The sequence below is a fragment of the Chiloscyllium punctatum genome, chromosome 28 (genome assembly GCF_047496795.1).
Source record: "Chiloscyllium punctatum isolate Juve2018m chromosome 28, sChiPun1.3, whole genome shotgun sequence".
NCBI lineage: Eukaryota > Metazoa > Chordata > Chondrichthyes > Orectolobiformes > Hemiscylliidae > Chiloscyllium > Chiloscyllium punctatum.
Window position 1 is genome coordinate 32,191,653 of NC_092766.1, and position 72,089 is coordinate 32,263,741.

Sequence of the window (72,089 nt, forward strand, 5' to 3'; positions counted from 1 at the left end):
TGGCCAGCATCTCATGCCCACCCTGACCAGCCTTCGAGTTGAGTGGCTTGTCAGATCATTACAGTGGGCATTTGAGCGTCAATCCCATTGCCTGGGTCTGGATTCATATGTAGGCCAGACTGGCAGCCTATAACAGATTTGCTTACTGAAAGGGTATTATTAAGCGTTTAGATGTGTATCCCTGACTCTGGCATTAAATTCTGGATGAACAGTCTAGTGAGAGTAAAAAGAGGTCATTGCCTGGTCTACTGAGAGCTCCCTCATCCCTGAGTACTTCTCCCAGTGCACATTCTTCCTGACCGCGTTTTGATCCTGATACCTTCCTTCACTCTGGTGATATCACACAGTCTCTCTCCATGTGGTATCTGTCACTGTGAGGGTCTAATTGATGCCGGTGACTGCACCTTTTGCAGCTACTCCAGATCCTCAGCCAACAGAATTCTCCACTCCAGGGAGATGAGGCAACTCAGACCAGGGATGGAGACTGGGATTTTCCAAATCTCTGCCGGATTCCGTGCCATTCTCCATTTCTAACCCTCACTGCATCAGTCTAATTTCCCATTCTGTCTGTTTCTCTATCTCCTGTAGATGCTCAGGATGCTCTTGACTCAACAGAATTCCCAATTCCTGTCTCGTCCATCACCACATTGAAGACAGTTGGTCAGCCAGAGAGATGGAGAGCGAGATCTGGAGCCTTCAGTAAATCCTGCAAAGAGGTAAGATCACTCACAGTGAACAGAGCAGAGTGTCTTTAAGGGATCGAGCTGTGGTCCAGAAGACATGACATCGATACAGTGTTGACGCACGAACACAGAGCATGATGGTCCCAGGCTCAATCCCCACCGTCTTGTTAATTTTCATCTCTGCTGTGTTGAGCGTTCCTATGTCAATACAGTAAGTTGACAGTTATCAATCCAGGCCTGTGCTGTTTTAGTGAGGATCAGTACAACAGAGTGGAAAGCAGGCCTCCCTCAAGGAGATGGTATTGAAACATGGGTTCTTTCTGTTCTATATTCCCTCCTCACGCTATCTCTTGTCATGTGATAGAGTCATACAGCAAGGAAACATCACTTTCGGTCTAACTTGTTTGTGCCAATGTCTTGAATGCTTGTAATTCCCAGAAATTTTCCTATTTCTGTAACCTCCACCCCTCCCAAATTCCCGCTGTATATTTGAAACCTACTCCGATGCTGACGACTCTCCCTGTGTGTAAATTGCTCCAATGTCGATAACATGCCCAATCTCAATAATCTCATCCTGCACTCAGTACAATAATTCCCATTTCTGTAATTTTGCACAATACTTACAGTAACCCCGTCTCTGTAAAATCCTCCAACCTGGAGCAAAGTACCCCCTGTGTACTTTCCTCAAGCCCCAAGAAAACATGATATCACTGTAACCTTCTGCAGGTCCGATCACACTCCTGCCTCCTGGCCTATAGCACCACATGACCACAGTAACCTTCTCCCAACCCTACCGAACTCCTTACCGATATGAACACCTCCAGACCCTTTTCAAGCCACAGCAGCACTCCACATCTCTGTTTGCTCGTCCACTCCCTACAGTCCTCCCAGCACCTCAAACACTCTCTCTTTGTTTAATTCTGCAATTTGGGCAGCACGGTAGCTCAGTGGTGAGCGATGGTGCCTCACAGTGCCAGGGACCCAGGTTTGATTCCAGCGTTAGGTGACTGTCTGCCTGTGTGGAGTTTGCACCTTCTCCCTGTGTCTGCGTGGGTTTCCTCCAGGTGTTCCAGTTTCCTCCCACAGTCCAAAGATGTGCAGGTCAGGTGAATTGGCCATGCTAAATTGTCCATCGTGTTAGATGCATTGTCGGAGAGAAGTGCGCCTGGGTGGATTACTCTTTGGAGAGTTGGTGAGGACTTGTTGGGCCGAAGTAACTGTTCTCATGCTGTAGGGAATCTAATCTAAACTCTCCCTCTGCGTTCCATATTACTGCCTCTAAGTATATCCATCTATCCATAATCAGCCCAACCCCTTCAAACCTTCGAGTCTCTGTGAACTCCCACAGCTCCAACATCCCTCCTTAACTGTGTAACCTTTTCCATTCCTGAAACACTCTGAAAATGTGGACATCCTACAAACCTCCCTATCTGCGTAATCCTCTCAGGACCCTGTAAAACCCCCGATCTGTGGAACCAGCTCCAATGATTGTGACTCTCCTGATCAGCTTCTACAAGACTTACTATCTATGTAACATCCTCCTGTCGCTATCACCCGCCCTGTCAATGTAAGCTCCTCTGGTTCCCCCATCAATCTAATCATCTCCATAACCTTCTCCAACTCTTGGACTCCTATCTGTGTAAACGTTACACTCCCCTACAACCATCACTAAAGCAGAAACCTCCTTCAGTGTCTGCAAGACTCCCTATCTGTGTTTGTGTCTCCAGGATCTATTGCTGTTCCTGTCTCTGTAAACTCTGACAGATTGTACAGCTTTCCGGTCCATATTTTTTCCAGAACCTCAGCATCTGACATCAACAAAAGTCTTCATTAACTAGAGCCTTCCATATCTCTGTTCTTTCCTCAATTCTATACAACTCTCTTAAACTCTGTAAGTAGCTCAATTCCATTAAATACCCCATGCCTGCGTAAACTGACACAATCCGACAGTGAGAAGCCTCACTGTCCTTTTGATCACCTGTAGTCCCTTCAGATCTCCCTGTATCTTTCCTGACTCCATTGAATACAGCCCATCTCATGTAATAACTCCTCTAACTCATATGTTACTCCCATCTCTGATATTCTTCAGTTACTGCAATTCTCATTCTTTATCTCCAGAGCTTCCAATCCCCTGATCTATGTAAGGTTTTGATCCCTTGCAGCATGTTTAACACCTGTAGCAGCCTCCAACTCTTCAACGCATCCTGTCGCAGTAACCTCCTCAAATAATACAGCTCACTGTCTTTGTAATATCTTCCAGTATCTGCAACCCTCTTGATTTTTGTAACCCCCTCCAGAACAGCACTCCACATCTCTGTATAACTGATGGGAATGCTGTAAACCTGCCTTCACAGTCCTCAGTAACTCTGAATTTCTGCAGCCCGACAACACTCAGTATATCGCTGGCTCCTCCAATCCCTACATTTCTTCCTGGCTGTGTGAACTGATCCAGCCCCTTCAAACCTCCGTATCTCACTCACTCCTGCAGCTCCAACTATTATCCATGTCAGTGTAATTACCAGCACCAACAATCCTCCCGGTCTCTATAAACTCCTGCAGCTCCTACTACCACCCCTACCTGTGTACTCTCCAGTCTCTCCAATCCTCCCTTTCTCTATAAACTCCTGTAGCTCCAAATACCACCCCATCTGTCAACTCTCCCGTGCCTATAACACTCCCTTTCTCTAAAGATTCTGTAGCTCCAACTACTACTGTGTAATCTCTAGTCCCTATATTCCTCCCGGTCCTTGTAAATCCTTCAGAACTGATAATCCTGTAACTCTACTTGACATCTTTCAGTCCGACAACCACCTGATCTCAAACCAGTAACAGTGATCTCAAACCACCGAACTCTGTAACATCCTCCAGTCTCTACAGCCCAGCATTTCTCTGTTAGCTTCTCTGGTAACTGTATTCCTCTTCATCTCCGGTGACAGATCCCTGCTCAGTGAAACAATGTCTCAGTACTGAATCTGTAAGAACACAAGAATCTTTGGTGTATCAATAAATTTGCCACATTTTCTAAATTTTAACGACTGCAAGTTCAACCTCTCCACCTCTTCTTATCAATATCCCTCCATTTTGAAGATCAGTCTGGTGAACCTTCTCTGGGCTGCCTCCAATGCAAGGGCATTTTCCCTCCAGATATGGGACCAAACCTGTTCACAGTATTCTCACTGTGGGCTGACAGGAGTCCTCTATATTTATTACAAGCCTTCCCTATGTTTATTCTCCACTCCCTTTGAAATCAATGCCAGCATTCCATTTACATTCTCTATGACCTGCTGTCCCTGTATGCTACCTTTCTGAGATTTGTACACCAGGATTCCCAAGTTACGCCATAGCGTAGCGTTCTGCAGTTGATCTGAAACCAAGAGCTGACAGCAATAATCACGAAAGTGCTGGGATGTATGTTAAACGATATGCCAGAAATACTAACTGCACACTTAGAAACTTATGGAATAAGCGCAGTCCATAAGACCATCATATATAGGGGTAGAATTAGACCATTCAATCTATCAGGTCTATTCCACTATTCGATTGTGTATGAATTGTTTCTCAACCCCATTCTCTCACTCCCTGTAACCCTTGAACTCCTTATTCATCCAGAACCTGTTTATCTCTGAGTAAGATACACTGAATCACTTCGCATCCACAGCCCCATGAGGCAGTGAGTTCCACAGATCCATCACCCGGTGACTGAATAAATTCCTCCACATCTCTATTCTAAAGGGTCGTCCCTTCACTCTGAAGTTGTGCCCTTGGCCCCTAGTCTCTCCTGCTCGTGGAAACATCTTGCCCACGTCCACTCCATCCAGGCCCCTCAGTTTTCTGTAAGTTTGAATGAGATTCTGCCGCCGCCTCTGAACCTTCATCAAGTGCAGACCCAGAGATTTCACCTGATCCTCATATGACACGAATTTCATCCCTGAAATCTTTATTGGAAACCCATTTCTCTTACCCTATCACATCCTTTGTTCAGACTCTGAATGTATAACGAGTAGAGTGTAGTCCCAACACTGACCCCTGCGGAGCTCCCCTCATCACCAGTTCCCATCGTGAAAAAGACCCCTTTCTTCACACTCTCTGCCTTGTGCCAATCAGACAAATCCTCTATCCATGTTCAGCAAGTTGTTCTGAAACGGAAATGTCATTTCACACCCACTGCTGGATTTATTTTTCTGTCTGGCTGTAAACAGCAGAGTTTCACCATTACCTTCCCATCTGTAATTCCCTGGAGAAGGTGGTGGTGAGCTGCCTTCCTGACCCACTGCAGTCCTTTGGGTGTAGGGACAGACACAGTGCTGGGAGGATGGAGCGTGCCTTGGAGGGCCCCTTGGAAATGCAGGTGTTTCCATGCACCTGGAGCTCCTGTCCTTCCAGGGTATAGTGGTTCCGGGTTTATGAAGTGCTGTTGAAAGGGCCTTCCTGAGTGACCTCAGTGCTACTTGTAGATCTTTTATTCCTTCATTCATTGGTGAACATGAGCTTTGTTGGCTGAGCCAGCATTTATTATTGATTTTGAGTTGTCCCTGAGAAGGTGGTGGTGAGCTGCCTTCCTGAGACACTGCACCAGCCGTTGCAACTGCTGTTATCCATGTAGCCTCCAGCAGGCGCTACAACACTCCTCATATCTCTAACTGCACACAGACAATGCAGCTCTCCCTTTTATATCTGACATCCTCCCCGACTTATAACTCTTATAGTTCTTCACACTATCTCACCTCTTCCATTCCCATCTGTGTTAGAGATCTCTAACATTTCTTTATTCTTGTTTAAATTTCTGATCAACTAAAATCTCTCCCTTTTTAAATTTGTAACCCCTTCAATTTCTGTAACTCTCCATATAACTGTAATCAATGACAGCACAAGTTCCCTTCCTTAAATCTCTATAATTACAATGGTTGCGTGTGGTAAATTGGAACTTTTCATCCTCCTTATCCATCTCGGGACTTCCAGCCCCCACAATCCCACTATTTGGAATGCTCACATTCTCTGCATCTCCTTATGTCCTGAGGGTCCTTGAACATCACCAGTGCTCCAAAGGTTTATATTCCCCCCAGTTACTGCAAGTCTTCTCGCTCTGTAACATCCAACAGTTTCCAGTACCATACAACACTTGCTGGCTCTCAATTTGTATTTGTTGAAGTCTACACATCTCTGTAAGCAGCACAGAAAAAACACTATTGACTCTACATCGCTCTGTCATGAACAAGCTACTATCTTTACTTCCTTCACCTTCTTCAGTGTCTGCAACTCTCACTGTATCTTGCAATGACCTGCTTTCGACGCTGCAGATCTGCCGAGCTTCCCAGATAACTTGTTTCAACCCATATAGCTCGATCAATCACTGTAACACCCTCTGCTCTGTCTAATCCTCCTCTTTCCCACTGTCTTCCAGGCACAACAGAGATCCTGTAAGAGCGCAGTACAGAATGGGATGTTATAAATCTTAGCTGAGGCTCGAGGCCTATCAATACCTGGGAGTCAGAAAGGGAGAGAACCTGAGAGACAGCAGCACAGAGCGGGAGAACATTAATCAGGAGCGAGGATCGAGGTCAACTAGGAATCGGAGTTGGAGAAGCAGCAGAGCAGGAGGCTCGAAATCAGCACCGAGTCACAGAGGGAGTGACCATGTGACGGAGCAACTTGGAGCAAGAGAGTGAGGCTCACTCACACCTGAGAGTTACAGAGGCAGCAAAGTGGGAGGATATAAATCAGTACTGAGGTTCATGGCCTAATTGTGCCTGGGAGTCACAGAGACGGTGAACGTGTGAGGGAGCAGAGTGGAGTGGGAGCTGTAGGATTACACGTACCTGGGAGTCACACAGATAACTTTCTGCTGCTGGGACGGGCCTGCACTGAGTTTGGAAGAAGTGCAAGAGCCTTCACAGAAAAGGCTGTAAATTCATTGGCAGATAATACACCGTTATTAGCGACTGTCAGTAAATTGATAGAAGTTAGCAAATTTATTTTTTCAACTTCTGAAATAAGGGTTGAACTCAGAAATAAGAGGAAGAAGTGAAATTCTGAGCCAATATATATATATATATATTACCCTCAGTAAGCCACAGTTGTATAAGGGAGTTAACCATATTGTTTTTTTTCCCCCTGATGTTAATTTCATTCTAAGTAATTAAGTTACTCTAGACATGTTGCATCTTAAAATGCAAACAAGACATGTTTGTTAGGTGGAAAATATATTCTGTTACGTTGGGAATTCATAGGCCCTGCTCGTGTCCTCGATAAACACTGGATCTTGGAGCTCAGATAGTGAGTAGAGACTCTATGGGGCATCTGTGATGCTGGGAGCTAGGTGAATAGCTCACACAGAGAGCAGATCACCCTGCAGGCATGACAGCCAAGAAGAAGAAAGGGAATAGGTGACTAGACAATCAAAGAGAAACATTCAGGGAATGGAAGAATATCCTGATATCTCCCTCCCAATTCAGTTTCCTGGTTTGGAAGCTGATGAAGGTGCGGGCCGTTCAGGGGAGGGCTGTCGGAGCCATGTCTGCGGCATCACAAGCAGACTAACTGTGCAGGAGTGGGGGGGGGGGGAGGAAAGGAAGGAGGATCAATAGTCACAGGGGATTCAGGAAATTGAAGAAGGTGTCAGTGTTTCTGTAATTCCAGGATTGTGGGGGTAAGAATATAACGGTGTCTGCAGGACATTTGTCTGGGGGACAGTGAGCAGTCAAAGGTCATGTCTATGTTACTAGGAATGACTTTGATAGGAAGGGTGAAGCGGTCTGGGAATCAGAATTTAGGGAGCTAGGTGGATGGTTAGCAAGCGGGACATCAAATGTAGCAATCGCTTGGTTACTGCCAGTGCCCTGTCCAAGTGAGAACAGAGCTAGGAGTTTTAGGTAGATGAGAGTGTGACTGTAATGATGGTGCAGCAGGAAGGGCCTGGGTTTCCAGGGACATTGGGACTGGTTCTGGGGAAGGAAGCAACTGTACAAGCTGGATGGGCTAACGTGACAGAGCTGGGACGGAGTTCCTTGTGCGGTGTTTGGGAGGGATTGAAAATAACTTGGCGGGTGCATAGGATCCAAAAAGGAATAGTAGAGGAGACTACCAGGACTCTCAAAATAATGGGAGATACAGTTGGTACTAATTTACAACAACAAGTTTATCAGTGGAAGATGGAACAAGAAAGAAAGCCTTAATCTGAGGTACTCTGCATGGACATGAATACTCGCAGTTTGGAGAGTTCGAGATGCAGATTTGTGTGTGGAAATCTGATCGACTGATCACCAAAAGCTGGCTCAAGGAATGGCAGGACTGTGTGTTAAATATTGCTGAGTATCAGGGATTCTGAAATTATAGAAGGGAAGGGAAATGATGAAGGTGGAAGTATTGGTTTTGATTGGATTAGTTCAGGCACCCAAGAGAAAGAGCCTACTCACTCACTCGGGACACCTCGCTACCTTCCCCCCTGCTGTTACAAATAATTCCACCTCCCTTAGTACTGTTTGGTAATTCTCACATTTTGGAAGGAACCAACCCACACAAGAGCAGAAAGAGCCAAGAGGGATAGGGGGCTCCCCAACATTCAGCTCCTCACTCTATCACAGGGAAGGATCCTGACCATAACAACCATGAGAAGCTGACTGACCGTGTCCAAGCTCCCGGACTGGGATCTGAAACTCCCCCTGACTCACTGTGCTGGGCACCGTGACTGACCGTGTCCGAGCTCCCGGACTGGGATCTGAGACTCCCCTGACTCACTGTGCTGGGCACCGTGACTGACCGTGTCCAAGCTCCCGGACTGGGATCTGAGACTCCCCCTGACTCACTGTGCTGGGCACCGTGACTGACCGTGTCCAAGCTCACGGACATGGATCTGAGACTCCCCCTGACTCACTGTACTGGGCACCGTGACTGACCGTGTCCAAGCTCCCGGACTGGGATCTGAGACTCCCCCTGACTCACTGTGCTGGGCACCGTGACTGACTGTGGACAATGATGTCAGGCTTCCTCATTTTGTGTCTGTGCTAAACACCAAGACAATACAGTAGGCGGGTGAGCCTCGTAGCTCTGGCTGAGGGGAAACACTGCTGAGGGCATGGAAAGGCAAGGCAATCATTCTGTGAGCATTCAAGTCAGTTCAAAGTGAGTGTGTACAAACACCGAATGAGCACCCCAGAGAGAGAGGCCATGAGTCGGATGTGTCCATGAGCACAGTGTCCTTGCAGCAGCATTGAGTGTGTACAAACACGGAGTGAGCATCCCAGAGGGGCAGTCCATGAGCTGGGTGTGTGCCTCTGAGCACAGTGTCCTTGCAGCAGAATTGCAATGAGAGTTGTGAGTGCACCCTGAGCTGCAGTATTGAAGTACAAATGTATACTCTCAGTGGGTCGGAGATGTGCTGGGATGGCATGGTGACGCTGGCATGTGACAGATGCCAGCATTGATGGGTGTGGATTACATGCAGCTTCTGTCTGTGTAGTGTCCCCCGAGACTTTGTTGTCCAAGATAGAAGGCTGTAGGAGCGAGGGGCAAGATGGAGTCACCAGTTACCAGCTCTGACTTTCACGTCCAATTCTCCATATTGAGATTCCCTACTGTGGTAGGGAGGGTATGAAGCTGTAAGTTGTTGAGGAGAGACCCACTGAATGTGGTTGTTGATCATCAGTAATCATTCAGACAATATCTTGCCACTCCTTTGCTCAAATCTTGTTTTAGAGATCAGTTCAGTACAGAACAGGCCCTTCAGCCCAGCAAGCCCGTACTGACACATGATTCCGTTCTAAAGTTAAAAAGAAAGTTTTTGCTCCGACACCCTCTCTGTCATTCTGTTCCCTACTTACTCATATTTGTGCCAAAATCCCTCTTAAACCATGCTATATTAGCTCCTTCTCCTCTATCAGTGCATTCCAGGCACTTGCACATTCTGTCTGCAACAGCAAAAATAAACCTTGCCGATCATATCTCCCGAACTTTCTTCCTTTTACCAAAAACCTACGGTCTTGAGTAATTGTTATTTCTACTCTGGGGGAAAAAAAAGCCTCTAACTGTCCTTCTATCTATGCCTCTGATAATTTTGTAAATATCTATCAGGTAGCCCCCATAGCCAACGATGCCCTGATGCACACAAACCATGTTTGTTCAATTTCTCCTTCTGGCTAATACCCTCCAAACCAGACAACATCCTGGTAAAACTTTTCCATACCCTCTCCAACACTTTCACATTGTTCTGCTGGTGTTGCAATCAGTACTACACACAATATTCTAAATGTGCCCAAACTAAGTTTCCCTACAGCTGTAATGTGACCTGCTAATTTTCATACTGTATGCTCCGATGCCTGTCTGCAAGGTTGCCGTCAGTCTTCTTGATCACCCTCTCCACCCGTGTTGCCATTTTCAGGGAACTGTGGAGCTGTACACCTAGGTCCCTTCGGATGTTGATGTGGCCAGTAGTTTTTCCATCCACTTTATACTTCTCTCCTGCATTAGACCTTCCAAAATGCATCACATCACAATTGTCCAAATAAAGTTACATCAGTGTTTTCTCTGTCCAAATCTGCAGCTGACCTATATCCTGCTGTATTCTCTGGCAATCATCCTCACAATCTGCAACTCCGCCAATCTATTTACAGATCTCCAGTCACAAAAACACTGTTCCACCACTACTCTGTCTTCTATGACCAAGCAGTTTTCTATCTTTCTCTCCATCTTACTAACTGAACGCTGATCCCATTTCACCTAACCTTCTGCATGAGCCTGCCATAAGCAACCATATCCAAGGCCTAGCTAAGGTCCAATCGGCCAACATCCAGCCCCACGCCCTCATCAATCAATTTTGTCACTTCCTCAAAATAATCAATTAAGTTTGTGAGACAGGATATTCCCCACACAACTGCGTTGCCTGTTGCTAGTAAGTCAATATTAGAGTATTTTTGTAGCTGCACTCATTCAGACAAGTGATTATTCCATCATATTCCTGACTTGAACCTTGGAGGTTAGATTAGATTCCCTACAGTGTGGATACAGGTCCTTCAGCCCAACCAGTCCACACCAACCCTCCGAAGAGTAACCCACCCAAACACATTCCCCTGCCCTATATTTACCCTGACTAATGCACCTAACACTATGGGCAATTTAACATGGCCAATTCACCTGAACTGCACATCTTTGGACTGTGAGAGGAAACCGGATCACCAGGAGGAAACCCATGCAGACATGTGCAAACTCCACACAGACAGTCACCAAGACCGGAATTGAACCTAGGACTTTGGTGCTGTGAGGCAGCAGTGCCAAACACTGAGCTCTTAATAGTTACTGTACAGTGGAAGGTATGTCGGGCTGTGATGGTTACTGTACAGTGGGAGGTATGTTGGGCCGTGAAGGTTACTGTACAGTGGGAGGTATGTTGGGCCGTGATGGTTACTGTACAGTGGGAGGTATGCCGGGCCATGATGGTTACTGTACAGTGGGAGGTATGTCGGTCCATGACGGTTACTGTACAGTGGGAGGTATGTCGGGCCATGACGGTTACTATACAGTGGGAGGTATGTCGGGCCGTGATGGTTACTGTACAGTGGGAGGTATGCCGGGCCATGATGATTACTGTACAGTGGGAGGTATGGCGCGTGTGAGGGTTCAGACTGAGTTGTACAGAGTATCGTTCTGCTGCTGCTGATGGCCCATTGCACCTCATAGATGCATCATAATTTGTTGCTCAATCTGTTGAACGCCTGTCCCAATAGAAACCCATATCATGGTGAGGTGGGTCTGCAAAATGTAAAGGTAGCCCTTGCTCCCCATAAGGACTGTGCAGTGACCATTCTTACCGGTATATGAAATGTATGGTGTATCTGCAGCAGGCAGATCGGTGATGATGTGGTCAATGATATGTTTCCCTTTTACTGATTCCCTTATAACCTGTCGCAGATCAGTCTAGCAGCTACAGGATCCAGCATTAATGCTGAGCACTGTATTGACTATATGCTTAGAACTGCTCCCTCAGCCTGGCTATGTCCTGTCAGTGGGACAGAACCTACCAGAGAGGATGGTGAAGTTGCCAGTGACATAGTCCTGTTCACAGAATCCTGCTTTACAGGCAATATCTGACTGTTTTTTGATTAGCTCGTGGGAAATATACAACAGGTCACTTTTACATTTTGTATAATGAAGTGTTAATATCACTTTGTTTCTTACATATTTTAAAATAACCCAAACATCAATTTTTTTAAAATTGAAAACAATTGAAGTGAAGAATAACTGAAATACCAGAGCACAAACTTGACTATGACTCAATTTAGTGACTGTAGTAAACAGCCAATTCATGTTCAGATCAGTGAACACACCATCTTCCAGGCAGCAAAGCTGTTGGAAATGACTTTGAGGCAAAGCCTGAATTCAGACACAGTGTTACTGGCCCTCAACATGACCTCCAAAATACTGACCATCTCCAAAATCTGTCCAGAGTGCTTCCAAACTGGAGCTGGGCAGTTACTCACGCAATAGACTGGTTAGAGACATATCTGAACAACGTGGAGAGGTGTGTGGGGCAGACTGGTCAATGGAATAGCACATGACGCAGTTCAACATTTGAAAAAATGATCTATAAACAACCATGTCTTGCAAGTATATCGCTTCTGGTATGGCATCTAAACTCTGTAATTCTGCACCTTGGACCTGATTCTGAGTGGAGGTGTTATAAAGGTGATGGGCTCCTGCAGCACATGGCATCTTACATTGAATCCTTCATAAACCATATCCAGTGTATGTTAGCCCCACAATGTCAGTATCCAAACAGAATTATGCAGCTCCATTGATGACCGGCATCATCCCAGACCAACGTTCTTGTGTGTGACTTGAGCTGGAAATCTCTGTGTAAATGTTTGCAGCATTGTTCTTTCTACTGAAGGTCTGACATCCTTTCATAATACCAACTTTTAGATTGTCCAATAAGCACAAAATCCACCCATGTATTCAGTTCTCTTTTATAACAACAATATGATGAAAACAGTGCCCAGCTCACAGTAAGGAGCATTGAAAAAATGAGTCTCATTTCCGCACCCAATACTAAATTATGAATAAATACAAGGAATTTGAAAATATGCATTTATTTTTCCTTTAATTACTATTGAAAATTGTAGTCGTCTCTCCTGCTCCTCAGCGGCTACATGAATGGCTGTGTTTTTTTTTCAGAACCACACTTTTTGATTCTAATCTCCAGCATCTGCAGTCCTTCCTTTTCTCCCTGCGAATATTCACCCATAATTATTTTCATGGCAACAATATCACTGCATGTTTAAACATGTTACAGTCAGATCTGGGTATATTTTGAATTGCTTCTGTCTATCTACGAGCTCAGTAATATGTGATGTGAAAGGCAGTGTCTGTATGATGCTCGGTCTTTAGGCCATGCCTCTGAGAGACTGACAGATTGTTTAAAACAGCACATCCCTTCAGCTATTTACAACAAACAGGTTACTGCCGAGACACTAGCAGCCTGAGCTCACAAAACCCAAAGTACAGTGTCCAACATTGGACAGGTCTGGACAATATTTTCATTTCATTTATTCATGGAATATGATTGGGCCAGTATTTATTGTCCATCCCTTGTTGCCCTTAAGAAGGTGAGGGTGTGTTGCCACATTGAACCACTGCAATCGATGTGCTGTAATTAGCCTTACAATACTTTGACGACCTGACTAGAAACATTGATGAGGGTCGAGCTGTGGATGTGGTGTATATGGACGTCAGCAAGGTATTTGATAAGGTTCCCCATGGTAGGCTCATTCAGAAGGTCAGGAGGAATGGGATATGGGGAACTTACCTGTCTGGATACAGAATTAGCTGGCCAACTGAAGACAGCGAGTGGTAGTAGAAGGAAAATATTCTGCCTGGAAGTGAGTGGGTGTTCCACAGGGCTCTGTCCTTGGGCCTCTACTTTTTTGAAATTTTTATCAAAGACTTGGGTGAGGGGATTGAAGAATGGGTCAGCAAGATTGCAGATGACACAAAGGTTGGTGTGTCGTTGACAGTATCGAGGGCTGTTGTAGGCTGCTGCGGGACATTGACAGAATGCAGAGATGGGCTGAGAGGTGGCAGATGGACTTCAACCTGGATAAATGCAAGGTGGTGCATTTTGGAAGTTCGAATTTGAAAGCTGAGTACAGGATTAAGGATAGGATTCTTGGCAGTGTGGAGGAACAGAGGGATCTTTCTGTGCAGGTACATCGATCCCTTAAAGTGGCCACCCAAGTGGACAGGTTGTTAAGAAAGCAAATGGTGTTTTGGCTTTCATTAACGGGGGATTGAGTTTAAGAGTCGTGAGAGCTTCTTGCAGCTCTATAAAACTTTGGTTAGACTGCACTTGGAATATTGCGTCCAGTTCTGGTCGCCCTATTATAGGAATGATGTGGATGCTTTGGTGAGGGTTCAGAAGAGGTTTACCAGGATGCTGCCTGGACTGGAAGGCTTATCTTATGAAGAGAGGTTGACTGAGCTCGGACTCCTTTCATTGGAGAAAAGCAGGAGGAGAGGGGACCTAATTGAGATATGCAAGGTAATGATAGGTATAGATAGAGTCGATAGCCAGAGACTATTTCAAAGGGCAGAAATGGCTAATACGAGGGGTCATAGCTTTAAGATGGCTGGAGGAAAGTATAGAAGGGATGTCAGAGGCGTGTTCTTTACACAGAAAGTTGTGAGAGCATGGAATGCGTTGCCAGCAGCAGTTGTGGAAGCAAGGTCATTGGGGACATTTAAGAGACTGCTGGACATGCATATGGTCACAGAGATTTGAGGGTGAATACATGAGGATCAATGGTCGGCACAACGTCGTCGGCTGAAGGGCCTGTTCTGTTCTGTGCTGTCCTGTTCTATGTTCTATGTTCGAATACCATTAGGGGGGTGACCTTGAAATAGTGACATTGAAGGAATGTCAATATACTTCCCTATCAGGATGGTGGATGGCTTGGAAGGGAAAGCGAACATGATGATATTCCCATGTGTCTGTTTCCCTTGTCCTTCTTGATGGTCATGGTTTCAGATTTAAGTTGTAAGAAGCCTTGTTAAATTTCTGCAGAGCACCGTGTAGATGGCAGGTATTGATGCTCCTGAGTGTCAGTGGTTGATGGGTGAAGCTGCATTCACAGGGAAAATGGGGAGGGGGCGGGTATTTCATCGCACATACATTCAATGTAGAGATGGTTTTATTGATGGTGTACAGGCTTTTGGAAATCATGAGGTATGTTATTTCTGCAGGATTCCTAGCCCTTGCGATATTCTTGTAGCCAATTAATTTATATGCGTCAAAGTGTGACGCTGAAAAAGCACAACAGGTCAGGCAGCATCTGAGTACGAAAGTATATGGTCAGTCCAGTTCTGGTTAATGGTAATCCGCGGGATATTGGTCGTTGGGAGTTCAGTGATGGTGGTGACATTGAACATTAGAGGATATGATTCCATTTTCAATTATTAGAGGTAGATGTTGTCTGGTCTGTGTGCAATGGGAATGGGACTTGTCACTGTTAAACACACAACTTCATATTTCCAGGTCTTTTTTGCATTTGGATAAGGATTGCTTCAGTATCAGAGTAAATCATTAATAGTGGTGAATATTGTCCAATCATTGGTAAACAATCCCAGTTGTGACTTCACTTGAGTAGGGATGGTCATTTATGAAGCAGCTGAAAATTATTGGGCCTAGGGCAGAGAGTGCTTTTATAGCTCACTGATGCTGTCCCTCTCTCTGAGCTAGGAAGGCTTCTAGTTCCACCTGCTCCAAAGGTGTTTAGAAACATATCTGAATGGAATAATATTACAATACCTCCCACATGGAGCTGAGTGATGACTTCGTTAGTTGGACAGCTGGTTTGTAATGCAGATTAATACTAACAGTGTGGGTTCAATTCCTGCACTGACTGAGGTGTATGATAAGGGCTGTCCTACTCAAGCTCTCCCTCACTTGAGGCATGATGACTGTCCAGAAAATCTACCGCCAGTTGTCTCTGTCTAACGAGAGAGCAGCCCAATCATCCTGTCGGGGTATGGTGCCCTACCTTTCCATTTCTGATCGACAGGCTTACCCAGAAACCCCTCCCTTGGGGAACTGCGGCAGAGCTGAGATGGTTGCTCTCCACCAACCCCAGCCACCTTCCTTTGTACCAGGTATAACTTCTGCCAATGCAGACGATTCCTATTTGCTCCAGGTTTGCCGTTAATCCTGGATACGACATTTGGTCAAATGCCGTTATGATCATAGAACATAGAACATAGAACATAGAAGAATACAGCGCAGTACAGGCCCTTCGGCCTCGATGTTGCGCCGATCAAAGCCCACCTAACCTACACTAACCCACTATCCTCCATATACTTATCCAATGCCCGCTTAAATACCCATGAAGAGGGAGAGTCCACCACTGCTACTGGCAGGGCATTCCATGCACTGTTAAAAGTGAAGTCCCTGTCAGCTCACCTCTCTTGTTGTAAATCGTTTAGCTGAAGACTGCCATCTGGAGGAGACTAAAGTTGATCCTCCCATCGATATTTCTGTCTGAACATTGTTGTGAAAGTTTCAGCCTTAGTTTTCCTATTATTCTGCTGGGCTCTTCAATCTTTGAGGAAGGTGGTATTTGTGGATCCTCCTCCTCCGGTGAGTTGTGCGATTGTCCACCACCACTCACCCAGGCTGTATATGAGAGGATTGCAGAGATGAGTCCTGATTCATTGGATGGATCTGTGTATCATTTTCTATTTATACCATGTGGCGAGTAAGTGGCCCAGTTTAGTAACTTCATCTCATTCTGAGGTGTATTTGGTGCTACTATAGGCAGGCCCTCCTGTATTCTCCATTTAACAAGGCTGTATCCTTGGCTTTATGGTCAGGATAAAGTGGAGCATACAGCAGGCAGTGATAGTGAAACTTATGCTGGAGTACAATTCTGCTGCTGTTGGTAATGACCCGAACCGCCTCACACAGGCCAGTGCAAAGTTCCAAAATCTATTAAAACTCTGCCCTGTTTAGCAAAGTGATGGTATCACATATACACAGGGGGTCTTCACGATGTAAAAGTGGAACTTTGTCTCCAGAAATACTGTATGCAGTACTCGCCGTTCCCAATACGGTTATCGAACAATGTGTCTGTAGCCAGTAGGTTGGTGAGGATGAGGTCAAGGATGTTTCTACCTGTCAGTCATTCTCCCCGACTCAGTCCAGACGCAGTGAAGCAGTTATGTCCTTTTGGACACGGCCATCTCGGTCAGCAATGCTGCTGCTGAGCCCCTCTTGGTGCTGGGTTTGAAATGGTCCACCCATTATACATTCTCCAGCTCTGTCACTCTCTCAGTGCTTCCACCAAGTGTTGTTCAATGTAGAGGGACACTGATCCACCAGCTGAGGAGGGGTGTCAGCAGGATGTTTCCGTGTCAGTGTTTGATCTGACACCGTGAGGCTGAGGGAGGGGAGTCAGCAGGAGGTTTCTGTGTCAGTGTTTGATCTGACACCGTGAGGCTGAGGGAGGGGATTCAGCAGGAGGTTTCTGTGTCAGTGTTTGATCTGACACCGTGAGGCTGAGGGAGGGGAGTCAGCAGGAGGTTTCCGTGTCAGTGTTTGATCTTACACCGTGAGGCTGAGGGAGGGGAGTCAGCAGGAGGTTTCCGTGTCAGTGTTTGATCTGACCCCGTGAGGCTGAGGGAGGGGAGTCAGCAGGAGGTTTCTGTGTCAGTGTTTGATCTGACACCGTCTGGTTTTGTTATGTCACATTGTTGTTTGAGCAGTCTATAGGACACCTCTCCCAAATCTAGCCCTTGCCCCCAGACGATAGGAAGGAGGGGTTTCCAGGGTGTGCAGGGCTTTTTATTTGTGTCACTGTCAACCGAAGGGCCTATCCTGTGCTGTATGACACTGACTCTATTTCTGTCGTGATTGGACAATCCAAGGTCTCACTCCTTCAGTTCCTCCCAGTGCCTTCTCTATTCCAAAGATTTCTTTAATATTTTCTCGATTAAGACATTGCTCAATTCCATTTTTAAACTATCTACTTCGATATCTGTATCTTTCTTTGTCATCTTCTCCAGCCGCTACATTCATCTGTGTCTCAATATCTCCACAACCCTCCATATCTCCACAATTTTTATCTCATAATCCAGACCCATCTATGACTGCAACTTCTGCCAGCCCCTACATGTCTCCCTATCTCTATACCTTCCAGCTGCTACACTTCTCCCTATGTCCTGTGATTGAATTTAAAAATATTTCACTAACATGTTCTAGCATGCACAGGCCACGCTATCTCTCGGCCATCTCCAACCTCGCTTTCCTTTTCCTGTAACATCTCCAGCCTTGCTTTCCTATCTCCATAACATCTCCACCCTTGTGTTCCTATCTCGGTAACATCTCCAGCTTTGCTTCCCTATCTCTAACATCTTCAGCCTTGCATTCCTAGACACCTCAGTGAATTGGTTATACATCTGCTCCTGTATTTCCATCGTTCTGGGGCTATATAAAATATCCCCAGCAGTGTGTTCTGTCAACATTTTGATCCTAACCTTGGCTGATAAACCCTCATTTGAAGACTCTTCCAAGATATTGTCCTTCCTTGCTGCTGTAATTGACACCTTAATTAATAATACAACACCATCACCTCTTCAACACCCTCTCCTCTCCTGCCCATATTTTACAGTATAACAGAATATTGAGTTGTTGACCCTGACCTCCATCAAACACGTCTCTGTGATGGCAAAAATGTCACACCTCCAAATGTCAACTCATTCCTTTAACACATCAGTCTGTCTGGTAATACTCCCAGCATTAACATAAGGTGGAACTTAACACTTGGAATACTCTGTACCTTGGAGTTCTTCAGTCATTCACTATTTCTTATAAGGCTGCTCAAACCATGAACCACAATTATAACTCTGGCACTGAATGTTGAACTGTCATTTCTTTTTTTAAAAAAACGTATTCATCAAGTGCAACTCTCCAGAACTGAGCAGTCAGCTCCACATACAATGACTTTTTGATGGTTACTTCCCCACTCAGTGTACAGACGGGACAGCTGCAGTAATGTAGAAAGTGAGGACTGCAGTTGATATAGATCAGAGTCGAAAAGTGTGGAGCTGGAAAAGCACAGCAAGTCAGGCGGCATCCGAGGAGCAAGCGTGTTGATGTTTTAGGCATAAGCCATTTTTCAGGAAGGCGTTGGTGCATTCCTTCTTTTTTCATTCTGTGATTCACAGGACGTTGGGAACTGTACTTACTCAGGCAGGCGGCACTGTATATAGCGTTGAAATGGAAAGCAGTGAATCAGTTGGTTGGACATGGAATAGAAAAGTTGAAGGGAGGTACAGACTGATTGAAGTACAAACGTAAGGACAGATAAATAAACTGGGTCAGATGGGGGGGGTGTACGCAAAGTTACTCCAGGAAGTGATGGGAGAGATTTGTGTGTCTTTGGCGATAACCTTTGCGTCCTCATCGTCCACTGGAGAATTGCCAGATGATTGAAGGATGGCAAATGTTATTCCCTTGTTCAGGAAAGGGCATAGGGATAACCATGGGAATGACAGAACAGTCAGCCTTATATCGGTGGTGGGCAAAGTCATAGAGATGATTCTGAGAGGCAGGATTTACAATTACCTAGAAGACAATAGTTTGATTAGAGGTAGTCAGCATGGCTTGGTCAGCAGCAGGTCATTCCTCAGAAACTTATTGAGTTCTTTGAAGATGTGAAAAAAATATGTTGATGATGGTCGACCAGTAGATGTGGTGAACAAGAATGTTAGCAAGGCATTTGATAAGGTTCCCCATTGTAGACGCATTCAGAAGGTAAGGAGGCATGGGACACAGGAAAGTTTGACTGTCTGGATATGGATTTGCAGGCCCATAGAAGACAGAGAGTGGTAGCAGATGGAAAGTATTCAGCGTGGAGCTCAGTGACCAGTGGTGTTCCATAGGGATTGGCTCTGTGACCTGTGCTATTTTTGATTTTTATAGATGAGTTTGATGAGTAAGTAGAATGGTGGGTTAATACGTTTGCCGATGACATGAAGGTTGGTAGAGTTGTGGATAGTATGGAGGGTTGGCATAGGTTACAAGAGGACATTGACAGGATGCAGAGCTGTGCTGATAAGTGGCAGATACAGTTCGACCTTAATAATTGTGAAGCGATTTATTTGGGAAGGTTGTATTTGCACACACAATACAGGGTTAAAGGCCGAATTCCTGGCAGTGTAGAGTGACAGAGGGATATTTTGCTCCATGTCCATACATCCCACAAAGTTGCCACCCAAGTTTGCAGGGTTGCTAAGAAGGCATATAGCGTGTTGGCTTTCATTAACAGGGGTATTGAGTTTAAGAGCAGTGAGGTTAATGCATAACTCTATAAAGCTGTGGTCCAACCACACTTAGAATATTGTATGAAGTTCTGGTTGCTTCATAGAACATAGAACAGTACAGCACAGAACAGGCCCTTCAGCCCACGATGTTGTGCTGACCATTGATCCTCATGCATGCACCCTTAAATTTCTGTAACCATATGCATGTCCAGCAGTCTCTTAAATGTCCCCAATGACCTCGTTTCCACAACTGCTGCTGGCAACGCATTCCATGCTCTCACAACTCTGTGTAAAGAACACGCCTCTGACATCCCCTCTATACTTTCCTCCAACCAGCTTAAAATTATGACCCCTCGTATTAGCCATTTCTGCCCTGGGAAATAGTCTCTGGCTATCGACTCTATCAATGCCTCTCATGATCTTGTATACCTCAATTAGGTCCCCTCTCCTCCACCTTTTCTCCAATAAAAAAGTCCGCGCTCAGTCCACCTCTCTTCATAAGATAAGTTCTCCAGTCCAGGCAGCATCCTGGTAAACCTCCTCTGAACCCTCTCCAAAGCATCCATATCTTTCCTATAATAGGGCGACCAGAACTAGATGCAGTATACCAAGTGCAGTCTAACCTAAGATTTATAAAGCTGCAACAAGATCTCACGGCTCTTCATCTCAATCCCCCTGTCAATGAAAGCCAAAACACCAAATGGTTTCTTAACAACCCTGTCCACTTGGGTGGACATTTTAAGGGATCTATGTACCTGCACACCAAGATCCCTCTGTTCCTCCACACTGCCAAGAATCCTATCCTTAATCCTGTACTCAGCTTTCATATTCGACCTTCCAATATGCATCACCTCGCATTTATCCAGGTTGAACTCCATCTGCCACCTCTCAGCCCATCTCTGCATCCTGTCAATGTCCAGCTGCAGCATACAACAGTCCTCTTTACGGTAAATGACACCTCCAATCTTTGTATCGTCTGCAAACTTGCTGACCGATCTTTCAGTCTCTCATCCAAATCATTATAAAAATTACAAACAGCAGAGGGCAAAGGACAGAACCCTGTGGAATACCACTCCAGGCAGAATATTTCCGTTCTACTACCACTTGCTGCCTTCTTTTGGCCAGCCAATTCTGTATCCAGACAGCTAAGTGCCCCTGTATCCCATTCCTCCTGAACTTCTGAATGAGCCTACCATGGGGAACCTTATCAAATGCCTTGCTGAAGTCCATTTACACCACATCCACAGATTGACCCTCATCAACTTTTCTAGTCACATCCTCAAAGAAGTCCATAAGGTTTGTGAGGCATGACCTGCCCCTCACAAAGCCGTGTTGACAGCATTTAAACAAGCCATGTTCTTCCTGGTGGTCTTAACTCCTATCCCTCTGAATCCTTTCCAACACCTTGCAGACGACAGACGTGAGACTGACTGGTCTGTCATTGCCAGGAATTTCCCTATTTCCATTCTTGAAGAGGGGAATTACATTTGCCTCTCTCCAGTCCTCAGGTAAGACTCCAGTGGAGAGCGAGGATGCAAAGATCTTCGCAAGTGGTGAAACGATCACATTTCTCGCTTCCCAAAGCAGCCGAGGGCAAATCTGGTCCGGGCATGGCGACTTGTCAATCTTAATGTTTGACAAAATTTTCAGCACATCAGCTTCCTCTACCTCTATCCATTACAGCATGCACACCTGCTCTTCAAATGTTTCATTCATTATAAAGTTTGTTACTTTCATAAAGACAGAAGCAAAAAACTCATTTAGGGCTTCCCCTACCTCCTCAGACTCCACACACATGTTCCCTATGCTAACCCTGATCGGCCCTACTCTTTCTTTGACCATTCTCTTATTCCCCACATAAGTGTAAAATGCCTTTGTGTTCTCCCTAATCCGTCCAGCTAAGCCTTTCTCGTGCCCCCTCCTGGCTCTCCTCAGACCATTTTTGAGCTCCTTCCTCGCCTGCCTGTAATTCTTTAGAGCTGAGGTTGACCCTAGCTTCTTCCACCTTATGTAAGCTACCTTCATCCTTTTGACGAGATGCCTCACCGCTCTCATCATCCAAGGTTCCTTTATATTACCACTTCCTGCCTGTCTCAGAGGAACATGTTTATTCATCATTGCAACAACTGTTCCTTAAACAGTCTCCACATGTCTATAGTGCCTTAACCATGGAACAATTGCTCCCAGTCCATCCTTCCTAACTCATGTCTTATTGCATCATTCTTTCCTCTTCCCCAATTAATTATCTTCCCATTTTGCCTAATCTTCTCCTTCTCCATAGCTATGCAGAATGTGAGGCAGTTGTGGTCACTGTCATGAAAATGCTCTCCCACCACAAGATCTGATACTGCCCCAGCTCTTTTCCGAGCACCAAGTCTAGAATGGCCTCGCTCTTCGTCGGCCTGTCAACGTACTGAGTTAGGAAACCCTCCTGAACACACCTTACAAAAACAGCTCCATTCAAATCTTCTGCTCGAAGGAGGTTCCAATCAATATTGGCAAAGTTAAAGTCACCCATCACAACAACCCTACAACATCCACACTTTTCCAAAATCTGCCGACCTATGCTTTCTTCAATCTCCCTGCTGCTATTGCGGAGCCTGTAGTAAACCCCTAACGAGGTGACTGCTCCCTTGCTGTTCCTAATTTCCACCCATATTGACTTGGGTATGCAGATCTTCCTCGACAATGGTAACTTCTGTAGCAGTGATACGCTCTCCAAATAGTAGTGCTACACCCACTCTTCTTTCCCCCCTCCCTATTCTTTTTAAATTCTTTGCTGATATATGTACTCACTGCTTTCCTTCCTGGCTGCCCCTCTGGTCCTCGTCACTTCCTCCGCTGCTCCCGCTCCTTCTGTGAAAGAGAAAACAACGCTGCCCGCTACTGGTAAGTAATTTTTGAAAAACTGCCTTTACTTAGCTGCAGTCCTTCGGGTTCGTCTTTCCTCCGCTGCTGCTCGCACTCACATTTGGAAGTCTCAGAGAGTGTACAGACCAGATCTACCAGGATGCTGCCAGGACTGGAGGCCATGTCTTAGGAAGAAAGGTTGAGAGAGCTAGGACTTTTCTCACTGGAGTGAAGAAGGATAAGAGGTGTCTTGACAGAGAGGTACAAGATGTTGAGAGACATAGAGTGGATAGCCAGAGCCTTTTCCCAGGGCAGAATTGGCTATCAACAAGGGGCATAACTTTAAAGTGATTGGAGGAAGGTTTAGAGGAGATGCCAGAGGTAGATTCTTTATTCAGAGAGTGGTGGGTGGGCAGAATGCACCGCCAGCTGTGGTAGTAGAGTCAGATACATTAGGGATAGTTAAGAAGACTCTTGGATAGGAACATGAAAGTTTGTACATTGAAGGGTATGTAGGTTCGTCTGATCTAAGAGTAGGATAAAAGGCCAGCAAAACATTGAGGGCTGAATGGCTCTTACTGTGCTGTACTGTTCTGTGTTCCAAGTTTCACTCAGTTTCTGGATTCTCATTAATTGGTGATTGTTTGAGGGAGTGAGCTGTGTGAGGTCAGGAAGGTGGGGCAGGGCGTTAGACCAAGACTTCCAGTTTTGATTGTGCATTGTTACATTCACCTAAGTGCCAGCACAATATGCGTGGTTACCTAGACCAGACAAATCCATCAAGTTCCGTTATTAAAATTATTCATGGCTTGCCGTTTGCTCCCGGTTTCTTCAGAAGCATTCTGTTGGGTGTCCTATCAATTATTATCTGACCATCCACAAACAAGTACAATTTTATTTTGAAACTAGTTAATATGAAGGTACATTTATTGAATATAGTTTCAGAGGGTTCACTGTGAGACACAAAATGCTGCAATAGACTGCCAATTGTGAACATTTACACCCAGTATCTGGTCCAGGGGGCAGATGTATGGACTCTGGAGGACATGCCAGATGTCATCACCATAAGTAACTTGTGCGTTGTGATTCTGACACTCCATGTCCATACAGGTGCTCCATGTGCCAGGCTCTGACTGAAGATCAATTTGTTAGACCTGATTCCTGGTCAGTCATTGGTATCTAATTGATACAGCATTGATACCTGCACCGAGAGCAGTGATAGCCTGTTGGTTTCTTTACTCCTGCTCAAGGCGGATCCTAAATGTTTCTGTGAGAGAATGTTTGAATGACTGCCCTGACCCAGGATGGAAACTTTCTGGGTAGATTCAGGAGCAGGCCAGTGTCTCACTTAGTGCCACAGGCAACTGTGAGCTCCAGTAGCACTGTACCCGAATTCACCCTTTTGAAATCCACTTTTAATGTCGATCATGATGCAACGTGATGGGTTTACTGACCTGAACAATGATCAGGGGTTTACCATGTTTGTGATTTGGGCAATAATAAGGTATGAGCTATAATTATTTAACTGAACAATAACGGCATCGTCTCTGAAAACAATAAAATTAATTTTATTTGATGGAACTAAAATATAAACACCGAACACCGTTTTATGATACAAAAGTAAATAACTACATTTTGTTTTGTACTGAAGAAGAATATGTTGTCTGACTATTTTGGTGATCACGATTATACTTGGAATCGCAGTATTCAAATGCACATATTGTCGCTCTATCATTTGCAAAATGATTGACCACTGACTGATTGCATATTCAGAGTGAGCAAGTGATTAAACAATCAAATAGAATTATAACTCTTACACATTTAAATACAAACAATCGATTTAATTTCTCACCTGAAATGTGTGAGTTTCAGTTATTTGCCAACAATTCGATTAGTTTTAAAATAATAATGGAAAAGAATAGACTAGATCTAAAAGTTGAAGCTCTAAATTGAAAAAAGGCCAATTTTGACGGTATTAGGCAATATCTTTCAAAAGCTGATGGTGGCAAATGTTCGCAGGTAAGTAGACGGCTAGAAAATGGGAAGCCTTCAGAAATTAGATAGCCGGAGTCCAGAGACAGTATATTCTTGTTAGAGTAAAAGGAAAGGATGGAAGGTACAGAGAGTGCTGAATGACTAAAGAAATTGAGGGTCTGGTTCAGAAAAAGAAGGAAGGATATGCCAGGTACAGGCAGGATAGATCGAGTGAATCCTTAGAAGAGTAGAAAGGCAGGAGGAGTACACCAAAGAGGGAAATCAGGAAGGCAAAAAGGGGACATGAGTTAGCTTTGACAAATAGAGTTAAGGAGAATCCAAAAGGATTGAGAACAAAAGGGCAAATAAGGAGAGAGAATAGAGTCCTCAAAGATCAGCAAGGTGCCTTTGTGTGGAGCTGCAGGAGATGGGAGAGATACTAAACGAGTATTTTGTATCAGTGTTTACTCAGGAGAAGGACATGGGAGATGTAGATATACGGAGAAATAGATAGAGACGTCTTGAAAAATGTCCATATTACAGAGGAAGAAGTGCTGGATGTCTTGAAATGCATAAAGTTGGAAAAGTCCCCAGGACCTGATAGATGAGGTGAAACTTGAAAGGATTCAGAAAAGATGTACATGCATGTTGCCAAGGTTGGAGGGTTTGAGCGACAGCTGGAGGTTGAACAAGCTGGAGCTGTTTTCCCTGGAACGTTGGAGTCTGGGGGTGACTTTATAGAGGTTTATAAAATCATGAGGGACCATGGATCGCGTAAATTGACAAGGTATTTTCCCTGGCGTGGTGAAGCCCACAACTAGAGGGCATAGTTTTCGGTTGGGAAGGGAAAAATATAAAAGAGATGTAAGGGGCAACCTTTTCACTCAGAGGGTTGCACGTGTGTGGAATGAGCTGCCAGAGGAAGTGGTGGTGGTTCGTACAATTGCAACATTTAGTTGGCGTCTGAATGGATATATGAATAGAAAGTGTTTAGAGGGATATGGGCTGAGTGCTGGCAGGTGGGACTAGATTGGGTTGGGATATTTGTTCGCATGGACAAGTTGGATCGAAGGGTCTGTTTCCATGCTGTACATCTCTTTGACCCTGTGACTGCAATTTAGAAATGGCAATAATTTAACATGCACTATCAAATAAATAAATCGTTTACATTATTAAATTGTAGCAGACAATAAGTTGAAAACATGCTATTTTTAGAATGATTGATAAAGAACAAAAAACATTCCAACACAGGAACAGACACTTCGGCCCTCCTAGCCTGTGCTGATCAAGATCCTCCTATTTTCTAAACCTGCACCTATTTTCTAAGAGTCGGTATTCCTCTGCTCCCTCCCCATTCATGTTTCTGTCTAAATATATCTTAGATAACGCTGTCGCTTCTGCCCCTACTACCTCAGATGGCCGCACGTTCCAGGCTGCTACCACCCTATGCGTAAAGATCTTGCCACATATATCTGCACTAAACCTTTCCCCTCTCACTTTGAACTCATGAACCCGAGTAACTGAGTTCCACAATCTGGGGAAAAAGTTTCTTCCTATCCATCCTGTATATATCTGTCTTGAATTTGTAGACCTCAACCTTCGACTTTGTAAAGAAAATAGTCCTAATCTACTCAATCTTTCTTTCTTTATCTTTGTAGGCGACACAGTGGCACAGTGGTTAACACTGCTGCTCATAGCACGAGAGACCCGAGTTCAATTCCTGCCTTAGGCGACTGACTGTGTGGAGTTTGCACATTCTCCCCGTGTCTGCATGGGTTTCCTCCGGGTGCTCCGGTTTCCTCCCACGGTCCAAAGATGTGCAGGTCAGGTGAATTGGCCATGCTAAACTGCCCGTAATGTTAGGTAAGGGGTAAATGTAGGGGTATGGGTGGGATGTGCTTCGGCGGGTCGGTGCGGACTTGTTGGGCCGAAGGGCCTGTTTCCACACTGTAATAAATCTTAATCTAAATCTATATACGGCATTCCAAATGCGGCCAAACCAACGTCCTATGTAACTGTAACATGACCTGCCAGCGCTTGTACTCAACACCTGATCCAATGAAGGAAAACCTATCATATGCCATCTTGACCACTTTGCTGACCTGTGTTGGCATCTTTAGGAAACTTAGATCATTAGGTTAGATTAGATTACTTCGTGTGGAAACAGGCCCTTCGGCCCAACAAGTCCACACGTGACCCGCCAAAGCATAACCCACCCATTCCCGTACATTTACCCCTTTACCTAACACTATGGGCAATTTAGCGTTGCCAATTCACCTGACGTGCACATCTTTGGACTGTGGGAGGAAACCAGAGCACCCGGAGGAAACCCACGCAGACAGGGGGAGAATGTGCAAACTCCACACAGTCGCCTGACTCAGGAATTGAACCCGGGTCTCTGGTGCAGTGAGGCAGCAGTACTAATTACTGTGCCACCGTGCTGCCTAACAATGGACCCAAACACCCAGATCTCGCTGTAAGTCAATTTTCCTCAGGAGTTTTCCGTTTACTGTGTTGTTCACTCTTGAACTGGTTCTTTCAAAATGCATCACCTCGCATTTGCACAGATTGAACTCAGTATTCTATTTCTGTGCCCATCTCCCCAATCTATCTATATTCTGCTGTATTCTCTGACAGTCCCCTTCACTATCTGCTACTCTAACAATCTTGGTGTTATCTGCAAACTTGCCAATCAGGCAACCAATACCTTCTTTCAAATCATTGACATATATCACAAACAACAGTTGTCCCAGTACGGATCGCTGTTGCACGCCACTGGTCATAGGTCTCCATTTTGAGACATCAACTTCCACTACTCCTCTCTGTCTCCTGTTGACCAGCCAGTTCTCTGTCCATCTAGATAGAACACTCTGGACCCCATGCGACTTCACTTTCTCCATCAGCCGACCATGGGGAACCTAATAAAACGCCTTACTCAAGTCATTCAGTATCTTCTCCAGCAGCTTCCCTACCAATGATATCAGGCCTGCCGGTCTACAATTACCTGGATTATCCCCGCTATCCTTCTTAAACAAGGGGACAATTTTAGAAATTCGCCAGTCCTCCGGGACCTCACCCATGTTCAATCATCCTGCAGAGATATATGTTAAAGTCCCAGTTATTTCGACACTCACATCCCTCAGTAACCTGTGATTGATCCCATCCACACTTGGGGGCTTCTCTACCTTTATACCTTTCAGAGTATCCAAAACTTCCTCCCTCTTTATGAAGACTTGACCCAGAGTACTCAGAGATCTATCCCTAACCTCAACATCCGTCATCTGCCTCTCCTTGGTGAATACAGATGCAAAGTACTCCCTAAGAATCTCACCCATTGTCTCTGACTACATGCATAACTTTCTTCCTTTGTCCTTGTGTGGGCCAAATATTTCTCTAGTTACCCTCTTGCGCCTTATATATGAAAATAAGTCTTTGGGATTTTCCATAACCCTGTTTGCTAACGCTATCTCATGACCACTTTTAGCCCTTTTAAATCTTCGATATTTACTGGGAAATGTGGCTAGTGAAAAGAAAATAAACATTTGTTCGTGCGAGTGGGAACTCAGACCTTTTCAAAGTTTTTTGTGCCAAAAATAATTTGAAATTTGTCTCAGTGCAAATAAATGCAAGAGAAGAAACCTCTTGGGAAGAGTAATTTTCAGCCACTATTCCCCCCAAAGTACTTCTGAGGTAGAAAAGAGTGAGGGTTTGTAGCAAGGGCACAACGGTAACTGTGGGTGGTTTGAACATGCAAATTGGCTCAATTAATCAACTTGACAGTGATATCCTTGAATAAAGATTCAGAGAGTGTATGAGAGATTATTTCTGAGAGCAGGCCATCATGGAAACAACCGGAGAATGGGGCTCAGTGGTTAGCACAGCAACAGGGACCCAGGTTCGATTCCAGCCTCGGGGGATTGTCTGCGTGTAGTTTGCACATTTTCCCCCTGTCTGCGTGGGTTTTCTCCCACAGTCTGAAGATGTGCAGGTCAGGTGAATTGGCCATGCTAAATTGCCCATAGAGTGAGGTACGTAACTCAGTGGGGACTGGGTGGGTTACTTTTCGGAGGGTTGGTGTGGACCTGTTGGGCCGAAGGGCCTGTTTCCAAAATGTACGGCATCTAATCTAATTTAGAGTTGATATTATGTAACAAGGAAGGATTGGTGGATGAGCTTTGCCTTGGAAGGAAAACCACAACATGCTGGAGTTTCACATTCAGATTGAAAGAGTGAAGACTGAGTCATGCATGAGAGTTTTAGTGTTAGGCAATGATAATTATACAGACCGAAGGAGGGATTTGGCTGTGAACACTCTGTGGGAAGAAAAGAACAGTCAAAGGCAGGACAGCTGAAGACATTTGGCAAACAATTAGGGAGTTACTAAAGACCAAAGAGGAATTGCATTATGGAAAAAAAGCATCCATATCTTGATGAGGAAGTCAAGGATAACATGAAGACAACTCCCAGCGTATGTCATACTTCATACGTTAGTCACACTGTGGAGGATTGGGCAAGTCAGTGGCCTCGTGGTGTTATAACTGAATTCTTATGTGATAAACCCAGATAATGTTCCGGTGACCTGGGTCCAAATCCTGCCACAGCAAGTAGGGGAGCTTGAATTCAAATCTGGAATTAAGAGACTGATGTTGGTTATGAATCGATTGCTAAGAAAAACATACCTGGTTCACTGATGTCCTTGAGGGAAGGAAACTGCCATCCTTACCATAGACTCACCACTCTCAGACTGAAGACGTTTCTCCTTATCTCCATTCTAAAGAATTTCTCTTGACTCTCAGTCTATATGTTTGAGTGCTTTCTCTCCGAACAGTGGAAGCATCTTCCCAACGTCGACTCTGACCAGGCAAAAAGAATTCTGTATGCTTCTATTAGAGCCCACTTCACCCTTATAAACTCCAGCGAGTATAGACCCAGAGACCTCATATGTTTAGCTCTTTATTCCTAGGACCATTCTTACGAAGTTCCTCTGAACACGCTCCGGGGAGCTACATCCTTCCTGAGTTATGTGGCCCAAAACTGTACATAATCCACCAAATGTGGTCTGACCAGAGTCTTATAGAGCAGCGAAAATCCATTCATTCAAGTCATCACAAAAGAAATGTCATCACTCTATTTGCCTTTCTGACCAGATTGACCACCTGAAATAATAATCTTACAATGGACAATAATAAATTTACCATGGAGTTACAAATACGAACAATGATTAAAGTAGAACCCATCCTTGACCAAACTCTCTGTGGTCGTCCACATGCTGCAGAATCCAGACCGGCTGCAGCTACCCAGAGATGGTTTGCAAACAAACCTGACAGCTCCAGACCCTGTAATACCAACCTGAAGTTGGACCTGAATGGGACAATGGAAATTCCCCCTTTGGGCCATCAATGTGACAACCCCAGGTTGGATTTAATTGATCAGGGTAAATGAACCTGATCATTACATTGGCAGATCCTCCACACCCTCCCAAAAGGCGTGAAGACTTGGAAGGATAAGAATCACCATAAAACCCCTCCGAAAGTGGTAACTCGAGAATAACCACTGAAAGAGAAGACACCTACAAGGCAATCAGAAGAAAAAGAAGACTTCACCACGTGGAATCCGGTCAACTTCTGGTGGGGTGGTATGTGATCATCCAAGTTTAAGTTAAACGATAAGATAGATTGTAGTATTTTTCAATACGTTATAATACGTTTTATTGTTCTAATTATAATTGCGTTCAATAAACAAATATCATTCTTTATAAGAGTTGACTCAGTTCTTTTGCTGAATATAAGATTTCAAGCACACTGTGTGGCAGATACAGCACCTTCCTAGCTACTGACACAACCTGCACATTTACCTTGAGATAATCCTGACTGGAACTCGCAACCCTTTGCACTTCAGACTTCTGAATTTTCTCCCCAGCTATAAAATAGTCCATGCCTCTCTTCTTCCGACTAAAGTGCATAACCTCGCACTTTCCCAAGTGTACTCCATCTGCCACGTCTTTGCCCACTCTCCTACCATGTCTAAATCCTTCTGCAGCCTCCCTGCCATCTCAATGATACCTCTCCCTCTATCTACCTTTGCATCATCTAAAAACCTCGCTGGATTGCCCTCAGTTCCTTCATCTAGATTGTTAACGTACAAAGTAAAAAGTTGTGGTTCCCTTGCAAAACACCAGATGTCATTGACTGCTATCTTGAGAAGGAGCCTTTTATTCCCACTCTCTATCTTCTGCCAGACTGTCAAGTTCCTGAACACACTAGTATCTTATCTCTGAGACCATGGGCGCTTACTCAGCAGCCTCCTGTGAAGCACCTTGTTAACGTCCTTCTTGAAGTCCAGACACATAGTATCCATTAGCTCTCCTTGATCTAACCTGCCTGTTACATCCTCAAAGTGTTCTAACAGATTCATTAGCATGACCTCCCATTGATGAAACCATACTGACTTTGCCCTACTTAATTATACACAAATCTCATCCTTCACAGTGGATTCCAGGAAGTTACCCACGATCGAGGTTAGGCTGATCAGTGTGAAATTTTCTGTCTTTTGCCTTATTCCCTTTTAAGCAAGGTATCAGGGAGATCCAAGATGACGGCGACCCAGCAGGTCTGAGTCTACAGAGCTGTGCCCAAGACTCAGGCAAAGTGGGGTACCCATTCTCACCTCACCTGTTAAATAGTTTAAAATAGTTTTCGCCCTGCAGCCTTGCCATTTAGCAGTTTGATGCTTTTTAAATTGTCCAAAGGCAAAGGGTCTCGCAGTTCACAACAGAGACGGACCCCTCTCCCCCACCCCGCAGCAAGACTGTCTGCGGCTGTCCTGGGGGACTCACCGGCAGGGGTGACCCTGATCTTGGAGCTTGTTAAACTCCGAGAGAAGTTGATGCGTCCATTGAAGAGACCCAGTCCAGGTGCGAGTCGATCTCGGACATGCTGTAGAAACATGACAGAGAGATCGAGAAACTTGGGCAGCGTGTCAGAGGTACAGAGCAATGGACCATGGCCTCCGAGACCACTGCTGAGGTATCCAGAGGGGCTGAAACAGAGGGGCTGAAACAGAGGGCGCGAAACAGAGGGGGTCAGGTCTGGGCTCTGGAACATCGAGTCCCGACCATAGAGGCACATATTGACGACCTCGAAAATTGAGGTCATCGGAAAAATATTCGGTTGCTGGGCCTTCCCGAACGGGAGGAGGAAGGCCAACTTGTTGATTTCCTGGAGCAATGGCTCCCACAGCTGCCGTAACTGGTGTCAGAGCTGGGTCAGGTGTGGGTTGAACGGGCCCACCGGGTTGCTGTGCGCCGACCCGGGTCGTACCACCGCCCCCACCCTGTCCTAGTTCAACTTCAACATTACAGGGAAAAACAGATTCTGCTAGAGGCCTCCAGCGTCTTGGGGAAGGATTATCATGCCATGATATACAAGGGGTCCAGGATAAAGTTCTTCCAGGACTTCTCTCCAGCTGTGGTCTGCAAGAGCAAGGCATTTGATGAAGCGAAGAAGCATCTGAGGGATTTAAATATTCAGTATTCTATGCGCTGCAGTCATGGAGGGTCTGTATATAACTTTGGATCCCCGGAAAAAACAAAATAATTCCTGGCTTCTCTCAAATAGACTGCGGTACTTGAACTATATGATAATGAATTTATTTTCCTCCCCCCTCTTTTGTTTTTCCTCCTCCTTTCTTCCTCTTTCTCTTCTCCATCTTTCCTTGGTGAGGGGGTGTGGACTGGGGGTCCCTTTCCTTATCTTTTCTATGGACTCTTATCGAGAGCTCGTGCTGTTTATTTGATTATTAGGGGACGTTTCTGAGTGTTATTTTTATTTGGTTGCTTATTACTTGCTGGGATTGTAATTTTGTAATTTTATATATTTTCATCTTGTGTTGTTTTGCTAAGTGTATCTAGGTGATGGTGTTGGGCGTGGGGTTGGTTTAGCTTGCACATTTTTAACGTCTGCTTTATAAGATATTGGAATTTATTTGTTCTACTTTGTAATGCCTGGGCCAAGGTCATGGTTCTGGCTGGGAGATGTTATGGCGGGATTATTGGAAGGTAGTAGTGCCTCCTGTGAACAAGAATGAAAGTCTTCTTTTAAGTATGTTTTATGTTATTTGTTTTTAGGAGTAGTTCTTAGTTGTTTTGGTATCGCTGTTTAAAGATTGTTTTTATGTGTGAATCGTTTTTGGTTTTTATTCAATGTCTTTTGGGTGGGGTTCTTCCTCCTGGCGGGTCTCGGACTTGCTTGGACGATCATGGCTAGTCATTCGTTTAGGTGATGCACTGGGAATATCAAGGAGATCCACTCACTATTCAAAAGGAAAAAGAATTTATCAAGTCTTAAAAAAGAAAGGGTGGATGTAGCCTTTCTACAGGAGACACATTTACTTTCTAAGGAGCATTTAAGGCTGAAATAGAATGGATTTGGCCAGGTGTTCGTTTCATCTTTCAGCTCAAAAAGTAGGGGAGTAGCCATTCTTATTCAGATGAGTCTTCCCTTCCAAATGCTGAGCCAATAAAAGATGAGTCTGGATGGTATATATTAATTAAAACTCTAATATATGGAGAGGAATTTGAGATTTTGAATCTCTGTTGCCCCCCCGGAGAACCCTTTTAAATTTGTGATGGAAGTGTTCTGTAAGTTGATGGCTCTCGGGGTGCACCACAAATTATAGGGGGAGATTGTTATTGTATCATCAACCGAGGGCTGGACAGAATATCTAAGATCTCTGCGGGCATATCTATGAGACCTAGGCAGTTGGCGGATCTGAGTAGGGAGTTGGGGCTGGTGGATGTGTGGCGGTGTCTTCACCCGGAGGCTAGAGACTTTACTTTTTATTCTAACCTTCACAAGTGCCATACCGGAATCGATATGTTTCTGTCCCCTCAATCCTTTTGAACTCAATGTTGTTTTGTGAAGTAGGTAATATTTCCAACCCTGCCGCAGTATATATGGAGGTTAAGACTAGTGATGATGAGATAGCTTCCCGACATTGGCGTATGGACCTTTTCCTATTGAAGGATAGTAAGTTCATAAAATATTTCTGGCAGGAATTCAAAACCTTCTGGGATATCAACTCCAACACGGCCAGTAACCCTTCGGTGATTTGGGAGACTGATAAGGCATATGTGTGAGATTTGATTATCTCATATTCTGTGATCCAGAAAAGACAAAAGGGAGAACAACAGTGTCTGCTCGAGGCTCGCCTGAAGGCGGGTGAGACAGCGTACGTTGACAGACCCTCCATTACTAAACTACAGCTGATCACAGCACTTAGGGCAACTTTACCACACTTGAATACCACACTTACTCAAACAGCAAAGAGGGAGCTATTACTTGCGAAGCAGAGATTATTTGAATACGGTGACAAGCCTGGCAGGTATCTTGCATACCTTGCCAGAAAGAAAAAGGCTCCCCAAGTCATTACGTGTATTAGAAGGAGTGATGGTACCCTGACTTGTGATCGTAAAAAGATCAATGCAGTCTTTAGAAAGTTCGATTTCGAATTGTATAGATCACAGGACTGTGAGGATAGAACGAGGAAGATAGAGTCTTCTTTTAAACTCTGCCCCTCCTGGGCCTAACCTCGGAGCAAGTATTGTTCTTGAATACCCCCCGGCAACCAGGAAGCACAGGAGGAGGTGAAGCAGCTCCAAAGTGGCAAAGCGCCCGGACCAGATGGATTCCAGGCTGAGTTCTATAAAAAATTGATTGGGGAATTGTTTGGGCCACTTATAAACATGCTTAATTATTCACATAGTCAGGGCTGTCTGCTGCCTTCTCTGAGAGATGCAAATGTTTCTCTCATTCTTTAGAAGGGAAAGGCCCCAATGACTGCTCTTCGTATAGACATATATCCTTGTTGAGTGTGGATTTTAAAGTTCTCTCAAATATGTTGGCATTAAGACTGGAGAGGGTTTTACCATTTATTATAAAAGAGGATCAAATGGGGTTTATAAAGGGTCGCAGATCAACTAATAACATTAGAAGAGCCTTGTATATGGTACAAGCCTGCCAGCAGGGAGCGATACCAGGATTAGTTGTCTCCCGAGAGGCAGAGAAGGCATTCGATTGGGTAGAATGGCCATATCTCTTTTATACACTGGAACGGTTTGGTGTTGGAGAGGTCTTTAATAAAGCAGCGGTGATCACCAACAATTCAAGTTCAGATAGCTTTGACGTTGGCAGAGGTTGTCGTCAGGATTGCCCTCTCTCACCATTATTATTTACGCTAGTGATTGAGCCATTGGCGTCAGCTGTACGAGCTGACCATAATATAATGGCTCCACAGGTTGGATCGGTTAAGCACAAAATTACTCTCTCTGTGGATGATGTCCTCCTTTTCTTAAATGATCCATTGACTTCTGTGCCCCGCTTAATTCAAGTGGTTAACTTATTTGGCCTGTTCTCAGGGTATAAACTCAATTTTGTGAAATCATAGGCCACGCCGCTGGGAGGTCTTGCCAGTATATTCAATTTTCCAGAGGGATCCTGTTTCCGTTTTCAGTCACTGGGGTTTTTTTTTTTACCTCGGTATTTTTAATAGTCCGGCATTTGGTCAGCTATATAAAGTCAATTATACACATTTATTGGAGAAAATAAGATAGGACTTTCAATGCTGGGAAGATCTCCCAATATCCTGGCTTTGGTCAACATGAATATCCTACCTGGCCTTTTCTAAGCTATGAGAATGCTCCCCTTGATGCTGCCGAGACAGGCGCTATGTAAGCTTTATGGTTGGCTTGGCTGTTTTATTTGGAGTCATAGACGGCCCCTTGTAAAATTAGAAAAGCTGCAGCTTCCACAAGTCAGGTGTGGGCTGGATTTTCTGGATTTTAGTAGGTACCAATTGAGCTCTCTATTATTCTACATTGCTGATTGGGTCAATCTGGTTAGATACTGAGGCCTGCCAAGCAAAATATCCCTTCATCAATCTACTATTTATGGACAAGTTGAGAGTTATTACGATCATTGTAAAAATCCTATTGGATTAAATACAATCAAAGCCTGGAGCATAATGCAACAGGATGAGGGCAACCTATAAAACATTATTCTGCTATAGTGGGAATGTTGAGATTCTAGCCAGGGCTGACTGATGCTGGATTCACAACGTGGGAGTCCAATGGTATCTCCCGTTGGGAGACCTTTTTGATGGGGAGGTCATGATGTCCTTCAAACAGCTGCGTTAGAAATTTGGGCGGCCTAGCAAATATCTTTTTCAATAATTTCAAATACGAGACTTTATACAAAACATTGATAATTAATCCATATCAATCTGATAGGGAAAGGAGAGTGCTTCGTCGGATGCATCCACCCGCGGTCAGTACTCTCTACCACTAACTAGTTAATAAGGTATCAAAGGACATGGAACGGTTATATAATAGTCAAGAGTTGGGGATGGAAATATCTTTAGAGATGTGGGAGGACTTCTGGGATAACGCCAGGAAGATCCATATCTGTAACAGAACCCAGGCTCTCCAAATGAAGATACTTCATAGGGCTCACATGGCACCTGAGCGACTTGCAAAGTTCAAGGCAGGAGCACCTCCAATGTGTCCTATGTGCAAACTAAGAATTGGTACTTCTACGCATTGTCTGTGGACATGCCGTAAGATCCGCATGTATTGGGACAGAATAGCGAATGCCTTGGCAAAGATTTTGGGTACGGAGATTGGGTTGGACCCAGTTCCTCTACTTTTAGCCTCCCCAAATTTCCCCTCTTTGGATGTCTACGGGAGGAAATTATTCATTATTATTTCGTTTTGTCCGTGGGAAAAGCATCTTAGTGAATTCGATACGTGAAAGTCCCCCAAGACTTTCAAATTGTGACAGGATAGTCATGGAATATATCCCCCTTGACTTCCTCACGAATGTGGGGCACCAAAAGACGGAATTATTTTATAGAACATGGCAGTCCGTTTTGAACTCCATTGACACAGATATATCGGCCACATTGTTCAGAGCCTTTGCTTTGCCGTGGGGATGGTTCGGGCTGGTTCGGGGGCCCCTGGGAGGAGGAATCCTGTATCAATATCGGTTCGGTTAAGACTTAATATAAAAATAAAACAAAATGTATCTATTATGTATTTACTTATTTATTTTCTTTTCCCCTTTTGTTTTATTGTTAGTATTGTAGGATATCCTATTTTATGGTTTGCTAGTTTGGAGAATAGATTAGTAGTTTTTTAAAAATTCTATATTGGGGTTGTGATTATATTGTAAAGCAGAATACACTAGTTTGTACTATTTTTGCAATTTTGTAAAATAAATTCAAAAATCTTCTTTTTTTCATAAAAATATGAAAATCCCCATTAATGTCTCCATCCAGCTTATTTACCCATTTAGTTTTTCGAACAACTTCTCCGAATCAGCTCTGCCTCCTCATTCTCTTGATGTTTTGGGATATTATTCATGTCTTCCGCCGTGAAAGCTGACGTGAAATAATTATTCAGTTTCTCATCTATTTTTTGTTCCATACTACTATCTCTCCAACGTCATTTTCCAGTGCCCCAATATCCACTTCTGCTTCTCTTTTTTGCACTTTATCTATCTAAAGTGACTCTTACAGTCGTCCTTTGTATCACTGGATAGCTTACCCTTGTATTTAATTGTCTTTATCCTTATTTTTTATTTTGTTGCCCTCTGTTCCTCTTTGTAAGCTTCCTAATCCTCTGGTTTCCCACTGCTATTTGCCATGTTATCTGCTTTCTCTTATGCTTAAGCTTAAGCTTCCTTATCAAGTCTGCCTCACTGCACAACACTAAATCTAGTATTACCCGTTCCCTTGTTGCCTGCACGATAAGCTGCTCCAAAAAGCCATCTGGTAGACATTCCACAAATTCCTTTCCTTGCTAATTACTGCCACTAATTTTCCCAGTCCCCCTATCACTGTAACTTTGCCTCTCCTTCATATCTTTTCTATCTCCTGGTCTATCATGCGCCCCAGCTCCTGACTACGATTCAAAGGCCTATACATTACTCCAACTGTGGTTTTCCACCTTTGCGGTTCCTTAAATCTACCCACACACACTCCACACCATCTGACCCTACTTTGAGTAGTGGGAACTGAGTGATGGGACCGCAAAACACTTTAGCTTTGCATCAACTTTATTGCTTAGACATGGAGTAAAAATATTTCATTGTCAATTACTTTGAAATGTCGCCACAGTTTGTTCCTTTGGCCAAATATTCTGTCTGCATTAGGGAAGAATACAAACTTTTGAAACTGTTAGAGAAGGAAGATATGAAGAGGAAGATATGAAGAGGAAGATATGAAGAGGACACCTTAAGAAGATTAAGGTGGGCCAAGTGAACAGGCAAATATTGGTGTATGGAACATAGTAGAAACATGTGTCTATGCTGAAAGGTATTTGCGGGTTGAATGGAAAGTAGGGTATTATTTCAGTGGAGAGATTGGGCTTGAGGCACAGAGGAACCGGGCACCTCGATTACAAAATAAAAACTTTCCATGTACATCAAATTTTTATTGAGGTAAAATAGACGTTGAAACTTTCTGAAACAGAATACATTTAAAAGTGGGGACGATTTTGTGCAGATTTATAATGTTGTGATGTAACCACACCAAGAGAGTGATGGCCACAATGATATGAAATGCAATCCAGAGAAGGTTCATGCAGCTGACTCCTGGGAGGAGCGTTTATTTATGGGGGACATCTTGAACTGTCTGGCCCTGGATCTGCTGGAGTTTAGGCGAACAATATGTGATCTTGTAACCCCAGAATATTCCAAGTAGTCTTTTCAAGGTGAATTCTGAAAGAATGTTTCAGCTTGTGTCAGTGATTACCATGAGTGGATGGGTTGTAAAGCTGAAGAATATCTCAGTGAAGAAGATGGTGATTTGGTGTAATCATCTCAAAGTATTGTGCCTTTGTGGAACTCCCTTCCTAGAGAGCGATGGAGGATAAGACATTGAATATTCCTTAGGCAAACGCAGGCAGATTCTTGACTAAGAATGACGCACTAATGTTTTAAGAGCAAAGGAGGAATGTCTGATTGAGGCCACAGTCAGATCATCCACGATCTTATCGCATGATGCAGCTGTTTTGATTCCTTACTCCTGATGCTAGTTTCTGCATTTCTGTTGTCTTTAAATACTGAAAAATTCTGACACAATTCTTATGAACATGAAAACTCTCCTTTCAGAATATTGGGCACAGCTTTCCAAATGTGACTTTTAAAGAGCACGGGAAAAGCACTCAGGGAAGGTTCATGATGTTGTAGAGAGGTCAAGAGCATAGGACAAACGGAAAGCCTGCCTTGAAACTGCTTTAAGAATCAGATTGTGTCGATTGGATAACTTTACTCTTTCAGATTCCTTTCAGTTGCTCTTGTGAGCTGCGTTTCATTACCAAGGCCAGCATTCAGTTGCCTGTGTATAATTTCTATTCAGAATATGGTGATTGACCCCAGGGGTTCTTGTGCTACAGGAACACTAACAGATATGTTGCAAAGAGAGAAAAGGGTTCTGAATAGTTTGATAGTGAAGGGATAATGATATAACTGCATATCCTACGTGCCCTTCGAGACTGTATTCCTCACTACTTGATACTCACAAGCTATGGAAATAGTGGGACTACATTCTCTGTTTCCAACAATTAAAGTGATAGAGTCAGACAGCATGCAAACAGGCCTTTCAGCCCAGTACAACTATGCCAGCCAGAAAACACCAAACTACATTATTCCCAGTTACCTGAAGATCTATACCCTACTATTCCCCGGCAATTCGTGTTTAAATGCTGCGTTATCGTGTATCTGTGACCTGAGCTTTTTTGTTCTTTCAATACATGCACGAAATGCTTTCACGGAAATAGATCATACAACTTCAAAGACCGCGACCAACTCATCAGATCAACAAAATGTCCTCATTGTTTAATAATTATTAGAAAATTGGATTGTCTTCTTCGTTCATTTGGGATTTTCATGGAGCTAGACCAGCAATAATTTGTCCTTGAGAAGTTCCAGTCCAGTTGGTGTTGGTCCATCCAAGTGGCTGGTGGGTTGGAGTACCAGGAGTGCATCTCATGTGCTGGTTTAGCTGGGAGTAAATATTACTGGTGGTGGATGGAGTGTTACACAAGCTGTCTTGCTGTGACGAACAACTCGCAGGAAAACGGACTCTTTATCAATATGAATATATGAGAAGGAATTTACTATTCTTCAGAGAAATAACAACCTTACACGAGAAGTCTATATAATAATGAAAGGAAGTCTATTTCTATGTCATTGGTATTCTTAAAATAATGGTGTCAAGCAGTTGGAATAATGTTGGTGCTGTCGTTGAATGACTCTTCACTGAGCATGTGTGTAATCCTAGATGTTCTTCGAGATGACTGGCGTGTCCTAGGTTGAGTACGTGCTGAAACACCATGGGATGATGCTGGTTTATAATCTCGCCACTTACTGGGCACAGTTCGATGGAACAAACCAACAAGTCCAATTGGCTGCTGCTTCAGAATATATCAGAGCTTTCATGGCTGCTACCACATGAAATCATGTTATAAAGACAAGGCCCATCGTGTCTACATCATCCAGTGCTGATACAAGTGCTTTATAAAGTTTGTGAGGTTTCCTTCCTTATCCACCCTCTCAGGCAATCTGGGATCACAACAGATTCAACTAATCCTCTCTTAGTGTCTTATCTTTTAATTTGAACGTGTTCTCCCTTATTTTTATCCCTTTGACAAAGGGGAACAGCTGCTGTCTGTTCACTCTGCTCATACCTTTCACGTTCTTATTCACATGGGTTTAAACTAGTATGGCAGGGGGCGTGGGAACCTGAGCTGTATCCCGGAGGTGAGAGTTGATGCAGGTGAGGCAATAGCAAGAGGTAGACCAGCTAGTGGGAAGGATTTTCCTGGGAAGGAACGAAGGGATCAGTTAAAGTGTGTTTGCTTTAAGGCAAGGAGTATCAGGAATAAAAGTGATGAACTTAGAGCATGGATCAGTACCTGGTGCTATGATGTTGTGGCCATAACAGAGACATGGGTTTCTCATGGGTAGGAATTGTTGCTGGATGTTCCATGGATTAGAACATTTAAAAAGAATCGGGTTGGGCGGGGGGGGGGGGGGGGGGAAGAGGAGGGGTGTAGCACTACTAAACAGAGAGGGTATCATAGCTACATAAGCTTCCATTTTCGAGGAAGATCTGCCTAGCCAAGTCAGTGTGGGTGGAAATTAGGAACAGCAAGGGAGCAGACACCTCGTTAGGGGTTTACTACAGGCCCCCCAATAGCAACAGGGAGTTTGAAGAAAGCATAGGTCGGCAGATTTTGGAAAAGTGTGAATGTAGTAGGGTTGTTGTAATGGGTGACTTTAACTTTCCCAATATTGATTGGAACCTCCTTCGAAAAGAAGATTTGAATGGAGTTGTTTTTGTAAGGTGTGTTCAGGAGGGTTTCCTAACTCAGTACGTTGTCAGGCCAACGAGGAGAGAGGCCATTCTAGACTTGGTGCTCGGAAACGAGTCGGGGCAGGTATCAGATCTTGTGGTGGGAGAGCATTTTCATGACAGTGACCACAACTGCCTCACATTCTACATAGCTATGGAGAAGGAGAAGATTAGGCAAAATGGGAGGATATTTAATTGGGGAAGAGGAAAGAATGATGCGATTAGCCATGAGTTAGGAAGGATGGACTGGGAGCAATTGTTCCATGGTAAAGGCACTGTAGACATGTGGAGACTGGTTAAGGAACAGTTGTTGCGAGTGATGAATAAATATGTCCCTCTGAGACAGGCAAGACGGGGTAAGATAAAGGAATCTTGGATGACAGGAGCGGTGGAGATTCTCGTCAAGAGGAAAAAGGTAGCTTACGTAAGGAGGAGGGAGCTAGGGTCAAGTTCAGCTCCAGAGGATTACAGGCAGGTGAGGAAGGAGCTCAAAAATGGTCTGAGGAGAGCCAGGTGGAGGCACGAGAAAGGCTTGGCAGAACGGATTAGGGAGAAAAAAAGGCATTTTACACTTATGTGGCGAATAAGAGAATGGTCAAAGAAAGAGTAGGGCCGATCAGGGATAGAATAGGGAACTTGTGTGTGGAATCTGAGGAGGTAGAGGAAGCCCCAAATGAGTTTTTTGCTTCTGTCTTTATGAAAAAACCAAACTTTGTAGTGAATGAAACCTTTGAAGAGCAGGTGTGCATGCTGGAATGGATAGAGATAGAGGAAGCTGATGTGCTGAAATTTTGACTAACATTAAGATTGACAAGTTGCCAGGCCCGGACCAGATTTGTCCTCGGCTGCTTTGGGAAATGTGAATGCAATTTCTTCACCGCTTGCGAATGCCTTTTTATCCTTGCTCTCCACTGGAGTCGGACCTGAGGACTGGAGAGAGGCAAATGTAATTCCTCTCTTCACGAAAGGAAATAGGGAATTTCCCGGCAAATACAGACCAGTAAGTCTCACATCTGATGTCTGCAAGGTGTTGGAAAGGATTCTGAGGGATAGGATTTATGACTATCTGGAAGAGTATGGCTTGTTTAAATGCAGTCAATACGGCTTTGTGAGGGGCAGGTCATGCCTCACAAACCTTATCGAGTTCGTTGAGGATGTGACTAGAAAAGTTAATGAGGGTCGAGCTGTGGATGTGGTGTATATGGACTTCAGCAAGGCATTTGATAAGGTTCCCCATGGCAGACTCGTTCAGAAGGTCAGGAGGAATGGGATACAGGGGAACTTACCTGTCTGGATATAGAATTGGCCGGCTAACAGAAAACAGCGAGTGGTAGTAGAAGGAACATATTCTGCCTGGAAGTCTGGAGTGAGTGGTGTTCCACAGGGCTCTGTCCTTGGGCCTCTATTGTTTATAGTTTTTATTAATGACTTACATGAGTGGATTGAATGATGGGTCAGCAAGTTTGCAGATGACACAAAGGTTGGGAGTGTCGTCGACAGTATGGAGGCTGTTGTAGGCTGCTGCAAGACATTGACAGGATGCAGAGACGGGCTGAGAGGTGGCAGATGGAGTTCAACCTGGATAAATGCGAGGTAATGCATTTTGGAAGGTCGAATTTGAAAGCTGAGTACAGGATTAAGGGTAGGATTCTTGGCAGTGTGGAGAAACAGAGGGGTCTTGGGTGTGCAGATACATAGATCCCTTAATATGGCCACAAATGGACAGGGTTGTTAAGAAAGCATATGGTGTTTTGGCTTTCATTAACAGGGGGATTGAGTTTAAGAGTCGTGAGATCTTGTTGCAGCTCTATAAAAATTTGCTGGGACCGCACGTGGAATACTGTGTCCAGTTCTGGTCGCCCTATTATAGGAAAGATGTGGATGCTTTGGAGAGGGTTCAAAGAAGGTTTACCAGGATGCTGCCTGGACTGGAGGGCTTATCTTATGAAGAGAATTTGACTGAGCTCGGACTTTTTTCATTGGAGAGAAGGAGGTGGAGAGGGGACCTAATTGAGGTATACAAAATAATGAGAGGCATAGATAGAGTCGATAGCCCGGGACCATTTGCCAGGGCAGAAATGACAAACACGAGGGGTCATAGTTTTAAGCTGGTTGGCGAAAGTATAGAGGGGATGTCAGAGGCGGGTTCTTTATACAGTGTTGTGAGATCATGGAATGCGTTGCCAGCAGCAGTTGTGGAAGCAAGTTCATTGGGGATACTTAAGAGACTACTGGACATGCATGTGGTCACAGAAATTTGAGGGTGCATACATGAGGATCAGTGGTCGGCACAACATCGTGGGCTGAAGGGCCTGTTCTGTGCTGTCCTGTTCTATGTTCTGTGTTCTACACGTCTGACAGGTTCAGTTTCCTCCCACAGTGCACACAGGTTCAGTAGATTGACCATGCTAAATTACCCATCATGTGCAGCGAGGTGTGTTAGCTATGGGAGACGCAGGGTCAGAGTAGGAGTTGAGTTAGCCATGGGAAATGCAGGAAAGGGGTGTCAGGTGGGTCTGGGTGCAATGCCCTGCAGAGGGCCAACGTGGACTTGATGGGCCAATGTCCCATAAAATAACAAAAGTAAAGGTTAAATCAAACAAAGAAACAAAACAAAAAACAGAATGCTGGGGAAACCGAGCAGGTTTGGTAGCCTCTGTCGAGAGTTAACATTTTGAGTCGACTCACCATGCATCAGATGTGGAAGCATCTGGGAAATTGTGCAATGTGTGTTGGTGGATTGAATTGAATATATGGAGAAATAGAGACATCGAAAAAAATAAACAAAGGGACTGTGGATAATCAGCTGATATGGAAATAATTTGGGAGATCATTTTCATTTATTTTTCAACTTTTCCCATATTCCTGTGTATCATGCCCATGTAGGTATATGTCAAAGTCCCTGTTTCAAGTGAGTTCTGTACCCTCTATCACCCCATCCTGAGTGTGGTCATCTTCTTTTCTTCATTAATGGGACATCGGTGTTGTTGGCTGGGCCAGAATTTATTTCACTTTCTGAGTTGCTTTTGAGAAGGTGCTGGGGAACTGCTTCTCTGAACAACTGCACATTGACGTGCTGTAGACTGGCAGTTCTACAGTCTGTCTGGTTACACTTCTTTGAGACCTTGTAGTGTTATAACTGAATGTCTGACTTGACCATTTCAAAGGTCGTTTGAGATACTACCACTGCTGACGGCCTGGAATCACATGCAGGCCAGACCAGTGAAGAAATCAAATTTCCTTCCCTGAAGGAGACTAGTGAGCCAGACGTTCTTAGTTTTGGCACCCATCAATATTTCATTAGATTGTTCATTCCAAATATTTTATTGAATTCAAATTCCAGCGTCTGATGTGGCGGGATTGAAGTCCGGGTTTGGGTCATTAACTGGGAAAGGTATACCATTGGGAAATATTTGTGGAAATCTCAGAATTTACAGTCTAGAGAAAATACCACTAGACCATCACCTCCCCCAGCATCCCCACCATCAATAGCAGTGTTGCTATTATCGTGACTGACGTACAGATAATTGTGCAGTTACATTGTCAACTATTTCCACGAGAGCAGAACTATTCATATTTCAGGGACGGCACAGAAATGTAACAGTTTATCAGCCAGGAATACAAACAGAGGAGATGTAGGCATTTTCAACACTGTGCCATATATATATAAGTATTGACTTGCTCCTGACATTGGAAAGTCAGAGTAGTTCCTCTGGATGGTTTTCTTGGATTTGTGTTGTCAGCTGCTGCATTCATTCAGGGAGACCAGAGGGCCTGGTGTTCCTACTCTGTACAAGGTATTAGGATAGATTTTATAGTGTATCTGAGTCTGCTGAGAATGGATAGGGAGGAGTAGAGCACTGCATTATCCTTTCTGAGATTTCCACAAATACTTCCCAATGGCATATCTTTCCCAGGTGCAAAGAGTGAATCCGGTTTATTTCAACAATGAGGAGGTCACAGAGCTGTGCAGTCTCACACCAGGGAGAGGACTATATTCAAAATGTCCATCAACCATTTTGATTCTGGACCTTGCTAGGCAGGAGTAGGGGACATATCCATTATGCTAGTGTCCCATCATCTCACGTATTCACAAGGTGACAGTGGCCACCTCTGTCCAGTCAGGTGAATACATTGGTTCTGTCTAAACAGAAGAAGCAAATCTTTTTTGGACATATTAGAGAACATGGTTACTGGCAAAAGTGAGGAAATTAAGAAATTTAGAATTAGTAATGTTGAAGTACTGGAAAAACTCATTGTGTTGAAGGTTGGTAAGCTGCTGGAACAGATCGGTGATGAATTTAGAGGGCTACAGAGATAGGGTTGGAGAATTGGGCTTGCTGGATAACTCTTTTCGGAGCTGGTGCAGACACGATGGGTGAATACCCTCCTTCTTTCCTGCCTTTTCCGTAATTATATGAAAGAGATCAAAACTCTTTATGATGTGTAATGGATCCTGCAGACTGGAAAGCAGCTGTTGTATATTGTGACCACACATATTTACAACAGGACGGAGTGTGAAAACAGAAAAACAACTGGGGGAATAGGTTTATGTCATTAGTGAGATAACTATGAGCAATTTTTGTATTCAATCATAAATAGATTATTGGAGAACAATAATATGATTGAGTAGTGTCAACCAGATTCAGGACAGGAAAACTACCTTTGAAAAACGTACTGGAGTTTATGGACGATGTTGGTTGTGACATCGACGAGTGAGAACTAGTGTGAACGGTGTATTTGTATTTTCAGAAGAAGGTTGACACGGTTGCACACAGGTGAGAGAAAGTCCACCTCATGATGTCATGGGAGACGCTCAGGAACCTGACTGGGCAACCCGTCGTTCCTGTTTAGCAGCTCAATGTGTTTGACTGGACTCCTTACCTTCCTGTGTAATAGTCAGGAGGGAATGAATGGGCTATCCTTATTCTTATCCAATAACATTGATGGGCGGAATGACCTCCTCATATTCCTGTGAAGTTAGCTTGAGGTGCTGAACGAGCACCTCTCTTTACTCTGGTAACACACAGTGTCCAGCAGGACTGTTACATGAATGTTACCGACACTTCAACAGCACAAGCCTGAATGCTGTCCGGGTCTTCCTGCACATGGACACAGACTGCTTCAGGAGCTGAGGGGGGCACATTGTTCTGAACATTACATGATTTTCAGTCACCGCCTCCACTTCTGAGATTCTGATGGGGGGGGAAGACACCGAGGCGCAAATGAGGATGTTTGTGCTGGGATCTCTAGCAGAGATGTCCCGAGACTGAGGTGATATATGTCGAAGAACCACAAACATCTTGTTTGTGCTGAATCACTCCAACCAATGGGGAGGTTACCCTTGGATTTCCATTAAGTTCCATTTTCTTCAGGTTCCTTGATACCATCCTCAGGTAAACACTGCCTTGTTCTCAGGGCCAGTCACTATTACCTGGTTTTTATATATTTTGTTCATGTCAATAGGTCACGGTTGTATATGTGCGGCGTGTTTCCTTCTCAAATAGAGGTGTGACCATTGGGACTTCTCTATCTCAGAGAGGTTGGGGAGATAGATCATTGAGATAGTGTGAAGACAGGGATGGATGGATGTTTGACACGGCAGGCACTCCGGGAGTTGGGGCATAGAGCAGATCAGCCATGATCTTATTGAATGGAAAGGCAGGCAGTAGGGGCTGAATGACCTACTCCTGCTTCTCATGTTCTTGAATTCTTTTATTGGAAAGTTCATCGTTGTTATATTCCTGGCTGTCCTGTGAAGGAATCCTGTAGTCAAAGAGACCAGAGGATTTTGTGAGCAATATCTGGGTACAGTAAGTGGTCATTATTCACTGTGAATCTGGATCAACAACATGACAAATAAATGGAGAGGGGGGACTTCTGTAAGGATTGAGGAGGGAACTGTTTCACAGTAACACCAACTCTTTTTTCCCAAGAACGTTCTCCAATCCACACCAAATCATGTTTGACTGTATTCAGGGGCTGAATGGTCACCTCGGTTTCTTTGTACCAGGTAGTAGGAGCAAGTAGTCTCCAACTGCTCCTGTGTAGCAGATTGAGGGGCTGAATGGAATGGGGTGAAATAGGACTGAGGAACAGGTGTGGGTCCCAGCGCCATCAAGCACTAAATTTGTGGCTGATCAGATTGTGGTCTCAGCTGTACGTTCCTATCTGCAGTTCATTATACTTGAGTCACTTTCCCGTCAAATATTTAACTAACATACCTTTGAATAAATGCAAACACACAGGTACCACAATCCTGGGGGAGGAGAAATTCCCACCCTAATGGCTTTCTGAGAATTCCTCCTTATCCCTGTTCCTACCGAGGTTAGAGAGTCATTGCTTCTTTTAGTAGTCCCACTCCTCCAGACGTCACGACAAATTATCCGTGTAACTAAGTGTGTGATATGGTAAATGATATCCGTCTCAGACTGGGTCAGGTTCAGTGTCAGGGACAAGTCAGACAGGTTTCTTAAATTTGTAAAAAATCTAAAACCAAAGCAAAGTTACTCGAAATACGATGGATACATAAATGATATAAGAGTTAGAACATTGACAATACGTTCATCACATTTATTTTTCTATAAATCTGAAACACAGAAATATGCACAAAAAGACACACGCACACGCACAGACATGTCTGAAGGCAAACGGAAGAAAAGAAACTCTGCAGAATATTAATTCGAAAGAGCTTTGTCCAAATAACAGTTAAGTTCATGACAATAGCAAAATTGAGATAGTTTCTATTGTTATTCTGCCTCTGAAGTGATTCTGCCTCACAGAAGCTGCTAGCACTAGGGTTTCTTCCTGGAACAGTTGGATTTGGCTGAATTCCCTTTGCTGCAGGCAGAGGAGAGATTCCAATGAATCCTCAACAGGAACCCTCAAAGAGTTCTAAAGATGGCTAATTGGTTTTCAGCTCTCATATGTTCCTGAAGAGAAGTAGAAGTAGAGATGGAGCAATGGCCGTGTGCTTCTATGACAGGTCGCATTTGCTCCCTCCCTGATCTGAAACATGCAATAATGTGACCTAAACACCAACCTGGACTTGGTAAGGTCTGGGTGAGCATTCTCCTGATTGAATTACTCCATCCCCGTTACCTGCTCCATTTAGGAATAATTTGCAATTTATAATTTGAAGGTATATTTAGAGGTGTATGCATAATTTTTGTACAATATATAAAAGTCTTCATAGTACCTGTGTTAAAATGAGTATATTGTTTTTAAAATTAAATCCTTAGTTTTACTCTCTAATCCTCAGCTCCATCCCAATACACTCTCCTCAGGGTCTTATATGGTTCAATACGATCAGCTCTCATTCTCAGGCCTGAAATACTCTGACCTTGTAGAGTCCATGAGGGGCATGGATGCGGGATCAGCCAAGGTTATTTTCCAAGGCAGGAAGAGTTCAAACCAGAGGGTAAAGACTTAAAGTGAGAGGGGGAAATTAAAAAGATACCTGAGTGGTAAATTTTTCACACAGAGGGTAGTACGTGTATGGGACGAGCTGGCAGCGAAAGTGGTGGAGGCTGGTACAATTAAAACATTTAAGAAGCAATGGATGGGTATATGAATAAGAAGAGGTTAGAGAATTATGGGTTAATGTTGGCAAATGGTTTTACATCAGATTGGAATACCTGGTCAGTGCAAATGAGCTGGACTGAAGGGTGTATGACACTATGAATCTATCAGGCCTTCATTCGAGCAAGGAGTAAAGTGAAGCATCTGTGAAAAGCTTCCAAAACAATTGCATATTTTTTTCTTTCAATTTTAGGGTTCATTACTACATACAATACATTCGATGTAGTCTCAGCATTGTCATGTACAGATGCAGTAAAACATCCCGATGCTCATACCCAATGGCCTTTGCATGAAACAGCATCATTCGATACACTTCTCTAATCACTTGCTGAATCTGCTGACTAGGTTTATATGGCTCATGTACCGAGACACACACATCCCTCCGGACCAATGCGTTCTGCGATGTTCTCTCCATTTCAGTAGGTTACTGTTACTTTATCTGTTTTACAGAGCACTACCTTCCCTTAGCCCTTGTTATACTGCGTTCTGCCGAAGCTTTGCTCACTAATTTCCCCTGTCGGTATTCCATTGCAGAGTCTCCATATTCTGTTAAATGATTATCTTGGTAAATGAACGAATTGAGTTCCAATCCAATCAGTCACCTCATCCAAGTCATTGGTATAAATTGTAAATTGTTGATAATGTCACACTGATCCCTGAGGCATTCCACCAAGTTGCAACATTACAACCTGAATATAAACATTTATCCCGAATGTTTATTCCCTGATAGTTTGCCAGGTTTCCCCTGTTGCTGGGCAACAGGCTAGAAAGGTTGAATGGCCTCGTCTTACACTATGTAATGTACTTAGTGGGCTGAATGACTTCAATATATTCCTGTATAAATCCTTAAAGGGCAGCATTGTCTCCGCCTGTCTCATTATAACGATGTTGACTGAATGGAATATTTCTTTACCTCTGTAAACTTATTGAGTGGTTGAGAGAGCAGCATCTGACCATTCAGCCCCTCGGGCCTGCTGCACCATTCAGAATGTGCATTGTTGATGTGATTGTGACTAAACAGCCCCTTCCTGTCAGTTCCTAATAAATATGGATTCTCTTGTTCATCAAAGATTTATGGAACTGAACCTTGCTACTTCGGCATGAGAACATCACAAATCATATAACCCTAAAGAGAAAGGAACATCCCTGTCTCAGTCAGAAATGGGAAGGTCCTTATTCTCAAAATGTGTTCCCTCAAACGAATCACCACTCCTTTGATATATAAGGAGTCGGCAATTAGGAATTTATAGCGACCACTCAGCCCCTCAAGCCTGTCCACATTCTCATTAACTCTCCTAAATCAAATACTTACCAAACTCAGCCTCCACTGACCTCGTGGAAAGACGATTCCAGGCACCGCAAGATCACATGAGCAATGAACGTTGGAGCAGAATTTGGCCATTCAGCCCATCTTGTCTGCCATGACATTTGATCACGGCTAAAATATTTCTCAACCCCATTCTCCTGCCTTCTCCGACTGACCATTGATAACTTATTAATGAAAACGAATATGAAGACAGTGTGTTCCTGTATATGGGGTTATGTTTGTGTGTTTGTGTGTAAACGTCCATATCTGTGTGCATATCTCTGTGTATCTCAGTTTGTGTGTACCTCTGTCTGCATCTCTGTGCAGAGTTGTTTTTGAAGTAAATGGATTGAAATTGGGATCAAAGTCTCCCTCTTCTCTCTCTATCTGTCCCAGTTGTTCGCAGAGTTCATAAAATTCCTACAGTGTGGAAGCAGGCCCTTCGACCAAACACATCCACACTGACCCTTCGAAGAATAACCCACCCAGACCCGTTGAATACTATCCGTTGAAAACCAGAATTGGTCAGTGACCTCGAAGTGAAGTAGCCATTGGGAAGTAGTGACCATAATACAATAAGCTTCAATCTGCAATTTGAGAGGGAGTGGGTACAATCTGAAGTGACAATATTTCAGTTGAATAAAGGGAAATATGGAGCTATGAGGGAGCAACTGGCCAAAGTTCAATGGTTCAATACCTTAACAGGGAAGACCGTGAAGGAACAATGGCGGATATTTCTGTGTATGATGCAGAAGATGCAGGATCAGTTCATTCCTAAAAGGAAGAAAGATCCCAGGAGGAGACATGGGCGGCCGTGGCTGACGAGGGAAGTAAAGAAACATATAAGGTTAAAAGAGAAAAAGTATAACTTAGCGAAGATAAGCGGGAAAACGGAGGACTGGGAAGCTTTTAAAGAACAACAGAGGATTAGTAAGAAGGAAATACGCAGAGAAAAAATGAGGTACGAAGGTAAACTGGCCAAGAATATAAAGGAGGATAGTAAAAGCTTTTTTAGGTATGTCCAAGGCAAAAAAAATGGTTAGGACAAAAATTGTGCCCTTGAAGAAGAAGCAGGGGAATATATTACTGGGAACGAAGAAATGGCAGAGGAATTAAATGGGTACTTCAGATCTGTGTTCACAGGGGAAGACACAAGCAATCTCCCTGAGGTAACAGTGGCTGAAGGACCTGAACTTAAGGGAATTTCTATTTGCCAGGATTTGGTGTTGGAGAGACTGTTAGGTCTGAAGGTTGATAAGTCTCCGGGACCTGATGGCCTGCATCCCAGGGTAATGAAGGAGGTGGCTCGGGAAATCGTGGATGCGCTGGTGATTATTTTCCAGAGTTCAATAGAATCGGGGTCGGTTCCTGAGGATTGGAGGGCGGCTAATGTTGTGCCACTTTTTAAGAAGGGTGGGCGGGAGAAAGCAGGAAATTATAGACCAGTTAGTCTGACCTCAGTGGTGGGAAAGATGCTGGAGTCTATTATAAAGGATGAAATTACGGCACATCTGGATAATAGTAACAGGATAGGACAGAGTCAGCATGGATTTATGAAGGGGAAATCATGCTTGACTAATCTTCTTGAATTTTTTGAGGATGTAACTCGGAAGATGGACGAAGGAGATCCAGTGGATGTAGTGTACCTGGACTTTCAGAAAGCTTTTGATAAAGTCCCACACAAGAGGTTAGTGAGTGAAATTAGGGCGCACGGGATTGGGGGCAAAGTACTAGATTGGATAGAGAATTGGTTGGCTAATAGGAAACAAAGGGTAGTGATTAACGGCTCCATTTCGGAATGGCAGGCAGTGACCAGTGGGGTACCGCAGGGATCCGTGCTGTGACCGCAGCTTTTTACAATATATGTAAATGATATAGAAGATGGTATCAGCAATAACATTAGCAAATTTGCTGATGACACAAAGCTAGGTGGTAGGGTGAAATGTGATGAGGATGTTAGGGGATTACAGGATGACCTGGACAAGTTAGGTGAGTGGGCAGATGCATGGCAGATGCAGTTTAATGTGGATAAATGTCTGGTTATCCACTTTGGTGGCAAGAACAGGAAGGCAGATTACTACCTCAATGGTATCAAATTAGGTAAAGGGGCTGTTCAGAGAGATCTGGGTGTTCTTGTCCACCAGTCAATGAAGGCAAGCATGCAGGTACAGCAGGTCGTGAAGAAAGCTAATAGCATGCTGGCCTTCATAACAAGAGGGATTGAGTATAGAAGCAAAGAGGTGCTTCTGCAGCTGTACAGGGCCCTGGTGAGACCACACCTGGAGTACTGTGTACAGTTCTGGTCTCCAAATTTGAGGAAAGACATTCTGGCTATTGAGGGAGTGCAGCGTAGGTTCACGAGGTCAATTCTTGGAATGGCAGGATTGCCTTACATGGAAAGACTGAAGCGACTGGGCTTGTATACCCTTGAGTTTAGAAGACTGAGAGGGGATCTGATTGAAACGTATAGGATTATGAAAGGACTGGACACTCTGGCAAGAGGGAACATATTTCCGTTGATGGGGGAATGCCGAACCAGAGGACACAACTTAAAAATACGGGGTAGACCATTTAGGACAGAGATGAGGAGAAACTACTTCACCCAGCGAGTGGTGGCTGTGTGGAATGCTCTGCCCCAGAGGGCAGTGGAGGCCCAGTCTCTTTATTCATTTAAGAAAGAATTGGATAGAGCTCTTAAAGATAGTGGAGTCAAGGGGTATGGAGATAAGGCTGGAACAGGATACTGATTAGGAATGATCAGCCATGATCATATTGAATGGCGGTGCAGGCTCGAAGGGCAGAATGGCCTAGTCCTGCATCTATTGTCTATTGTCTATTGTCTATTGTCTACCCTACGTTTACTCATGACTAATGCGCCTAACCTACACATCCCTGGGCACTATGGACAATTTAGCATGGCCAATTCACCTAACATCCACATCTTTGGACTGTGGGTGGAAACAGGAGAATCCTGTGGAAACCCTCGCAGACACAGAGAGAATGTGAAACTTCACACAGACAATTGCCTGAGGGTGGAATCGAGCCTGTGTGCCTGGCGCAGTGAGGCAGCAAGTGCTCGCCTCTGACTTCGGTGATTAGATTCATACAATACTACCCTCTGCTGGACTCCCCACACCACTGCATCAATGGCAGAGTGTTTACTCTCTCAGATGATAACAAATCTTCTGTGAATCTCTCAAATTGCACGGCCGTTTGATTTTCCAATAATATCTTTGGAAGCATGGAGCTGTTTTGTCTGATACTGAGCAATGTTGTTCCTGCGTCATTAGCAACACTACTGGGCCTTCTTCAGGACTTTTCATTACTTTCTCAAATAAGTTTTAAGCATTACAAGTCACAGAATGAGAAATCAATTCATCTCATCTCCTGACAAAATGGTTCACTTGGAGGTGAGCATTTCCATTCTGACAGGCCCAAGTATATTTGCAACCCTCCATGTACCAGCATTGTGTGTGCGAGCCTGCACGTGGGTGCGTGTGTGTGTGTTGAAGTTGCTATCAGTTTGCATCGTGCTATGAGCTCTCTCACTCTCTCCCCCTCCCAGACTGAATCCTCGAGGGTTGTCACTCTCTGCTGCTGTCACTGCAGTAGGGTGGGGAGGCCAGCTGAGGGAGAGATTGTTTCATTTTCAGCACAACAGAGACGTCAGACCTGCACTTAATTATAGATACTCACAGAGTCAAATACAGACACACAGGTACGGGTAGTGGTGGTGGAGAGATGGATATCGGGCACTCCACCACCCAGCTTGTCCCTTTCCATCCTATTCCAGGCTGTTTCTCTTGGAATGCGAGAAATGGAGGGAGGGAGTGAAGGTGGGAGTGGGGGTACATGCTGTTCGTGCTGTTGTGGGTGGTGAGGGAGGTGGGACGGTGATGTGTCCAGAGGGATTAGTGTTGCTGGAAGAGCGCAGCAGTTCAGGCAGCATCCAACGAGCAGCGAAATGAACTGCTGTGCTCTTCCAGCACCACTAATCCAGTATTTGCTTTCCAGCATCTGCAGTCATTGTTTTTACCTCTATATGTCCAGAGGGAGTCAGTCCATAGTGTTGTATCCAAACAGTGTTATTAGTGTGGGAGATATAGTGGAGGGGAAAGAGAGAGAGAAGGAAGGTGCGATTTGCAGCAGTGAGATTAGTGGAGCGTGAGCCTTGTTTGGGGGTCGGTGCTATAACAGATATACAGTGAGTGTGAGGGAGCAGAGAGAACACGGTCATACTTATCCTGACAGATCGGGGAAGGTTATTGATGCTTGTCCTGTATTGCTGGGCATTTCCTCAGAGCGCAGATACTGCACTGAGTTGGGTGGTGAGCTCAGACCATGCTCGGTGGGTCTGGTGATGTGGCCGCCTCTGGGAAGAGAATAATCCTCTTCTGTACTAGCCCATCCACGAGGACTTCTGTGCCCCTGTCAACAAACGGTGGTGTGATTGCCCCTTATCCTCCAATCTCGTGGTAAACCGTGCAGGGCAGCTCCAAACTTTGAAAGCTCAACCGTGTGCTCATTGGACTTTTAAAGATGGCCCCAGTGTCAGAAATCAGGGAATATCCAGGGGCACCCAGGTAATGGTGAGTACCTCCAGCCATGATGAGAGGGTCACCATGGGGTGGGGTGAGTAGTTAATGAGGTGCATTCGATAAGATAGTACAAAGAAGCTACCTCAGCCTCGTGCAGACAATTCCTCTGTCACACTCAATGAAAACGTCAGTGAGACAAATTGTTTTTAGAATCAACCCAATGAGTCGAAGACTCTGCTGACCCCATTCCCAGTTACTACGCTGCAGCTGTTTGTCCAATGCTCTCCATTACAGGGAAGGAGCTAAACATCACCTTACCCTTGGGAATAAGGCAGTGGGTAGGGGGTCGTTTTGGTATCAGTGTGGGAGCACTTTATGGCAAGTCATCATAATTCTATTAGTTTCAAAATAGAGATGGAAAAGGATGAACCCAGTCTAAAACTTAAAGTTCTAAATTGCTGAAAAGTCAATTTTTATATTAAACAAGAATTTTCAAAGTCGATTGGGACAGAGAATGGGGAAGCCTTCAAAAATGAGACATCTGGAGTACAGAGACAGTATGTCCCCGTTAGGATGAAGGGTAAGGCTGGTAGGTGTAAGGATTGGTGGAGGATTGGAGAAGTTGAGGTTATGGTCACGGAAAAGAGGGAAGGATATGTCAGGTAAAGACAGCAGGAATTGAGTTTTGTTTTCATAGTTCATTCACGGGATGAGGGCGTCCCTGGCTAGGTTGCATCTATTCCCCATCCCTAATTGCTCAGAGGGCAGTTAACAGTCATCTACATTGCTGTGGGTCTGGAGTCTCATGTAGGCCAGACTAGGTAAGGATGGCAGTTTGTTTCCTTAAAAGGTGTCAATGAACCAGATGGATTTTTCTGACATCGGAATGCTCATCATTAGCTTCTTAATTCCTGATTTAAAGTGAATCACTAGAAGAGTCTGAAATCAACAATAGTATACTTAAGAGGTAAATTGGGAGCATAAAAAGGGGATATGTGATAGCTTTGGCAAATAGAGTTAAGGAGAATCCAAAGGAATTCTACAAATACGTCAAGAACAAAGAGTAACTGTGGGGAGAATACGACATCCTAAAAGATCAGCAAGGCTGCCCATGTGCAGAACCACAGGGAATGGGGGAGATACTGAACGAATATTTTGTATCAGTATTTACTGTGCAGGAGGATATGGAAGCGAGGGAACTTGGGAAATATGTAGTGACATCTTGGAAAGTGCCTGTACTACAGAGAAGCTGCTGGAGATCTTAACACACACAAAGGAAGGAAAATGTCTTGGATTTTATTAGATGTACGCTATACTCTGTGGGATGCTAGGGAAGTGATTGCTGAGCCCCGTGCTATCATCAATAGCCACAGGTAAAGTTCTGGAAGACTGGATGTTGGTTAACGTGCTGCCATTACTTAAAGAATTGAAGAAGGGTAATAAGGAAAAGCCAGTGAACCTGACGTCAGTAGTGGGTAAGTTGTTGGAGAGGATTACAAGGCATTGGATTTTCACGCATTTTGAAAGGTAACGACTGATCAGGGATAGTCAACATGGCTTTGAGCAAGCAATATTGTGTCTCACTGATCTGACAGAATTTTTTGAAGAAGCAACTAAGAAGATTAATTGAGGTAGAGAGGTGTACATTGTCGATATGGACATCAGTAAGGTGTTGAACAACATTGTGGATGGTCAACTGTTTAACAAGGTTCGTTCATATGAAATACATGGAGAACTAGCCATTTGGATACAAAATTGGTTTAAAAAGGTCGGAGACCAAGGGTGGTGGTAGAGGGTTGCAATATCCTGGCAAAGTTTGCAATGTTCTTCATGCTGTGCAGATAGTCCGCTTTATGGAGTAGTCCACCAGCACGGTCTGCTTACCTCTCAATCTTAGTCATTACCTTACCCCAGTTTATGGTGTCTGTGCTGATTCTGTGAAGCAGATTCAAAATTTGAGGCAATGGACCATTCCAGCTGATCTGGCAATGTCTTTCTTCAATGTATGCATTCTTGTGATTGGGCCCACTGTTGTCTCACTTATCCAGTAATTCCAATCCCCCCATCTCCTTATCCATATTTTCACCAAGTTATCAGTTAATTAATTGTTTTTTCTTTCTGTATCTTTCCCTGGCCTTGGCTTTTGACTCCCTCGTGTATCGAGTGCTGGCATAGTGAACTTCAGAAACATTGAAATGGTGTGTGTCAGGCTGTTGGTCACTTCCCGATGTGTCCCATGTGGTGCTCCATGGACAGCGGTGTTCCAGCAGCTCTGACTCACGTGTTTGAAACTTGGTATGTGCCTGATTGCGGAATGCCTCTGTTTGTCTCTCTCAGTTGATTGTGAAGTCAGTAAAACGAGGAATACCCTTGAGTATAATCGTAAAGGACCAGGCATCTAACTTGTAGCTGAGGGGCTTGTGAATGACTCCTGTTATTGAAAAGTTAGTGGAGCTGCTGGGGATGGTTTGCTGGAGGTTGTGCTGTGAGCTGCCTCAGACTTTCCGGATAACCTGAGGATCTGGTGACCCAACTCTGAATGGAACATGGGGACTGTAGTTACAGCATCTGGTCTGTAACATGAATAACAAATGGAGCAGAGGCTGCAGAGAGGGGAAGCTCTGAAACCACGGAGTGAGTGTGTGTGGGGAAAGTGATCAGTGTCTGTGTCTTAGTCTGGACAAATACACACTCTCACGCTCCCCGTTTCATACACTGATGGACATTCTCCCTATTTACCCCTCACACACATTCACACTGCCCCTCTCTCACGTTCCACATAGGCACTCCAATCTGTCACACACACGGATGAACACAGACCCTCTCTCTCTCCCTCCCGCACACACACGCACAATCCACCTCACTCTCTCTCACATACAGAATGTGTCTCTCACTCCCCTTCACGCAGACACGCCCTCCCTCTCACACATACGCACACGCGCTACTCCTACTTTGTAAATAAAACCAGTCTGACTCCAGGGCAAGACACAGACAGAGTCCAAACAAGGCCTCAAGCTTAGAATACATTATCTGACCGCAAGTGTTACTTCATTTACATCGATAGTACCTGAAGGTATCTCCAGGCAGTGATTTGCATTTTAATCAATCAAACTCGCATCTCCTTTCTAACTGATTAAGTACTTAAGTGTCATCTTAGGTGTGTGTACAATTCATGTGCATGGCTTGTACAACCCTTTGATCTTGACTAAAGATGGCTGGAAGTGAAGACTTTACGGTGGAACCATTGATGAACAGTGGAACGATTTTTCAACGTTCTCAGCAACAGCATATAATGGTGAAATGGAAGGACTGTAGGAAAAGGGTAATCTGCCATAAATGTCTCAGGAAATAAGGGAGTCTATCAAATTAAAATAAATGGTATAAATAATGGCAAAGACCAGTGGGAAAGTAGAAGATTGGGAAAGCTTTAAATGTCAAAATAATGTCAAAACCGTTAAATGTCAAATAAAGCAACAAATAAGTTATCAAGACACATCAGATAGGTTATGAGAGTAAACTACCTCAGAATATAAAGACAGAAAGCAAGATATTCTATAAATATACAAAACGAAATGAATAGCTAAGGTAAGCAATTGTCCTTTCGAGGGTGAGAAGTGGGATCCAGTAATGAGATATGAGGAAATGGACGAGGAATTGAAGAGTTATTTAGTTGGTCTACACAATGAAGGACAGTAATAACATGTCAGTAATTGTCAAAGGCAGGAAGGTAAGTGAGTACCTGGAAACAACCATTCCCAAGAGAGAGATAGTGTTGGGCAAGCTCATGGAGCCAAAGGTAGATAAGTCTCCTGGCCCTGATGGAATGTATCCCAAGGTACTAACAGAGGTGATGAGAGAAATAGTAAATTCACTTGTGGAAATTTTTCTGATTTCACTGGACTCTGATACAATTCCAGCAAACTGGAATACAGGAGTTCATACACCACTGTTTAAAAAGGGCGATAGACAAAACGTGGGGAATTATAGACCAGTTAGCCAAACATTTGGAGGAGAAAATATTTCAATCTATAATAAAGGAATAAATGGCAATGCATCTTGATAGAAATTGTCTTGTTGGGCAGACACAGTGTTGGTTAATGAAAGGCAGGCCACGTGTAACTAACATACTGGAATTCTATGAAGACATTACAACTGCAGGTGTGGTGTACTGAGATTTCCAAAAGACATTCGATACAGTGACGCCAAAAAGGCTGCTGTGTAAGGTGTGGCATTACGGGCAATGTATTCGCATGGATAGAGGATTGGTTAACTAACATGAAGCAACGAGTGGGAATACATGATTGATTTTCTGGTTGCTGATCAGTGACTAGTGGAGTGCCTCAGGGATCGGTGCTGGGACCGCAATTAATCACAGCTTACATAGATAATTTGGAGTAGGGGAGCACGTGTAGTGTTTCAAAGGTTGCAGACGATACTAACATGAGTGGCAGAGTAAAGTGTGCAGAGAATGGTTAAACTTTACAAAGGGATATAAAGAGTTGAAGTGAGTGGGTCAAGGTCTGGCAGATGGAGTACAATTGTAAATGTAAAATCATCCATTTTGGTAGGAAAAATACTAAAAAGGACTCTTATTGGAATTGTTTAAAAAATGCAGCATGCTCTTGTGCAGAGGGGCCTTGGTGTCCTTGTGCATGAATCACAGAAGCTGGTCTGTAGGGGCAACAGGTAATTAACAAGGCAAATTGAATTTTGTCCTTCATTGCGAAAGGGATTGAGTGTAAAAGTAGGGAGGTTATGTTGCAGATTGAAAGGATGCTGGGGAGACCACACTTGTAGTACGTGCAGTTTTGGTCTCCCCATCTGAGAAAGGAAATACTGGCACAACAATGCATGCAGAGGAGGCTCGTTAGGTTGGTTCCAGAGGTGAGGGGTCTGGTTATGAGGAGAGGCTGAATAGATTGGAATTATACATTGATTGGAATTTGAAAGAATGAGGGAGGAAGGAGTAGAAACATTTATAATTGTGAAGGGAGTAGGTACGATAGAAATATAAAGGATGTTTCCATAACCATGTGAAATTAGATAACAGGGCAAAGCATCAAAACTATATGGAGCAGATTTAGGACTGAATTGAGAAGGAACGTCTTGACCAAGAAGCTTGTGAATCTGTGGAATTCTTGAGGATTTGTCATTGAATGTGTTTGAATTTATATAGATAATTGTTTGAAGATTAAAGGAATTAAGGATTATGGTGAGTGGGCGGGTAAGTGGAGCTGAGGCCATGAAATGATCAGCCATGATCTTATTGAATGGTGGCGCAGGCTTGAAGGGCCCGATGGCCTACTCCTGCTCCTAGTTTGTACGTTCTTATGTAATGGGTCAACATGAAATGGGAATTGTATTTGACAAACTGACTGGTCGATGCATACAGAGAAGAAATGGATGCAATGCATTTACAGTTTCAGAAAGATCTTGATAAAGACTATGGCCGAGTGTGAAAACTCAAATGTTACGGCTTTGGGACTAAAATATGAACATGATTTTAGAATAGGAGAACTGACATGAAACAGTGAACAGGAATAAAACAATCTGTTTTGAGGATAAAGGATCATGGCGTGTCGTAGGGATTAGTGATTGTGACACAGCTATTCTCAATGCATACCAAACATTTAGGTGAGGGAATCAAATGTAATATTTTTCAGTCTGCTGACAGCACTAAATGAAGTCAGATTGTTAGTGGGTGAGGAGGATTTTAAAAAGCTCCAAAGAGATTGAGACAAGTGGAATGAATGGGTAAATACGTGGCAGATGAAGATCAATAGGGGTGGATGTGACGGTGTGCACTTTGATAGGTACAATAGAACAGCAACCTATCATTTGAAAAGGGATTGTATGAAACATGTTGGTCTTTAAAGGGATTTATGTTCTTTCTTTTTTTCCTGTTGCGCAGCCCTCCGAGGTCAGTGCAGGGCAGTGAGTTCTGAACACAGAAGTCAATACTGGGAATGGCATTGGCACGCTGACCAGTGTACACAAACCCACCAAGTGGGGAGCTGTAACATTTAAAAGGATCTGTATCTCCTTGTACACCAGTCACTGAAAGCAATATTGCAAGAGCAGAAAGCAGGCAGGAAGATAAATGGTGTGTTGACCTTAATTTCTAGGGGATTGACTGACAGGAGTAAGGGTGTCTTACTGCAGCTGTACAGGGCCTCGGTGAGAGCCCATCTCGAACATTGTGCAGTATTGTGTGTAGTTTTGGTCTCCTTACTTAATGAAGGACAAATCTGACATTGAGGGAGAGCAGTAAAGGATGACCAGACTGATCTCTGGGATGACAGGCTTGTTGTGGGAACAGAGTTTGGGGCGTTTGGGCCTGTATTCCATGGGCTTCAGGAAAATGAGTGGAGATCTCAGTGAGATATATAAAACTCTGACAGTGTGAGACATATTGGAAGATGATAATTCCCCTGCCTGGGACGTCTAAAACAAGAGGCCACAGTATTAGGTACAGGCAGGCCACTCTGCATTGAGATGAGAATAAATGTCTGCACTCAGTGACTGGTGACTCTGGGAATTTCTCTCCCACATAAGCTGTGGAACACAAGGCACTGAATATGAATAAGGATTTCTCGACACGAAAGGGAGCGGGAGGCATCTGGAGTATGGCTGTCACAAGCTCTCAGACGTTAGGAAGGAAGCCTCTGCAGGGTCAACAGAAATGTGTTTCCCATTCCCTTTTCCGCTACTGAGGCTGGTGCCGGGAATTCTGTCAGTTTTATCCTTCCAAACTTCATAGCAGTTTGATACAATTTTGTGTCCTACTTTGCCGTTTTCGAGACCATTGAAAAGTTTATCACATGCATGTGTGTATAGAGTATCGTTTAGGCCAGACCAGGAATGTATGGAATTCACCAGGCCAGAATTCACTTCCTAAATGTACATTAATGAAGCAAATTGGAGTTTGCAATCGGCATTGATTTCAGCATCATCGTTACTGATACCAGATTTTAAATCTCGATATGTTGTTAATTGCTTTTCAATTCCATCAGCTGCCAGGGCATTAGCCTGGTCTGGATTCGTAATCCAGTGATATTTCCACAACAGCACCATCTCCACGTAGGGACCTATTGGAAACCACACTGAGCTGGTTATTTCTGTGCGGTTTGACAGATCTGTCCAAAATAATTTCTACCAGTTTAACAATCGTGATGGGACTGAGGGGGTGGCAAATGGTCAGATTGTAATTATTCTCCTCTTCGCGGACTGGACATAGTTGAGTAATTTTCCACATTGCCAAGAAGATGTCGGAGTTGGAGCTGGAATGAAACAGCTTCCCCCAGGGACACGGTTGTTGTGCAGCACAAGTCTTCAGTCCTGTTGCAGGAATCGTGTGAGGGCCCTTTGCCCTTGTCGTATCTACTGTGTTCAGCTGTTTCTTCATGTCGCTTGAAGCAAATCGAATTGATTGAAGACTGGCATCTGTGATTCTGTGGGCATCATGGCGACGATGAGGTGGATCATCCACTCAACACGTCTGGCGGAGTATCTTGCCAAAACGACATCCTTATCTTTTACACTGATGTACAGGACGGTTCCATTATTTAGCATGGGGATAATAGTGAACCCTCTCCTCCATGAAATTGTTTAACCGTCCATCACCATTTCTGGCTGGATGTGACAGTACTGTTGGTTGTTGGTGATGTGATCATTACACCCTATCTATCAGATGTTATTCCTGCAGTTTGGAATGCAGAGAGTTAGTTATGGTAGCTTTAACGGGTTGTCATCAGGTTTAGGTACACACGACTGGGACACTGGCACGTTCACCTATACATCACTGAACCATAGATCAACTTGGTTTGCATGGTAGACTGAGGGATTATGCCAGGAAAAACGTTACAGATTGTGCTTGAATTTAATTCTGTTTCTGCTGCTGCTGTGGTCTGCAGAACCACATCAATGTCAGGAATTCTCTATTTCAGAAAGTTTGGAGAGTTAGATCATTTAAAATATCTGCAGATGAGCTTTGACTTGGAAATCAATTGAATGCAATGAAAGACTAGTGATGAAGGAGGAGTGAAAAAGTCATAGACTCTTAGAATCATACAATATACAAACAGACATTTTGGCTCAACTCGTCCACACTCACCTGGTTTCCTAAACTGAATGATTACTATTATTCTTCTTTAGGCGCACACCCCTCCAAACCTTTGGTATTCATGTACACATTCAATTGTCTTTCAAATGTTGTAACTGTACTCCCCAATGCTACTTTCTCTGAAAACTCGCAACATATACACACCACCCTCTGTGAGAAACAACTGTCCCTTAGATCTCTTTTAAATATCTTCTCTCCCACCTTAAACCTATCCTGTCTGGTTCTGGACACACCCACCCGGAGGAAATGATGTTGTCTATTCATCCTATCCATGCCTCTCATGATGTAATAAAGGTCACCTCTCAGCCTCCAACGCAAATGGAACAAAATCCCAGCCTATCCTTATATCTCAAAACCTCCCGTCTCCATCACATGATTTTAAATACTTTTGTCCCCTTCTCAGTTTATAACATTCTTTCAATAGCAGGACAACAAGAATTGCTTCAAATGTGACCTGACCATTTTCTTGTCGAGCCACAACGTGATGTGCTAATTCCTATAATCAATGCTCTGACCGATGGAAGTCAGCTTGCCTTATGCCCTATTCACTGTCCTGGCAATCTGCGACTCCACTTTCACGGAACTATGTACCTGGACCCTAGAATTCCCTGTTTGGCAACACTTCCCAGTGCGCTACGATTTTCTGAATAAATCCGACACTCGTTTGTCTAACAAAATGCAACGTCTCACATTTATCTGCACGAAGATCCATCAGCCAATCCTCAGCCCACTTGTCAAGTAGATCAAGATATCTTTGTTCCCTAAGATAGCCTTCTTCACTGTCCACCATATCTCCAATTTTGTCGGTTTCATCTCCAAATTACTATCCACGGTTCCAAAGTTCTCATCCAAACCATTTACAAAAACAATGAATAACATCAGCCTGATCCTTGTGGCACAAAGCTGGATACAGGCCTCCAATTGGAACAGCAAATCTCTCCCAGCACCCTCTGTCTCCTACAGTCAAGTCAGTTTTGTATCTAATTGGATAGATGTCCCTGATCTCCTGTGATCTAACCTTATTAAACGGACTTACATGTGGAACCTTGTTGGGTCTCACTAAGGTCCACGTAGACAACGTATGTTGCTTACCTTCATCTATCTTCCTGATCACCTCTTCAAAAACTCCAATCTAGTTTGTGAGACATGGATTCCCAGACATAAAGCCGTGCTGAATATCCGTAATCAGTCCTTGCCTTTCCAAATGCATGTAAATCCTGCCTCTCAGAATGTCCTACAAACACTTCTCCACCCTTGACATCAAACTCACTGGTCTATAGTTCCCTGGGTTTTCTTTGCAGCCAAATTACAAATAATGTAACAACATTAGCTGTCTTCCTGTCTTCCAGGACCTCAACCGTGGCTGTCAATGATACGCATAAGAAAGTCAAGAGAACTTCAGATTTCGTAAACCAGAAATTAAGAGAGAAATGTGCTGGAAAAGCTCTGCAGGTCTGGCAGCATCTGTGCAGAGAAATCTGAGTTAACGTGTTACAACACGGGGGAAACCTTGCCCCCTCCCCTACCATCTCCACCACCCAGCGCGAATTTAAACTTGAAACACAGAAAAGATTTAACCCATGCTGTAATGTGTAAAAATTCAGAAGGCCAATAACCATCCTAAAGGTCAATATTTAAAGCAAAAATTAACATTTTTTTTTATAAGTCTAACACGGAATAATTAACTAACAACTTTTTGCAACTCCTTTCTCTGACCTATCTTACTTACTCTTCTACAATACTGGTCCGATAATCCCCCCACCCCACCCATCCCCAATTAAGATATACCGAAACATTAAAATTTCAGAACCAGCCAGCTGTCGAATATTCTCTTTGTACCGTCCTCTGTCTTCGCTTCTTCTCCTTAGAGTTTCTGTGTCACAGGTCATTGATAAACAAAGGTACATTTCGGAGAGCTATTCTCCGGGCAGTCTGCAGATGTTGGTGGCGTGGTAGTTCTCCCCTCACTGCTCAATTTTCTTTTCGGCTTTCTATCCCAAATCATTGGGTAATTTACTTTTTATATAATATTGCCAAATGCCAAATTTAAACTCGATTGTAGTTTAACTTCTTGGGACATAATTTAAACGGATTGATCAAATGTGATTTTATTTTTTGTCTCAGAGCAACCCAGGTACTGCAAGCTGCTGGACCACATGTTCCATTGTAAATTTTCCAGACCTCACTGTGCTTGGAAATCCTTCAACTCTCTTAAAGGGACAGTACCCTTTACACATTCATAACCCTTTCTCTCTCAAAAAAGAACAATCATAATGAAAATACGGTCTCATTTGTTTTTCTATTCTTTCAACACATTACCATAACATAGAGATAACCTAAATCTAAGTTCACCTTAACTTCTTCCCCTTTACCTATATTTAACATTGGATAATTACAAATCTCGTCTAATCTTTATCAGTTAATTCTGTGAGAACGCATCTGAGATTACATACTTACGACACGCTACGTGTACGATTTTTAAATTAAAAGTCTGTAACATAAAACTCCAATGAAATAGTCTTTAAAGCGTTCAAAGAATGTCAGCAGATTGGGGTCCGTGTACACAACCATCTCCAACACGCTGTTTGTGAATACACATTAAAATGTTATAAGGCTTGTACCAAACTCAATAGTCCTTTCTCAATCGTGGAATACTTTCTCTGGTGGATGTTGAGCTTCTTTGAAAAGGACGATCCCATCTCATCACAGTGCAGCTCCAACTCCTATGTCACTCACATCGACAGCAACTTTGAAATGTTTTCAAGCGTTTGGTGTAGCTGAGACTGGTTTGGTGCTCAATATTTCTTTTTAATGGTCGAATGCCTCCTGGCATTGTTCTGTCAACCAATACTTTGTGTTTTTCTTCAGCAAGTCGGTAAACGGTGCTACTACACTGCTGATATTTGGAACAAACTTCCGATAGAATCCGCTGACTCCGAAGGAGCGAAGCACGTTTTTCTTCGAGGTTGGCCGTGGAAATTCCTCGGTTGCTTTTGTGTTTTCGTTCCATGGGATCAACCTTCCATGACAGATATTTTGTCCCTAGAACATCATATCTGTTTTCACAAATTGTGTTTTGTTTAATTTTATCAGCAGTTTTGTTTCTCGTATTCGTTCAAAAAGCTCTGCCAACTGTACCAAGTGATCTTTCCAGGACTTAGTGAAGATCACTGCATCGCCTAAATGGACTGCACAGTTTATTAATCAGGCCACAACTCTGTTCATGAGTCTTTGGAATGTGTTGGGTGTGTTTGTCATTCCAAAGGGCATCACTTTGAAATGATACAGACCATTTGATGTTACAATTCAGAAATTTATTTCACTGTCTCTGATAAAGGTACCCGCCAGAATCCACGCATTAACTCCAACTTCCTGATGTAACTGACTTGTCCAACTTTCTCGATACAGTCCTCCAATGTCGGTATTGGATATAAGTCTGAGTTTGTAACAGTTTCGATCTTCCAATAATCCAAGCAAAATCATTGAGTCCCATCCGGTTTGGGAACTAAGATGATCGGCGAGCTCCACTCGCTCGGGGTTGGTTCGATGATGTCCTCATTGAGCATATCCTCCACCTCCTTCTGGACCTGTCTGGCTTTGAGGGATAAAGCCGATATGGATTGTTTTATCGGAACAGTACTCTCTACAACAACTTCATATACAATAGTCCCCACCATATGATTCTAATAAATGTCCACATATTGCAATAACAAACCTTTCACCTGTGTTCTATGCTCCTGAGACAGATAGTTTACTAATCTATCCCACTGCTCAAGGACTTCTATATTTTTGACATATTTTGAGGCACATCAAAATCCACGACATTTGGATTTGATTCCTCACTCTGTCGGGGAGGAAACAACACCTGTTTCTCCAATTCTTTCTCTCCTCTACTTTTCAGGAGGGGACCTGCACACTCATTTATAAGTCACATGAAGTGGTCTTCAAATGTGGGAACTGGCAACAGAGGTGCTAATTTCATGACTGTCGGGAGCCAACCTACCATTTGGCATGAATGACATGTATGCCAAACGTTAACCGCATCTTTGTGCATTCCAGGTCAATAAAAATGTTTTTGTCCCTTATCCCGAGTCTTTCGTACCCCTCGGTGATCTCCTACAGGTACTTCATATGATACCTGTAAAACATCCTGTCTCTATGCTACTAGCAACACAATCTGGTGCACCTCAGCACATTTCTCCTCTGCACTAACCTGATGTGGTCTCTATTTCTGTCTTAAGGTCTATCTTTCAGATAATAACCCTCATGAATATCCTCTGCCTCCTTTTCAGAGTACACTTCCACATATATATCTTTTATCATCTTGTCTGTCTGTTGCAAGTCCCTTAGCCTTTCAGGACAAAACACCTCTGTCTGACCCACTGCCTGTTCAGGTTTTCCCTACACCATTAAGGCAAACAGGGTGTCCGTTAACTCAATTTCAACTCCTTCAACTTTGTCTATAGTTTGTCCTTCGTGCTGTGACTTATAATAGTGGGATATGGTTACTGCACAGCCTGGGAAAATACCAGGATATTTCCAATTTAACACTTCCGTTTCTTTGTCTTCCTTGGGCTTCTCCACAGCAAGGGATGTCACCCCCAACTTGGACCCTGCTAAACCCTTCCCAAGAACAAACTGCATTCCTGGATGTGACAGTCTGTCAATCTTTCCCGCTATAACTTCCCCAGTCTTGATTAGGCACTCCAACCTGATCTTACAGAGGGAAATGCTAAATTTCTGTCCATCTTTCCCATAAATTAATGCATTCCCGCGTAACAGATCAGAAAGACTGCAAATTCATTCATCTCTTCCTATTATCGACTGGTTAGATTATGTATCTCTCAAAATGATAACTTCTTGCTCTTCTACCCCTGTTATTTCTGAGTAAACTTTACTCACAGACGCAAATTCTTTATAGAGATCAGGTACCAACTCCATACCCAGCCCCTGCCTTGGCTGTGCACTTTCCTGCAGCTCTTCGGTCTTGTTGGGGTTTCCTTTAAATCTTTCACTAATGCCACTGGCTTAGCTTCGTTTACCACACCTTTCCCCACAGTCCTTCTCTTAACAATCAGCACTATGACCATACATTAAACTCCTTATGTCGGTGAAAACACCTTTTCCCAATGCCCTTCGGAAACCACCGGCACTGTAATTTTCTGTGTCCCACTCCATTACAGTGAAAACACCTGAGGTCTTTCACCTCCTTTTCACTCTCTTGGGCAGCTTCTTTAACCTGTGGTGAACTCATATGTTCTACTCTTTCTTTTATAGTGTAGCATCTCCCCTTCTCCCAAACTCTATTCCTCACAGGACAAAATTCTGGCTGGAAGCTTGTCTAATGCAGAAGCATGTATTCATCGATTAATTCTCCTGCCATTCTCAATTTCTGAGCTTTCTTTTCCTCCACGTGAATTATTATCACCACTGGAAGTGAGATTTTAAACTCCAGCAGAATAATCTCCCTTCAAGTCTCACAAGTCTTATCTATCTTTAAAGCCTGCACCCATCTATCAAAATGCCTATGTTTAGTTCTTTTGAACTCAACATAAGGCTGATCTTGTTCCTTCTTTATGTTTCTGAACTGCTATCTATATGCTTCCAGTATCAATTCGTAAGCACATAAAATACCTTGTTTCACGTCTTCATAATCTCTTGACCCCTCAACTAGCAGGGCAGCAAATACCTCACTAACTGTGCCTACCAGCTTAGCCTGAACTACCATTACCCATACATCCTTTCACACTCTACCTGCGTAGCCAATTTTTCAAATGAAATAAAGAAGGCTTCAACATCTTTCTCATCAAAATGTGGCAGAATTTTGACATAGTTGTATATATCACTAATGTCCATTTTACTCTCCAGCCTGTTCACTTGACTTTGCTTACTAAATCACAACTTCTCAAGTTCAAATTCACTCTCCCTTTGCTCAGCTGAGAACTTTCTCCTCTCTTTTTAATCCCCTCTCTCTCTCTTCCCTCTTAGAACATAGAACATAAAAGAATACAGCGCAGTACAGGCCCTTCGGCCCTCGATGTTGCGCCGATCAAAGCCCACCTAACCTACACTAACCCACTATCCTCCATATACCTATCCAATGCCCGCTTAAATACCCATAAAGAGGGAGAGTCCACCACTGCTACTGGCAGGGCATTCCATGAACTTACGACTCGCTGAGTGAAGAACCAACCCCTAACATCAGTCCTATATCTACCCCCCCTTAATTTAAAGCTATGCCCCTTTGTAATAGCTGACTCCATACTTGGAAAAAGGTTCTCACTGTCAACCCTATCTAACCCCCTAATCATCTTGTACACCTCTATCAAGTCACCCCTAAACCTTCTTTTCTCCAATGAAAACAAACCCAAGTGCCTCAGCCTTTCCTCATAGGATCTTCCGATCATACCAGGCAACATCCTGGTAAACTTCCTCTGCACCCGTTCCAGTGCCTCCACATCCTTCCTATAGTATGGCGACCAAAACTGCACACAATATTCCAGATGCGGCCGCACCAGAGTCTTATACAACTGCAGCATGACCTCAGGACTCCGGAACTCAATTCCTCTACCAATAAATGCCAGTACGCCATATGCCTTCTTCACTGCACTATTTACCTGGGTGGCAACTTTCAGAGATCTGTGTACATGGACACCAAGATCCCTCTGCTCTTCCACACTACCAAGTAGTCTACCATTAGCCCAGTAATCCATCTTTTTATTACTCTTACCAAAGTCAATCACCTCACACTTAGCTACATTGAACTCCATTTGCCACCTTTCTGCCCAGCTCTGCAGCTTCTCTATATCCCGCTGTAACCTGCCACATCCTTCCTCACTGTCTACAACTCCTCCGACTTTCGTATCATCCGCAAACTTGCTCACCCAACCTTCTAACCCATCCTCCAGGTCATTTATAAAAATGACAAACAGCAATGGTCCCAAAACAGATCCTTGCGGAACACCGCTAGTGACGGCACTCCAAGATGAACCTTTGCCATCAACTACTACCCTCTGTCTTCTTCCAGAGAGCCAATTCCTAATCCAAACCTCCAACTCACCCTCAATGCCATATCTCTATTTTCTGCAGTAGCCTACAATGGGAGACCTTATCAAACGCCTTACTAAAATCCATATATACCACATCTACCGCTTTCCCCTCATCTACCTCCTTAGTCACCTTCTCAAAGAATTCAATAAGGTTTGTGAGGCACGACCTGCCCTTCACAAAACCATGCTGACTATCCTTGATCACATCATTCTTATCCAGATGTGCATAAATCCTATCCCTTACAATTCTCTCTAAGACTTTGCCCACAACAGAAGTGAGACTCACTGGCCTAGAGTTACTAGGATTATCCCTACTCCCCTTCTTGAACAAGGGAACCACGTTTGCTAGCCTCCAGTCCTCTGGCACTACTCCTGTAGACAAAGAGGACACAAAAATCAAGGCCAATGGCTCTGCAATCTCCTCCCTTGCTTCCCAGAGTATCCTAGGATAAATGCCATCAGGCCCAGGGGACTTATCTATTTTCACCCTTGCCAGAATTTCCAACACCTCTTCGACATATCTCAAAGCCATCCATTCTACTTATTCGTGCCTCAGTATTCATATCGACAACAATGTCCTGTTCCTGAGTGAATACTGACGAAAAGTATTCATTCAGTGCCTCCCCAATCTCTTCAGCCTCCACACGCAACTTTCCATTACTATCCTTGATTGGACCTATTCCTACCCTAGTCATTCTTTTATTCCTAACATACCTATAGAAAGCCTTAGGGTTTTCCCTAATCCTACCAACTAAGGGCCTTTCATGTCCCCTCCTTGCTGCTCTTAGCTCTCTCTTCAGGTCCTTCCGGGCTACCTTATAACTCTCAATCGCCCCTATTGAACCTTCACGCCTCATCGTTACAAAGGCCGCCCTCTTCCATTTAACACAGGATTCCAACTCCTTATTAAACCACGGCTCCCTCACACGACCCTTTCCTCCCTGCCTGATAGGTACGTACTTATCAAGGACACTCAATAGTTGCTCCTTGAACAAGTTCCACATTTCAATTACGCTCTTGCCTTGGAATCTACTTTTCCAATCCACACACCCTAAGTCATGCCTCAACGCATCATAATTTCCCTCCCCCAGCTATAACTCTTTCCCTGTAGTACACACTTATCCCTCTCCATCACTAGAGTAAAAATCACCGAATTGTGGTCACTGTCCCCAAAGTGCTCACCTACCTCTAGTTCTAATACCTGGCCTGGTTCGTTACCCAGAACCAAATCCAGTATGGCCTCACCTCTTGTTGGCTTATCTACATATTGTGTCAGGAAACTCTCCTGCACACCTTGCACAAACACTGACCCATCAAACGAACTTGAGCTATAGCTTTCCCAATCAATATCAGGAAAGTTAAAGTCTCCCATAACAATCACCCTATTACTGTCACTCTTCTCCTGAATCATCTTCACAATCCTTTCTTCAACGATTCTAGGACTATTAGGAGGCCTGTAAAAGACTCCTAACAGGGTGACCTCACCTCTTCTATTCCTAACCTCAACCCAAACTACCTCAGATGGCAAATCTTCGTCCATCTTCCTTTCCACCGCTATAATACTATCTTTGACAAGCAAAGCCACACCCCCCCCCTCTTTTACCCCCACCTCTGACCCTACTAAAACATTTAAACCCTGGAACCTGCAACAGCCAATCCTGTCCCTGATCTAGCCACGTCTCCGTAATAGCCACAATATCGAAGTCCCAGGTACCAACCCACGCTGAGAGTTCACCTACCTTATTTCGTATACTTCTGGCATTAAAGTATACACACTTCAAGCCACTCTTCTGTTTACAGGCACCCTCCTTTAAGATTGATGCCATATTCCTAACCTCCCTACAGTCCAGGTCCTGCACCCTAAAGCTACAGTCTGGGTTCCCATGCCCCTGCAGAGTTAGTTTAAACCCCCCCCAAGAGCACTAGCAAACCTCCCCCCAAGGATACTGGTGCCCCTCAGGTTCAGGTGCAGACCATCCTGTTTATAGAGGTCCCACCTTCCCCAGAAAGAACCCCAGTTATCCAAGTACCGAAATCCCTCCCTCCTGCACCATCCCTGTAGCCACACATTTAACTGTTCTCTCTCCCTATTCCTCGACTCTCTATCACGTGGCACGGGTAACAAACCAGAGACAACAACTCTGTTCGTTCTAACTCTGAGCTTCCAACCTAGCTCCCTAAAAGCCTGTCTAACATCCTCAGCACTCCTCCTACCTATGTCATTGGTGCCAATATGGACCACGACTTCAGGCTGCTCCCCCTCCCCCTTAAGGACCC